Below are 72,089 nucleotides of genomic sequence, written 5' to 3' on the forward strand. Positions count from 1 at the left end.
GCACTGTGACGAAGAGAATAACTTCTAATGTGAATAGAGTAAATGACTGGAACATTTCTGTGGATCGCAATACATATCTACAATTACTACTATTCAAACAGACAAGCAGCTACATATTTTAGCATGCCGCTATTCAAAGAAAAGTAATCTTCTCATTAACAATCCCATGGATGGAGGCACAGGAACGGAGGAAAAACCAATATGAGATAGTACGTGCCGACTGCGTGGAAAAAAGGTGGAAATGTCATGTGATTCCTATTGCGGTTGGTTGTCCTGGATTTTTAGGACACTCAGTCATTCCGATTCTTACAAAAATAGAAATTATTGGCCGCAATCTGAAAGTTGCTTCTGATCGTCTGTAAAACACAGCTCATTAATCGTCAAGCTGGATTTGGTCGGGAGCTAACAGACTTCAGCAAGAACAGATGTTATATTTTCTTCTTGTTGGTTTATTTCTTTTTTTTTTTTCTCTTTTACTCTGCTCGGTTTTTGGTCGAGAGCGAGAAGACTTCAGCATGAACAGACGTTATAATTTCTCCTTGTTCATATTTTTGGTTTTGTTTCTAATTGTTCTTTTTTTAATCTTCTCGATGACAAAATCTGGTTGGAACCATCAGAAGTTGCAGTACTGGCTTAAGCTACCGAATCTGTTTTAAGCTTGGTTGGCAACTGATGAGGGCAGGATATCGTACATGCTTTCACATGTTGTATTATAACATTTATAAGCATAGCTAGTGACACGCGCTTTTAATATCAGCTTGGCTTTTTTATAGAAAAAGTAACGCTATGGTACAATAACAGACACTTTAAGAGAGGCATATAAAGCGGTGAAGGTTACAGTACAGGATACAATTGACAGATTCGGTGAAAAGAAATGCAAATATATTTTATGATCGAAACGATAGAGACGGGATGTCATGTTTATGATATATGAATATTTTCTGTAGACTTTTTGACAACTAATAAAATCGACAGAAACTACTTAAAATGTTCCTGCTTTTTCAGTTTATTCTTTCTGAAAAGCCAATGTTGAATAAAGTCAGCCGTATATATGAGAGGCTTTTTTATATGATTATGTTTGTATTATTTTCATCCTGGAACAATATTGCATCATATCAATTTCATAATTTAACTAGCGGAGAAAGTCCGGCTTAGCTGATCGCAAAATACGCCCGCCCCTCCCCAACAGGAAAAAAAAAATTAAAATACGGTTTATTGCGTGGGCTACTGCTGGCCCAGTATAAGTGCGGGCACTTACGCCAGTGGACAAAATGAATCTTCCGTGGCAAAGTAACGATGCATTTCATATATATTTAGTTTAGATACCAAATAATCGAGAATATTTTCTAATGATTTTTTACGATAATAAAATTACCGAATTTTATTAAAAGAAATATGTAGCGTAAAAAAAAATGGTGGAAAAAACAACTTCGGTTTATTTCGCTCAATAAATTTACGTATTGTTCTGTCGGCATAAGCACGTAGATCTTTGGCAGTAAATCTACGAATTCATCGTCGTGGTTTTTGTAATGTTTTTAGGCAAAATTTTGATATAAAATTCCCAAATGTTTGGGAAGTAAACTCTTCAATATATAACTACATATGAAATACGTAGTTTTTTAAACATCGCAGCGGGCCAATATCACAATGTAGTATCTGCTCTCAGGCCGCACTTCACCTTTTCTCTCGTTGATTTGTGAATGAGAAATCCTTTATGGATGAGGCAATGGTTATTTGTGCTCTTATCCAGAGTCCCCTTTTTTCGGGAGCTGGATTTTTCCCACATTAAAAACCAATCATGCGTCTAATTATAAGTAAAAACTCGTAGGCTAAACACTTCAATATATATATATATATATATATATATATATATGTTTATATATAATTTGTAGGTTTGAAACATCACCTGTGTACAAACAGTTTGCTATAAAGTAGAAGAACTCAGATTTGTGGATGTTTTGACGAAGGCGTACTCGTCGTCGACGACGACAGCGTTGTTTTTTATGAATTTTTTTTAGAAAAATCTAATATATAAACGGCTATGTATCCTTCTGTCTTCGATCTGCCTGTCTGTCTGCCTGTCGATCTGTTTGTCTGTCTGTCTCCATATTTTCAAACTCTATTACCTCAGAAACTAAAAGTCACAGAGCGGCGCTAGACGCCTCACATTATTGTATGTTTACAGCAGGTTCTTTACGGGTCTTTCGCAAGTTAAAAGTATTTTTAAGGAGTCCAAAATTGGCGAAAATTGAAAACAATCCTTGAAAATATTGTATATATATATATCTTAATTTACCAAATATTTAGGAGCTAAATTCCTTAATATTTTACTCTACAATAATTTCTTACGGAGGAGCTGGCTGTATTATATAGTTATCGCTTTACACGATTCATATATTTCAAATAATTGAAATATAAATGTAAATGATAAAACATTTATGCACATATTTACTGTAAAGATGAAACCACTCTTTTCTGTTCATGCATATAGATATGTATTATCAGAGGAGTGTTACAATACTATCTTGATTATAATTATAATATGACTTACAATATGGAAAGGGACGATTAAGTCTGTTATGTCTTTTGCATTATTAAATATAATTTGGCATATTTTTAACTTTAAGTTGGTATTTATATACACACGAAATTCGAATACACATACCTTGTGCAGAAAATAAAATAATAATGCGAAATAGAACAATTAGTAATATTATAATTAATCAATAAATGAATTAAAAAAACAATAAGGTATATAATTTTATTATTAATATGTTCTTATGTAAATACGTTAAAATTATATTATATCATCATATATTATGTTGTTGCATGGATTCTATTTTAAATGCGACGTTTTTCCTTTACATGTATTGCGAGGAATTTGTTATCATTAATGTTACTTTATTTATCCATTTAGATTAATTGATCTCAAAACAGTTTAGAATTTAAACCAATTTTACTACTAAAATATGTGCGTTCTAATTTCATCTTAAATATGTCGATATGTGCATTCCGCAATGCTCTTGTACGTACGATCGTTTGCAATCACAAGACATGAAATTTAGTATCAACTCAAGATTTTCGATTAATCGTAAATTATTATGACTATGAAATAGCATATCAAATTGATAGTATCGGGTACCAGATCGAAAGAAGATCTTGTTACATCCATACGGAACAATTATAGTTTTAATTAATAAGAAATTCGATACGTGAAGCGCGAGTTAATTAGAAAGTCTATCAAAAATTTGCAAAATGCACTGCAATAAGAATGTTTCTCATATGTTAATAATATTACGTAACACTTGGCATGTTTTAATTGTATGTATTTGGATTATTCAGATCTCTATTCTCACCATGAAAGTCATTTTCATAACAATTCGATCAATAAAACGCCCGACATTCTTCAGGAGTACACTCATGAACAAAAAAAAATGGGCCAGGAAAGAAATTTACAATTTATTGCACAAAAAGCTGCATTACACAAAATGCAATTAAATAATAGACAAAAATGAGTAAAAAATATAAAGAGCAAGATATTTACTTTAATAAAAACTTAGTATGGAATGGAATTGCCTTTAGATCTTTTTAAAAGATCAATTCTTTTTATCATGCTCTCAACCAACTTCGAGCACTGTGAAGAGGAGATGTTATTCCATTCTCTTTGTACTGCTTCCCATAATTTTTCTTTATTGGAAAAAGTTTTTCTAACTAATGCACGAGATATTATAGCCCAAATATTTTCCATTGGGTTTAAATCTGGGCTTTGGCCAGGCCAAAACATCACATCAATTGAATTATCAGTAAGCCACTTCTTTGTGACTTTTGCTGTGTGTGCAGGGGCATTATCATGTTGGAAAATAATGGCATGGTTCATTTCTAACTTCTGGATGCTTGGTAATAGACCTCTTTCTAATATTTGAATGTATTCTTTGGCATTAATTGACGCATCACATCTGATAATTTCCCCAACTCCTGCATCAGAAAAGGTCCCCCATAACATTATTCCTCCGTTTCCATGTTTTACTGTGGTTTTTATGCAATTCGGTTAAAATCTTTCTCCGGATCTTCGGATGCAACGTTCAGGGGCATCACTGGCAAGGCGAAATCTTGATTCGTCCAACCAGAAAATATTTCTAAACCAATCTGCATCTTTCGTACCATAGCATGATGCAAATGTCTTTCTGTCGCTGATGTTCTTCTTAGTTAACAAAGGTTTTTTTGCACATCTTTTTGATAAAAATTCCATTTCCTTCATCCTTCTGGATATTGTCACTCTAGAAAGAGAATTTCCTTTTGCTGTTTCGAATTGTTTGCTATGGTCAACATAAGTTTTTTTGCGATCCTTCAAAAAGGTCATTTTAAGCCTGTGATCGTCCTTCATTGTGGATGCTCTAGGGCGACTAGAACCAACTTTCCTGCTCACTGTGCCTTCAAATTCGAACCTTTGCCCAATTTTCGTCACAGCTGAAAGAGATGTTGCCACCTTTTCTTCTTTCAAAATGTCGAAAATCTGCTTGTAAGTCAAATTTGCCTGTCGTAATCCTGCAATTCGGTTTTTATTTTTTTCGTCAAGATGTCGTCTTACTTTTCTTGGACTCATCTTTAATACTAATAATCTGAAAAATACTAAATAACAGCTAATTATTAGCAAACAAGCGATAAAAATTATAAAAATTGTTTTCTTTCCAATTTCAATCATGGCCCATTTTTTTGTTCCAATTTTATTCATGGCCCATTTGTTTTGTTCACGAGTGTATTTGTATTTCTGGATTTAGTGCCACTACACTTTTATTACATTTAAGGAAGGGGGCTGATTTTTATTAATTTTTCTCGGTTTCTATTGCTTTCAGTGGGCATTATGGCTGCAAAATACGCGTAAGTATAGCTAAATACACCCCATGCGTTACAATCATGAGTTAATAATATCGCTTATTTTATGAACTTTTTAGTGTATTTACACACGTTGTGTATCCATTTAATCTTTCAACCGTCTTCCTTGTATTATGCTTTCGTGCCATATTTTGCATACTGTGGGTCTTAAAGCGACGAAATAATCTCAAAACTTTATATTATGTGATGGAGGAGTCCAGTTATTCGCGACTCTGCTGTACTGACGTGATCAAAACGGGTGATATTGTAGGAAAAAGGGTGCGATCTTTTAAAACGATCTACAGTGCAGTTATTTGTTGGCACCACAGTGATATCCTCTTTTTAGAGGAGATGGAGCTTTCCGCAATAATGCACCTTGAACCAGACTTTGTGCTCTTGGAAAGGCAAGAATATAATGCGCTTTTAGCACAGCGCTTTCAGTATCACTCTTCAATTAGATATGTATGAGTATCTTGTGTAGGAGACGGGGAGTCTCGTCGTGGGCGACGAAGGGTTTCACTGAAGAACCACGGCAACACACAGCGAACCAACAACCAATGACAGCCACGGCGCGAAGGTAACTAACAAAGCTCAGCTGACTGCACGAATAGAAACGGAACCCAACGGTCACTATACTGATCGCCACGAACGTCAGAAGCCGACTGCCTCGCACCTCCAATGGACCGATTTTTATTCCTCAAGATGGCCTAGCTAATTTGCATCCCCGCGAAATCTCGCGCGATCCTGCGAGATTCCGTCTCTAATAAAAGCAGGCAGGCGCCATCTTGAAACTCTTTCGTCCGCTGCCCCGACCAAAGGATCAGTCACCACCCCACACGCCAGGCACACACGTACCCTCTTGCGCCGAGGGCTACGGCTAGTCTCACACTCCCCCCTGGTCTCCAGATCACATACGTGACACGGCGGACGTGGCCGTTTGATTCGAGCACTCCTGCGGAGGGGTATTGCCGGGACTTCCTCATCGGAGCTCTCAGAAGTGTCATCGGAAGCATCAGCATCAGCATTAGAGCTCGCAGTTGAGTCATCAGGTTCGTGGGGCACAGGTTGGATCCATCGCTCATTGTCGGATGACTCGCTCCTTCCACTGCTCGCAGTTGAGTCACCAGGTTCGTGGGGCACGGGTTGGATCCATCGCTCATCGTCGGATGACTCGCTACTCCCACTGCTCGCCGATTGGTCAGCGCTTAGAGCGGGCCGAACATCCCTTACGTGGCGCGGAGTATCATCAACTAGTATGGCCTGTTCACTAATGACGCCGGTGACCCGCCCCCTCCAAAAGCTGCTGGTGCACCGGCCGCCGGGTGGCTTCACCCAGACGGTGTCTCCCACTTGGTACGTCCCCTGGGGTTCTCGTTGGTCGGGTAGACACACTTCAACGTCCTTGACGCGCACGTGGTAGTGATGAATCGCATCAGCGGGCGCACTGCCGCCAGTCACGGCGTCATTAGGCGTTGTGTTGTATCTGTAAACCGCCTCCGCGATCGTACACTTCTTCCTGGCCGCGATCCTCTTCACGGTTCGGTGGCACCGCTCCGCTATGCCGTTGCCGCTCGGCACATACGCGCATCGGTGTCGAAGGCAGATCCCCCAGTTGTCCATAAAATGCCCAATCCGAGTCGCGTAAGACAGTATCTCTTCCCGGAAAACATCACTGTCTGGAAAGGCCACATCGCCTCGCCGATCCGGACCTGCAAGTATGCTTTTCTCAAGTCCAGTAGGGACACATTGGACCCCTGCCGGCGCCACTCTCGCAGCTTGTTGGCACAGACGTCGGCGTCCGCTGTGAACGCATCAACATGCGCATTCAACTCGCGGTAGTCCATTACCGGCCTCACCTTTGACTTCTTAGGTTGGACAACTGCCATCAGCGGTATCAGGCCCTTGGGGGTCCAAGTTTGTCGTAGGGGTATGGAATCAGCCAACCGTTCTTAATCCATTCACGGAGCTTGCTTTCGTATGCAGGCCTTATCTGGTCGGGCATACGGTACTCTGCCACTTTGTTTTGTAGTTTGGCCGGTTCCTTGTCTTCTGACCACCTCCAAGTGGCGGTCCACGCCTTCTGTTGGTCGTCGAATTCCGCACTGAAGACTGGCTGGTCGACTCTTAGTGCTGCGCACACCGGGGGCCTATCCTGAAACTCTACAACGCCAGCGCGCGTTATGCGCACGTCGCCCAGGGCTTTGATAGCATCGTAGCCTAGCAGCAGGTCGAAACTCAGCGGCTTTTCGCGTGTCACCAGCGCTTCGACGTTGGCCGAGTTCCCAGTTCTTGTGCGAATGTGTACCACACCCACGCCGCAACACATTCGTATTTTTCCAGTAATGGTAGTTATCCTGACGTTCTTCTTTTTCCACGCCCGACAGAAGTCCGCACACACTATGGTGCGGGAGCAACCGGAATCAAGGAGGGCTGAACATAACGTGTCATTAACTCGAACCTGAATGACAGGGAGCGCCTTGTTTATTTTCTGTTCGGGGAAGAGGTCGGCACTGGCACCTTGTCCCCGTCCCCGTTTCCCGCACAGTCTCGGGCCATGTGCCCAGTCTTGTTACAGCGGTAGCAGCGAACAGCCGTCGACCGCCTTCTACAATTTCTTGCCATGTGGCCCCGCCCGTTGCATCTGTAGCAGATGACATCACCTTGCGGGCTGGGTCCCTGAGACGGTCCTTCGCCACTTGGTGGGGCCTGTGCGACGGCGACTACCGGTTCCTGCACCGTCGAGTCATCCTTCATTATTGTCCTGGCTCTGTCCACTAGGTCACTCAGCAGTAGTGAGGACATGGTAGAGCTTGCTCGCAGGAGCTGCTTTACTCCAGCGGGGAGTCCTGACAGGACTTTGTATGCTAGGGCCCTCTCGGGAAGACCGCCGAACAACACCGTCAGCTTCTTAAGTTCGGCGAGATACACGTCCACAGTTTCGCCCAAGCGTATAGACCTCGTCTCAAACTGCTCCCATGCAGTGGCGGGATCAGTGGCGAACGCCTTGTACAACGCCGCCTTGATAATCGAGTAGTCACACTTCTCCTCAGCGCTGAGTCGCTGATATACAGCGAAGGCCCCGCCGATCAGCCGCAGAGGAATCACGCGCTCGACATTTTTCACGCCGGACAACTGACAATGTAACTCGACCTTCTCAACCCAGCTGAGTACCATGTCGGATCCGTCGAATTCCGGTATCAACTTTAGATCGAACCTATCCGCCATTGAAGAAAAGAAAACCAAGTTCGGAGTGGGGGGGCCGAAATAGCTTGTATGAGTATCTTGTGTAGGAGACGGGGAGTCTCGTCGTGGGCGACGAAGCGTTTCACTGAAGAACCACGGCAACACACAGCGAACCAACAAACAATGATAGCCACGTCGCGAAGGTAACTAACAAAGCTCAGCTGACTGCACAAATAGAAACGGAACCCAACGGTCACTATACTGATCGCCACGAACGTCAGAAGCCGACTGCCTCGCACCTCCAATGGACCGATTTTTATTCCTCAAGATGGCCTAGCTAATTTGCATCTCCGCGAGATCTCGCGCGATCCTGCGAGATTCCGTCTCTAATAAAAGCAGGCAGGCGCCATCTTGAAACTCTTTCGTCCGCTGCCCCGACCACAGGATCAGCCACCACCCCACACGCCAGGCACACACGTACCCTCTTGCGCCGAGGGCTACGGTTAGTCTCACAGATTCAAGCCAAGAGTGATATTTGTCTACTGAACGCGGGATCTTGGATTTGGTTTCGAAACGTCAAACCCAAACAAACTATACACCCAAGGCTTGCAAAACTAAACAATGTTCATATATTCTGTATGTATGTATTTCTATCTCTCTTTTTCACTCTTTGTTTCAATATCTCTTACTCTCTCCTACACTCACTCGCTTTCCCTCTCTCTTAAAAAAAGAATTAATTGTATTGTAACGAAAACAGTATATGTCGGGACAAATAACAAGTGGGATCGTCTGGCTCCGCGCTCAGAGAAATTTGGGGCGTGACCAAAAGCGGCCATCGACGCTCGAGAATGGGTCTCGTTATATATCAAGTTTATGTTTCAAAATATTCGGAGATAACGATTGATAATGTTTATTATTGGTACCATTGTTTCTGTATTTTATGTTTATTTTAATCGAGTTAGACAGCAGGATTCCAGACTGTAACAAGATATATCTGTGTCGGTATGATGTCACATCGGCATAAAATTGGAGAATTGTCATAATAATCCAAACAAAATATATATTCATTTGTAATCATAAAACAGGAAAAATGAACTCGCTTTACTTTATATATAATATAATACCTACAATTTACAGGTATTCAAAAAGAAAATTCAGATTAACGCAAATGGGGTAAATGATAGAATACTAAATTTATTAAAATTGGTGCATTGACTACTTCATAGTTTTTGATTAAGAGAAGGTTTGATGTGGTAGGAAACGAGTTTAGTCTTGGCAGCATTGAATTTGACCATCGGTTTATGTCCCAATTCCACTACAGATCGGAGGTCATTCTCTAGTGTTTCTGTCATTTCTTTAATAATGTGTTCATTTGTTTTCTTGTTGTGTCTGTTATATATAGTGGTATCGTCAACATATATACCCATCTCACAAACAATTTTGTCAGGGAGGTCATTTATGAATATTTGGAATAACGGAGGTCCAAGGATAGACCTCTGAGTCACTCTCGCACTTATATCATATTGTTTAGATGTACGACTGTCGAGGATACCCTGGATCTTTCTCTTTTCGAAGAAGGATTTAAATATGTTATGTATTCTTCCAGTGATACCAGATGATCTGATTTTTCTGAGAAGACCTTCATGCCATACCCTATCAAAAGCCTTAGATATATCTAGAGCTACCTCTCTACCCTCCCCAGCTTTGTCCAGTGACGTGTATATACGTTCTGAGATTACAGTTAGAATGTCTGCTATGGAACGGGCTTGCCTAAATCCATATTGTTGGTCAGTCAGAAGTTTAGCATCTGCAAGGTGATGGACTAGAGCCTGGTTAATTATGGTCTCAAATATTTTGGCGAAAAGTAGGAGGAGGCTCATAGGGCGATAATTTACTGAGTAAGTTCTCTCGCCAGAATTCTTGAAAACTGGTACTATAAAAGCAATTTTCCAGTAGGCAGGAAAGCAAGACTCATTAAGCCATTTGTTGTAAAGTTTGGAGAGAACTGGAGCTACTTCGGCGAAACACTTTTTTAATAGCACAGTCGAGATGAGATCAGGTCCACATGTTTTTTAAGTGTCCAAATTTCTTAAGATAGCATGCACCTGAGAAGGAGTGATTTTCAGATCTTCTAGTGTGTGTCCGCAAAGGAAAGTCATGGAGGGGTTCTTTGGCAGGGTCCAGTTTGGAGTTGGCGGCAAACCGACTGGCAAGCATGTTAGCCTTCTCAGTTGCAGAGTAAATAACCTCATGATTGTTTGATAGTGGGGGAATTATTGATAGCCCATTATTTACGACACCGTAAAGAAGTCGCAGGTTCCTAATTCCTGTGCTTCGATGCGTCTTTTAGTGGTTGCAGTAAAGTATCTCTTAGCTGTTGCTATTTCTTTCTTACATTTATTTCTGGCGTCTTTATACTTCTGCCTATTTGAACTGGATTGGTTAAATTTATGGTACGCATGCTGCCTTAGCACTATTGCAACTGCACAAGTAGAAGTAAACCAGTGGGGAGAGTGGGACTTTCTATAAAATTGCGCGAGGGAACATGTGCTTCAATTGCCGTTTGAACCATTCAGTAACCTCATTTGCGCAATGCTCAGCAGGAAGTGAAAAGATATTTTGCCATGGGACGTCCCTGATGAGATCCCTGATGGCTTCCCAGTCAGCCTGTTTATAATCTCTCGTTGTTTTGAGCAGTTGCTATTCAGTTTTGGCTCTAAAGTTTGGGGCTATTTCAACCATTACAATTGCATGATCCGCGTTGTCAAGTGGGTTGTGGGCATTAGTTACACAGTCATCGGGAACTCTAGTCAGAAACAAATCTAGAAGTGATGCATGTGATTTATGCTGGTCTGGGAAACGGGTTGGAAATGTAACCATCTATGATAGGGAATGAGGTGGAGAGAAGTTATATATTGTTGTACCAGCTGCGTCTATGTGAGTAGAAAATCCAAACCAATTTCTGTAGTGGACATTGAAGTCACAAAATACATTCACTTGTGCGCTAGTTTTGAGGGAAAATACTGTATCTATGCTGTCAAAGACTTTGTATATTAGGGTACAGTCCTGGGTCGAGATACAGCGGTAGAGAAAATAAAAGTAGCTAATGGTATGTTATATGTAAAGTCTAAAGCACATAAAGGCTTGATCGTCCGATTCTAGTTTAGTGTCTCTAGTCAAGGGGAGTTTTTTTCGAATATATACTCCAAGCCCGTGCATATATCTGTGTGTGTTTGTGTGTGTGTGTGGGGGGGGAGTCGAGAGTTTGCGCGTATATATATATATATATATACATATATATATATATATATATACGTTTGTGTGTTTCTTTGTATTACTTAGTTTCATTAAATTGTATTGAAAACGTTAATTAAATAAACAAAATAATCTCAGAAACGTTCAATACGTGTGTAGACCTTTTGGAAATAGAATACTTTAAGTGCTAGAAGTTATATATATGCATCGACGTAAGTGTTTCTGTTATATATTAGGGTTTTACAATTGTAAAACAAAGAAACAAAATAAAATAAAATTTTACATAATAGTGACAAATTTTTTGTTAGCTGAATGAATGACAGTATGTAACTAATCTGATTTTCTGAATACCTGCGTAAGATATGTGAGTGTGTATTGTATTCTTATGAGTAGCAACTGGAAACATGCAAACATGATTAAAAATAAAACCAAAAAAATGATATTAATTATTATTTTATTGTGTTTTCCAAAACGAAATACCTTCATATATCACTGTTTATATGAAACTAAGATAGTACAACACCATAATCCTGTTCCAAAAGAGGTAATGTAATATATTTGATATAATTAATGTTTAACACAAGTTGATTTCTTATCTAAATGGTACAACTTTTCAGAACAAAATAAGCATCCTGTTATTAATGTCAATTGTGTTTACTTTAAGTTGGTTAATATCGGTATTATATCTTTCATGTCTGCTTATATGTAGTTAGCCCGGTGTTCAAAATGCAAGAGCGTGAGCAAAATATCGTATATATTGCCTGAAAGCAATGAGTTTGAAATTATTACTTTAGGCTAAGGCCAAGTACTATATTTGCTTGGTAATCATATTTAAAATGACTGTATAAGTAAGCCGACGCTCCTAATGCCCACCATCATTATGCCCGTCAACCTTTCTACCTAGAATATGATAAACGAGTTGCTAATCAACTTGTTCTACGTTCCCCTGAATTGAGGATAACTATTAATGACATCATTAAGATTTCATTATAATCTATCGAGGCTTAATATGAATATATATTCTCGTCAGAAATTCATTTAGACAATTTAATGCTTCAATTAAGGGATGTTTAAATGTACGCGCTTGTATATTATCAAATTACTCGTACACAAAGGTGAAATACTTGGAATCATGTGCATTATATCTATATATATATATATATATATATATATATATATATATATGTATATATATATATATATATATAGGGGGGCATGACCGTGCTTATATATATATATATATATATATATATATATATATATATATATATATATATATATGAGCAATAAATAATGTGAATCTAAAGTGAAATAAATATCTATTACATCACCAGATCAATAAAGTATAAGAAAAATACAATGCAGTCCTTAGAATTTCAAAGTCAAATGCTTCTTATGACAATGGTTAGACACGTCATATTTTTATATTTTCCTAAACGCTGTCATAAACACATTATCGAATATATTGGAAAAATCGAATGCATATCTATTTAATAAGACTGTACTACATGTTGGTACAAAAAAGACCAGAAAAAACATTTACACATAAGAGAGAAAAATCTGGATATATGCAAAATACATTGAATAAGAAGTGACAATATATCTAAATAGGAGAACGAAATAACCGGCAACTTTGGATGATTAGTCAAGTAGATCCGTCGTGAAGTGTATCCGAGGAGTTGGTACATATGTCAAATATACCAATTCGGTTGTAACAAATCTTGTGCGAAAATTCGGAAAATAGGAAGAATCGTGGGGGTTGGCATTTCATCTATTAGTTTTAGATATGTATGCAAGTTTATACAACTCAGTGATACATTCTTCGAAAGATGACATATAAAAAGTGAAATCTTGAATTTATAAAATTCACCCCTCTGTTCCCACTTTGATTAAATACGGAATCGTCACAAAATCCGAGTAATAAACTAAAAGATAATTTATATAAGGAAAATGCATTGCTTATTAGTTATGAAAGTTAAAGTGTCTCTCAGTGTGCATGTGTGTGTACATTTCCTACGCAATAACTCTGTCAATCTTTTGTCTACAGACTGGAAATTTAATATACAGGGTACTGAGATTTGGAAAAATATATATATATTGATTTATATATAATTGGGTGTAAAATGTGCACATGTATATTAGTATACTTCCAAGAGAGTAAAGTAACGTAACACCCATCTTAACATGTACACCAAACCCCTTGTAGACTCAATAGCAATGAAGATATTAAGTAAGAAAAAAGAAATTCAATGCTTTTCAGGTTGTAACAAAATACCTTTCTCTTCGCCCAGCCTGACTTCTCGTCATAGTGTGACGTCACGCACGTTTCTCTGACGCAGTCACTAGTTAGCGCACACGTTCTTCATTTTATAATAGTTCACATAGCCATGCCGTGATATACCACACAGCTTGGTCATTTGCATACAGCTTTCATACGCGTGTCCGCGATCTGTTATATTCTTCTGTTACTATACTTTTACTTTTTTATGTGAAACGGTACAAACATTTTAAACAGTTATTTAATATTATTACACGATGTAATATTATCAGTATTAATATTCTGTTTTAAAAGCGAAATTTGCTGCCGAGATAAAAAAGATGCATATGCTTAATCGAAAAAGATAGATTTTTTATCTGACCAATATTATTTATTAGTATAGTACATTATTATGAAGTACTTTTCAACGCAACTACTATATTAACCGGTGTTTATATATATATATATATATATATATATATATATATATATATATATATATATATATGTACAGTAAATACATGGGTAATATCTTATATCTTATTTTATGTGTGTATAGATATAAAAACAAACAATTATATATATATATATATATATATATATATATATATATATATATAACAAAGACCTACGAAAAATTACTGCGATTTCTATAGAATGTTATGCATAGCATCGTTTCTTAAAGGCATACATAACTGAATTGCATCGGCTAACCATAAACCTGCCAAATAATAATTCCAAATGATATATACCTCTTCCAAACACATATGAGAAGAGATATTACGTAAATATCAATGAATTGTTTACTTTAAATGCATTATATGAACAATCACTTTTGAGAAAATCATGTTATTACACATTTTGATGTATAGTATAGTGCGAGATTTATTTGAGTTCAGACGAAGACACATATGCCGAAACGTTAATCGATCTACGTAAACTCCTTACAATATTCATTTAATTTATATATCTAACTCTCTGTCTCTCTTTCTCTGTGCGCATATATATATATTAATATATATATGTATATATGTATATATAAATATATATATATATGTATATATATATACACACACACATATATATATGTACACTTGTGCCCGATATTATTCATACCCCCCTTGAAAATTGAGTTTATTAGGTGTAACTTTGTAAGAATTTATTGTTTACGTCCATATTGATACATATTCTTAATAAACCTCTTCTGATCATTTTCGTCATTTTAAAATCTCGGGATACTTGTAATAAAATTTATATTTATAAAATCTGCAATGTTCAAAAATAATCATACCCCCTTATTTTTTCAGTATTAATCGAGTTTCTGACTGTTTGTTCCTGTTTGATTCTTATTTTGAATGCTTTTATACAACCTTTGATTAATTTCATCTCGTTTTTTGCATTTTTCAGAAATTAAAATGATATCAACTGAAAACCAATAAAAGAATAAAAATTATTAGAATGTGGAAGAAAAAAGAGCTTAGTAATGATCTTAGGACTAAAATTGTGAATTCACATAAGGATGGTTTAGGTTACCAGCCAATTTCCAAGAAATTTGAGGTCCCTACAGCAACAGTACAGAGCATAATCAAAAAATTCCAGAGCCACCACACAACAAACAACTTGATTGGTAGAGGAAGGAAAAGGAAACTGTCAGCTAGAGCCACCAGGAATATTGTAAGAAGTGTTAATGCAAATCCAACCACCACTACTAAGGACATTTTAGAAAATCTGGAGTCTTCTGGCACAAAAATATCAAGGCAAACCTTGCAAAGGACTCTGCATGAAAATGGTCTGAAAGAAAGAAGACAAGGAAGGACTCCACTGCACACCGGAAACCACTTTGCAGCACGTCTAAAGTTTGCTAGGACCCATGTGAATTCTCCAGAGTCCGTTTTCTCAAGTATTTTGTGGACTGACGAAACAAAAATTGAATTGTTTTGCCATATGGATGCTTCTTACGTTTGGAGGAAGAAAGGAGAAGCTTACAACCCAAAGAACACCATACCCACGGTGAAATATGGTGGTGGTAGCCTAATGTTTTGGGGCTCCTTTTCGGCTAGTGGTCCAGGTAGTTTGGTCAAGATAGATGGAACCATGAAGAAGGAGCAATATTTGGAGATACTTTAGAAAAACATTAGACAGGATGCGGAGAAGCTCCATTTAGGACCAAACTGGGTCCTTCAACAGGATAATGATCTAAAACATACTGCCAAAATAGTCAAGAAATGGTTTGAGGATAATCAAATTAATGTTTTGGAATGGCCTAGCCAGAGTCCCGACCTGAATCCTATCGAAAACCTCTGGCACATATTGAAAACTGAGGTTAAAAAGCGGAAACCTAGAAATTTGAGTGATTTGGAGAAATACTGCATTGAAGAATGGTCAAAAATCAGTGTTGATGCTTGTAAAAACCTTGTTGATAAATATCCAAAACGGTTACAGGCAGTTATTAAGAATAAAGGGCATGCTATTGACTATTTGTAAGAGAGGTATGAATAATTTTGAACTAGTGCCATTATTGTTTTTCTTTGTATAATGTTTCAAACTTGCATAATTTATTTATTTGTTGAGTTTAAATTAAATGCTTATGCTTGATTTATTGTTTGAAATCCCTTTAATATTGTCTACCTTCTGGTTTGAGCAATATTCTTATAGAAATCTCAAAGATTCGAGGGGTATGAATAATATCGGGCACAAGTGTATATATATATACATATATATATATATATATATATATATATATATATATATATATATATTTAAATAAGGGAGTAGTCACCACCAATGTGTATTTTTTTAACATATTTTATTATTCCGTGTCTTGGTTTTTCATTGAGAATTATGTTTGGATCATTGTAATAATGTTTTTAAGTCATTGAAATCGTTTACGTACGTTTCAGACGGTCTGATACGTCCTCGTCAGAAATTATTTTCAAATGTGTAAAAATGGCGATTTTCAGTTAGTTTGAATTTTTTCCAAGGGGTGGAGGCTTGTAAGTGTTTATGCTGAATTTTTATTGCTTTTTTATGGCTTTTTTATTTGGTTTGTCCGTCGCTATCTTTTTCTGCTAATGTGTTTTTCTTTTCCTTTAGAGTGGGGTAGGGTGCGTGTGTGTGTGTGTGTGTGTGTGTGTGTGTGTGTGTGTGTGGTTATGTGTGTGTGCGTGTGTGTTTATGTGTGTGCGTGTGTGTGTGCGCGCGTGTGTGTGCGTGTGTGTGTTTGCTTTTATTGGTTTGGGAATGTGTATATTTTTATTTGCTTCCTTAGGAAGGCGGCTGTGGTCCGAGGTCGTTACTAATGTGTATGTGTGGGGAGGGGGACTGGCTCTTCTGAAGTAAGGGTAGGGGTGCTTTCATTCTATTTTGATATTTATTTTTTGGATTCTTGGATTTTAGTATTGTGATTTTTCGTTTTAGTCTAATATTATGTTTGTTTAGAAAGAGGGGTGTATTTAAAAAAGGGGATTTTTTAATGTTTCTATTTATTTATTTGTCTCCCCATGTGGGTATGGCCAGACCCAGGATCGGTTCCTAGTGTGAGGAAGATTTTGTTCCCCAGAGGGGGGGCATTAGAGGGGGTGTAGGTATGGGAGGGGGATGATAGAAGGGAAGATAGTCGTTTCAGTCACGAGGGGGTTCTCCTCCCCTGACTGAGGAGGGAGCGAGGTGTTGGAACAGATATTTTACTATGGTTCTAGGTGTCTCCTAGTGTTGTTGGTTTCGAGGTTAAGTAGGGTTGGTATTGTTCAGTGTGTTGTATTAGAGATAGGGGTGTTATGTCTGTGTGTGGTTGTATGTGCGCATGTGTGTGTTTTAATGTGCCGGTTCTGATTTATGTGTGGGTGTGTATATGTGTATGTGTATGGGGGTGTATATGTGTATGTGTATGTGTATGTGGGTGGGTGTGTATATGTGTATGTGTATGTGTGTATGTGTGTGTGGGTGTGTATATGTGTATGTGTATGGGTGTGCATGCGAGTGTACCTTGCATTTCATGTTTTTGTGTGATGGTATTAGGTTCTGTTCAGTTCAGGAGTGAATATATATATATATATATATATATATATATATATATATATATATATATATATATATATATATATAGTCGTATTTTATTGGAAGGGAGATTAACCCTCTTTTATACTTTAGAACGGAGGCAAACTTTATAAAGAAGTAAAGAGAGAAATATAAATGACGGTGGTGGATAGGAAATGAAGAAAGCAGAAAAATAAATATAAGTACAAAATCATACTATGATTTAATCCGCCCTCTTCAACCATCATTTTTGCAGTTCTTTAAGTACAGGACATGATCAAGACAAGTTTTCGTTCTTTGTTCTTGGACTACCACCAAAGTAGAACGCAAGAAGTTTTTCCCAGGATAAAAGATAAGCCATTTTTCTATTTATCTATTTTCTGAAATCTACTCGTTCTAAATATCGCAACCAGTTTATGTATTGCACTTTAAAAAAATTCAGCTTGACTTAAATTCCAAACATCTTATATGTATTCATTTTGTTGCATGAAATATTTTCTTTGTTTAAATGTGTTCTAAATATAGCCAGATCTTTTTTCTTCGATCACCTTTATATCTACAATTAAAAAGGTGTCAGCCAAGAAAACTGGAAAAGTCCAAAAATTTAAAATGGTCAACTATTTGGACTTGAAGAACGTTTTCATTATCTCCTCTGCATTAAACATTAATCTTTATTAAATTGTGACTTAATATCTGAATTTTATATCTATCTTATGCTATGACACTGCCTCGAAATATGGGGAGGAGCGAACTCTTGTAACATAATCGACAATCTCCCTAGGGCTGCTGACATTAAAGTATTCCCTAGTTTGCAAACCTATATCACCTAATTTCCATGCTTATCCTTTATTTATTAGCCAGCTGCACTTACACTATGAAGGACTCGCTTGAGACACTCTGTGCCTGGCTTGGATTTCTGATGAGGACAATGAACCCCGACACGCCATTTGCTAAATACTTCTATCAAAAACAAAGCGAACGGCTTTGATTGTATACTATTTTGCTCACCTGATTGGTTAAAACCATTATCATTAAGTTGCTGCATAATATACTTAAATGAAATGCTCCATCTTTATTTCCTGTTAAGATGTATTGAATAAAATAAAAATATAAATTTCCAAAAGTCCACAAAAACATCCCCTCTGCTGAAATACTGACAACTAATTTAAAAATGATATAAAAAAAAAAACTAGTTAAACACAACTAGTAGTCGGAACTTTCGTGGAAATTATTTGTAATTAATTACTTGCTTACTAAGTATTGTAAAGTTACTGGGTATTAACCTTCACTTGTTTTCCTGCTCTTAATTAGTGATAAACCTTCACATTTTTTAAATCATAAATTTCATTTCTTGACTAAATATAGTCAAGTGTATGTCTTAATGTGAGACTGGTTGTATGGTTACTTATGTAGGTTACTAAAATAACTAGTATATTTTTGTTTTATTAAATGTCCAGCTAACAATCTACTTACTTTGAGTCACAACCGACCGCCTATGGTATGTATATATATATATATATATATATATATATATATATATATATATATATATATATATATATATATAATAAATTCCACAGCTAAACAACGTCGCAGCCCACAAGAGCCATGACAGTCAAAGAACCGGAACTGTCATGGCTCATGTGGGCTGCGACGTTGTTTGGCTGTGGAATTTATTATATACAATCTCTCACATTCTGAATATATATATATATATGTATTACATTTTCAATTCATTGGAATGTAAATATACAAAGTACTAATCATAGTGAGAGTGGTACGTAGTCAATTAGATTAATCCTAATATTATAAATACAAAACTGGTAAATTAAATTATATATCCATTTTGAATTTGGAAACAGATAAAACTCACAGGTAAGAAATTCATTTTTATAACATGAATAGGTTAGCTAAATGAATTAAGAATAGGAAACTAGATCTAATATTTGTAACATGTCTTCTTTAGATTAAGGGGGGGGTGATCAACATTACTGTAGAGTCATGATTTCATATACTGTTTTGTTTTTAAATCTCCGAAACAGTGTTTCATGGTAAATAACTGATGGTCCCTTAAATTACATTAGTGCTATAGTGAAATCGAGAGAGCAAGTTGATGCAGTGATTGCAGGTTATTGACTTACTGTATATATAGTTTTCTAACGAATATAAAAAATAAATATTTTTTGTATAGTTTTTAAGTTTTAAAAACTTATAACCGCTTGACAGTACAAAAGCCCTAACTCATTGATAGCGCTTAGATCGGCTGCTCCACTATCATTTGTATAATTCCGGGGTAGATGAAGTGCCATGTCGCGCATGAAAAAAAAACCTGCACTTATCTCCGGTGACCATTCATGTTCCCATTCCTGTGGATGATGACTTGGCTGATTGTCTGCTTGTGTTTTATGATGGTTGCTATGCGCATCCGTATTGTCTAGAACATCTCACCGTAAACAGAACAAATACCCCAAAAGAACAATGAAACAATCCAATCACTCGAACAACGATTCTCCTCCTCCTTTAAGGTTCGCTATTACAAATATCCCTGGAATTAGAACTAACTTAAATGATACAGAATCATTTCTCTTAGCAAACTTTCTGGAAATTTTAGCGCTATTTTTAAGTAATGTAACCTCCTCCGCGCCTTTAACCACTTTAACACGTGAGATTATCTTCCACTTTGTCGTAAGGACTCTGAAAGGCACATGCACGGATTAGTAGTTTATATTCGTAAAACCGTCTCCATGACTAAGGAATCGAAACTATAATGCTTTACACCTCCATTTACAATGCAGTGTTAGCTGCTTATATTGTCTTTATCGCTATCCCTCGAACCAGTACTCTACTCTAATCAATCATGTCTCTGCCAGCATAGATGTAGAACTCGCCCATGACATAGCGCCCAAATATATATATATTTATTGATTTACTGCCCAACATAATAATTGTCTTGGATTCTGTAACTACACAGCCACAGCTAATAGCATTATCAATACCTTGTCTATATCCCATATATTTCACAGAAAGTAATGTTCCCGACCTGTTTCTCAGATTACCAAGCAAACCTCACTTCTTGGCCCATTGCTTCCCTGACTGTTTGAAAATTGCATATGTGATACAAGTTTCCAAGAATTCTAGCGAAAGAATTGACAAATTAAATGATCGCCTTATAAACTTACTCCATCTTTCCGTCAAAATTAATCAAGCTCTTTTCGCCATAATAATCCAAGCTCTAGTTCACCACCTTACAGTTGCTTAATTCTGCCCAACCATCAATATAGATTTATTCGAGCCCGTTCTACGGCAGATATTTTAGCTATACTCTCTGAAAGTAAATATAGCTATAATCTCTGCATGTACATATCATGCCACGATAAAAAAGGAGATTGGATGCAATATCACTAGAAAGGGAAGGTCGAGGCACCGAAAGGAAGAAGACCTTTTTATTGAAAAATCCCTGCAGGAAATGTAGGTAAGATTTTTCAAAGTGTTACAGCTGATACTATATGAGGGCTTTGCTAAATAGAGCATTAAAACATGTTAAAAAGAAAAGAAAGGATCCCAATTCGAGTGATATTGAAACTGAACTTTATAGATAAATTAAAAATATTATGTATGTGAAATTACGTAATTTTAAAGCAATGCACAATCTAGTACTGTAAACGGAATTATGACTTTAGGAAACAAACAATTAAAGAAACATATTAAACATAACAAATTCTTTACATTAACAACACGACCACATTTTAGTTTCTACTACATTTCATATGTTCTCAGCCGGTAAAGGAGAAATCAGATGATTGCACATTATCGCAACATTCGTTTTCCATTGATTGATCGTTTGAATCAGGCATTGGTGTTTCTGGGGTTTGGGTGACAAAATGCCCCCAAAGGTATCAGATTTGAACTGCATATTTCCAATGAAGATCTGGTTACTAGTCTCCCACCTCGGTCGTTCCATCCTTCCTGACCCTTTTTTTTACACAGGCGTCACCACTTATCAAGGCCCAGAGACAACTCGAGCATAAGGTTTGAGAGTGTACAGTCGTCACTTGGACAATATAGTCATCATTAGTAATGGAAAATGAGTACATTCGTTAACTTAAGTGAAACGATTCATCAAAAACTTGTTTACATTGGACTTGAAAATAATCCGATTGTAGTCAGCTGGAAAGCAGGAACGAGAAAGACAGTTCCATAGACGTTCTGAGAAACAAGCTTTGTCCATGAAATCTACGTTTATGTTTAGATACAGATAAAGAGTGGGGGGATCTTGATAGTGTTTTCAGCTAGAGGAGTGTTTCTTCTAAACGTTTGGCGAGGGGGCATATATTGGAGCTCAGTCGAGCAATTGCCATGAAAATAACGTTAAAGCAGAGACAAACTCGCAACATCTCTTCGGTGATATAGAGGTTGCAGGGAAGAGAAAAGGACATCTCCTACGAGGTTACGAAGTTTATTTTGAACTCTATCAAGGCAGGATAATCCTTTCTAGAAGCCCCTGCCCAGATGTTACAACCGTACTCCATCCTTAGATGTACCAGACACTTATATAGATAGAGAATTGCATCAGCAGGGAGATATCTACTGGATCGATAGAAGGATCCCACCATTTTCCAGCGGCATTGGCAACAGATTTGATGTACGTGTACCATTTCAGGTCAGGAGTTAATGGTAATCCCAGAAGCTTGTCAAAACATGGAGCCTCCCCAATACGAGAGCCATTCATTACAATTGATAACAGAAAGGGATCAGAACGTTGATGATGTAAAGACAGAAGCTTAGTTTTAGATGCATTAAAGGTAACCAGCCACTCTTTTTTCCCATTGTACCACGTGCTCAAGATCAGAGGAGAGAGAATCGGAGAGAACTTTGTTGTTTGCGGTCTTAGATGTACTACCATAGATGGTAATGTCATCAACATAAATTCTACGAATGATGTAAGGATGTGATTTGAAAGACCATTAATGTAAACCAGGAAAAGAGTCGGGCCCAGTATGGACCCCTGAGGGACTCCAGCATTAATACTGTGAGCTTTTGATTTTTGTCTATCAACTACTACTCTTATTAACCTATCGGGGAGAAATTTAATAATTGCGAAGAGATTTAAAGCTATACAAGAGCCGGAGATCTTGTGAAGTAAACCTTTATGCCATACCTTATCAACGGCCTTTTATATGTCAAGAACAATTGTCCTAGAAAAGTTTCCTCTGTCGAGAGATTCGCTAATCCTGTGAGATAACTGTAAGCACCTCTGCTTTAGATGTTGCAGAACGGAAACCATATTGCGTGTCACTAAGAAGGTTATTTTTGCTAAGATAGTTGATTAATTTTCATAGATTCCAGCATCTTTATTATGACGCACAGGAGACTTATTGGCCCGTATTAAGAGGTAAATCAGCGATCACCTGAATTCTTAAATACAGGAAATATTGATGAGATTTTCCAGAGTGATGTAGAGAAATTCTTCTTAAGACAACATTTAAACTGTTTTGTAAGTATGGGCGCTAGTTCTGGTTGAATATTTTTTAGTACTATAACTGGAATACCGTCAAGGCCGGTTGCTTCACTTGATTCAAGGTTTTTGATTAGCTTGGCAACATCACGTATATATATTTTTATATCACCTAGCGTGTATTCTGATTCAAGAGGAAATATTGGTGAGATGGCGGCCAACTCGTTGATGTTGCCCCAGTCGATGTCATCTATTGTCGTTGTTATACTACTACTACTACCACTCATACTACTACTATTACTACTACTACTAAAAATAATAATAATAATAATAATAATAATAATAATAATAATAATAGTGGTGCTGGTGCAGTGCACGCACTGTGCTATACTTTAGATAGCATTTCCCAATTAAATTAATATTTTATATCTTCTTTTTTCTTTAAATTGTTAGAGGAAAGTGCGACCTAGTTAGAAAGTCCCTCCTCCTTTTAAAAATGGCTTTCTAAACAATAACGTTAATATTTAAGCAGGGTGCGTAAACATTTACTTGTACGTCACGGGGGACGTTGACCCTGCATACACGGTGTGTTATTTAATGATTGCTCCCCGTAAGCGCATGCGCAACATGTTTTCTTTGATTTATTTAAGCACGAAAACCTTTTTACATGTATTCTTTGAGGCAGATGTATGAAAAAATAATTTAACAAAAAATAAATATCTTTAATCGGGAAAATAATAAAAAGAATTAAAATTAAATAAAATAAAAACAAACGCGAAATAAAAGTATTAATCAAATTTACCCCCCAAAAAATAAGAAAAAAATAATAAGTAAATAAATACTCGCACGATTAAAAGCATATATATATATATATATATATATATATATATATATATATATATATATATATGTGTCTGTGCGTGTGTGTGTATATATATATATATATGCGTGTCTGTGCGTGTGTATATATATATATATATATATATATATATATATATATATATATATATAATTACACACATGATTTAACACGCACAATACCGTAGATACGATCTGAAAAGGATCCAAAATCTTCAATTGAGACAACCTTAACTGTCCTGGAAAATCCCCACGCCAAGATCCAGCATGGTCCCACAAGATTCCGTCGACAGAACCTGAAAAAATCCCTAAGAATACCATCAATTAAACTTAATACGATCTCGAACAACTCCGTCGACCTGATGCGACACGATCCCGGAAACTCCATCAATACGACCAGACACAATCATGACCGACTAAGTCAACACAACACAATACGATGCTAAACAACTCCGTCAGTACGACACAACACGCTATCAGAGAAACCTTGGCGATTAATCGCTTAAGTACTTTGTCGTCCATTTTTCTAGCCCTTAATGAGCTCATTTTTCCAGTAGGTGGGCCGAATCATGACACTGACACACAAGTACTGAAACCTTTCCTGCAGCGTTTGGTATATTTACATACAATAACAACCAAGTTCATTTAAAAGTCACACAACAGGGTCGTTTTAAACGTCTAGGAATTTTACTTCTAGATTTTAATAGTAAAAGATGATTTTGATAATTAATTCAATTCATAATCTAAAACATTTTCCGTTTATATTTAGATGAAATATGTATGTATGTATGTAACGACATTACAGTAGCGAAGTTATCGGAAAGGAAGTCAATGGTTGTTGTGTGTGGTAGGTGTGAGGGTTCACCACTGTTTGTTAGATATGCGTACATTTTTCCACGTGCGTTTCCGTTAACTTTTAAAAGAAGTGTAAGCAAGCAGACTATTAATTGATACTGTCGTATTTTAATACTTATATTTTAGTAGCATTATACACAATGGGCTCTAAAATTCCGTCTATCATCACCAATCTTAATAAATGAATTTTTCTCAATGTCCTATATTAAGGAATAGACGTTTTTGTAGTTTCTAGTAAAACATGCATTTTCTATTTAAAAAAGCATGGTCTCCACCTTAGGAATAGTAATTTCTGACAACAAATTGGTGTGTGCATGCACATTAAAATGAATAACCTGACAAAGAATTGGGCAGTGTGAGAAATGCCTACTTTTTGAAAGAGTTTATAATTTATTACTTGCGGGGGTTTCGTTTTGTAACAAATTTGTGCAGTAGCATATTTTTGGAACATTTTATCTTTGTCTCTGCTTAAATTTAGCACAATATAGTAATTGGATTGTGTTCAATAACACCTTAACTTTCGTCAAATGCCAGCCCACATAATAAATCAAATTACTTTGACACTAAAAGCTCTTAAATATATACTTTAAGAATTTGAGACCTTTTATTTTGGCAAAGGAGTGCTTGCATTTATATAATTAATACCGTGTTAACATTAAGCATATATACTGCGAAGTGTTTTGATCCTGGTTCAAATAACGTATGGATTTTTATTCATTTATATTAATACGTTATTAGTTTTTTAATGAACAACACGACTAGAGATAAGTTTAAATAATATTATGAGTTGATTAATGGACAATGAAAGATAAATAGAATTAGAAGAGGGGTATTAATTAAGATGATGGATCGACAAGTGTTTATAATGATTGGACTTTCATTTTTATTTAGATATCACTCTTAATAGAAGCTGTCCCATGAAATATGTCTAAGAAATAAATTCTTTTTATGGATGAGGCTCAACTAGATATTTTGTTGGTTAATGAGACAGGAACAATGACATGGCGAATGTTTCATGAAGAAAGGAAATTTGAAAGAGACTCTCTATATAGATATTTTATTTGGGTTTTTTGCTTACACTATCATATTTGCTATCAATGCGTTCGTTATATGCTATTGTTATATAAATTAAGAAAAAAATGATGACGTATCTACGTAATAAAGCATACGATTTCACACTTACATAGATGCCGAAAGTACTCGTACGCGATATCCAACAGAAACAAATAACAAACCATTCAAATTCCAAGCTGATGCCTGCATGTAGAAAATATATTTTTGTATTCTAAGCAAGTAGGAAATATTATCATAGATGATTTATGAGACTTAATACTGACTCCACGCATTGGCAGAATGTCAATAAACACCGGTGAATCCTGGTAATAAAATGCCCGTTTTTATGGGAGACATGAGTCGCGAGTGTCCACTTTGCGGTCAGAATCGTGAACTTACGTTTAACTGGGCGCACTAAACGAAGAGAAAAAGGAACGTAGCAGAAACGCTAATGCCGATGGATGGCTTTCTAAATATTGCACTTAAGTGATTCTCGTAAATGTATATCGCGTCTCGCCACGTCGTACGTGTGGTCAAATGTTAACTTGCAACTCGCCATTTGAAACTCGAGCTTCTATATTTAGAGTCGCATGTCGATTTAGTTGTCTCTAAGTTTTACTTTATAAGCACCTAAATCACTCAATTGAAAAAACACAGCCGAAAAAAATATCTTGTGTTTCTATTATCCTGCTTAATATAAGTGGATCAACATTTATTTCTTTCAGCATTTGTTTGTATACTGTCTGGAAATTCCACGACGAAAAGCCTATATACTGTATTGTAAGTTTTAATATTCCTTTTTAAATACAAAAATATATTTTTAATAAAGTGGTTATTTTTATATGGTGAAAAAATGATTTCTATTAGCTTAATATTCTTTTCAAATATGTTCAATTTATCTGTTTTCTTTTTTAATTTGAATATTTTAAACATATATATACAATTTAATTGTTTAGGACCCAAGCGCGGGGCTTATCCTCTCGGTGCTGATGGGCCTGTTGATCTTCTCGGGACATCCGTCTAGGAGAAGGAAAACTCTGAAGTTAAACCTAGGGGTAGCGAGGCCTACGCGGTCTTGGACAACGACCTTTCTACAGCTGACCACTCGAATAAATTACCGGTTTGCAAACCTAAACTGCCCAAGAAGTAGATAGCCTATGCCTCTCGCCCGGCTTTCATTCTCCTTCTTACCCATTATTCAGCGCAGAAGTGAGATCACAGTGACTCGACAGAAAACCCCACTAGGCGACCCCTCCCCTCATATCCAACCTCCAAAACCTGGGCACTTTAGGATGCTTAACTGCCATTTTTAACAATGCAATTGGATTGGCTTAATGTTTGTCTGATGAGTTGAGAATACCGGATTATTAGTTGCTGGTCGCTGTTTTCGAATAAATATACGATACCTGGCACAGGGTAGCGCTTAGAGCTGCTGTTCTATCATAAGTTGCGTAATATCGGGATGATTGTAGTGCCATGTCGTGCATAGAAAGGGACTATGAGCCCATCTTCGGTGGGCTTGTCGAGGCTACAATCCTGTAGATAACGAGTATACTTGTGTTGCATTATTGTTCTCCACAACAACTTGTCCACCACCTCTCATCCTCAACCCTAAACTCTTAAATAAAATAAAATGGCAGTTCAATCAAAATTTACTAAACCTTTGATGCTTGCATTTGCGAATATGTGCGAGCCTAGAACTAATTTGCATGATGTTGAATCAGTCCTCCTAGAAAACATTTCGGATATCTTATCGATAAGTGAAACTTACCTGCATTCTTTCGATTCCCTCTAACAACGTTAACATGGTTTGTTTGCTCCCACTTTACCGAAAAGACTCAGACAGTCATATACAAACTGAGTCTACATTCGAAACACCCTTCCTGTTGCTAGATAAACAAAACAGACGACCAGATGTTTATGTGCTTTAGACTTTAGCTGCAACAAAATATTAGCTCTTATATTTTCTCTACCGCTTTCCTTTGACCCCCGACTGTAGCAAGTCTTTGCCAGCATACATACACCACCTTCCCTCGATACTAACACACAAGTTAATGTACTGATACGCCCGAAAGTATTCTCTTCCTCTATAAGGGCACAATTACCCATGTATGGGGTATTTTTGTCATATTTGGGCTGATGCATCTGCTACCAGTTCCTTACTCCTAGACAAGGTTCTAAAGACAGTCGCCAACTGTCATCTAAGCTTCAGCCTGCCCCATCGACGAAATGTTGCATCCAACTGCCTGTTCTACAAGTACTTTAACGGTGAATACTCCGACGAACTACAATCACTTTACTCCCTCGACGTAAATATCCCGCCAAACCCGACAAGCAGCTAAATCCCACCCCTTCACAGTAGAGATCGCTAGATGTAAGAGAGCCTTCAACTCCAGTAGTTCCTTCCCCAGAACCGCTAGACTTTGGAATTCTCTTCTGGGTCCCTACTTTCCCAACTCCATTGACATGCAAAAGTTCAAGTGTAACATGAACCAACATCTTGCTGCCCAACTCCATACATAGTACCCCTGTAGCTTATGTCCCTGATAGTAACGCCTTGCATCAAAGTTACAATGTACCTTGTTTGGGGTGAAAATATAAGTAAAATAAAAACAAACAAAAAAACTTAGTGACTTCAGTAATTGGCTTTGATTCTCTACTTACATAGACGGAGTTGGTATTATAACACGTGGCTTTTCTATATCTAATTTCCTATCACATACGGTTATGTTTCCGACAGGTTTCCCAGATCAGCAAGAGCAATATGCCATCATTTCTAGATCTATTCTTGACCAGAGTTCCCCATCATATTGTAAGGAATGGCCATAGTCCACTTGCAAATGCTATTCACGCTGTGATAATGGGAGAAATCGCCCTGAATTTTCGACAAAACACTGAAGAGTCATTACTCAAAACTTAAGGTATTATAAGTAGTCTGACTGAGAAACCGTCAGGGAAATCATCGGAGATGCTCTATGGGGAAATATATTTTCTCTTTAAGCAGAACAGTGCGTAAATGAGATTACAGAATGGTGCAAAACGACAATTGAAGCGCATGTTCCTACGCAAAAATTCTATACCAAGCCCAACTTGCCGCTATGGATTTCGTCTATTTGTACAGATGCCATTGTAAAAAGGAAACATGCATACCGCAGATTTAACCGACAAAAGTCCAGTCCAATCAGACAAAGGTTGTCTGATTGGACTGGATTTTTGTCTGATTAGACAAAAATCCAGTCCAATCAGACAAAAGTCCAGTCCAATCAGACAAAAGTCCAGTCCAATCAGACAAAAGTATATAGAAGCTAGAAGTAATTTTTAGAACGCGATAGCTAAGAGAGAATATACGTAAACCACCAGAAAACGCATCAAAACGCACAAATTAGGAAGCCATGACTTCTGGAAAATCTAAAAGGGTGTAGTAAATAATGTGCAACCAACAATTCCTTCAATATCCAACAATCCTGAAGATGTTTGCACGGCAACCGAGAAGGTTAACATGCTTGCCAGTCAGTTTCCCTAAAACTTCTCATGGGATTCAGCAAACTTCTCCGTCACTGACTTTCCTTTGCGGATTGACTTCACACTGGATGATCTGAAAATTAATCCATTATCAGGTACATGATATCATAAAAAAATCGAAACACAACAAAAGCATGTGCTATTGAAAAATGCTCATCTGAGGTTACTCCCGTTTCTCCAAACTTTACAACAAATGCCTTTACGTATATTTTCTGAATGCAGGAAAACTTCTTCTCCGGTACAAGTTTACAAGAATTCTGGGGAAAAACTGACCCATTAATTATCGCCCCATTATCCTCCTCCCACTTTTTACAAAAATATTTGAGTACATAATAAACCAAGCTCTTGCACAACACCTCAACACTTCTAAACCCTACTCACTATCAACTATATGAACTAAGCCAGGCCCGTTCTACAGAATATATCCTAACTGCAATTTGCGAACGAATATACCATACACCGGGCCATACAGGATAGGGTTAAGCGGTGGCTCTAGATATATCTAAGGCTTTTGATAGATAAAATAGTCTTTGAGATGGGTATATTTGTTAACGACACCACGTTTATAACAGACACAACGGTAAACCAATGAACACATACCCAAGGCAATGGTGGAAAATTCGAAGAAAATCGTCCTTAATCTCTAGTGGAATGAGAACAAATGTAGATGGTAACGTTCAATGCCTTAAAGACGAAACCCGACCCATTTAATAATTACAAGAAAGTTACCTAATCAGCAATAGCTATGGTTAAGCAGGCATTACCTGAAAGTACTTCTTCTTAAATTCTCAGCTTAACATTCACAGGAAACAGGCATTTGAAGAGATATATTGAGCGTATTGCCAGGGCGGCTGGGAGGAAGTCGATCTTAGTCTACCGTGCTAGAAAGTTGCTTACGCGTTCGCACATGTATTGAGTATTGTTGTCACATTGTGGCTGGTGCACTTTCTATTCGTCTCTTTCCCCTGCTTAGAGTACAAAAGAGAGTCGCCAAGCTGATAGGCCCTGAACTGAAGCGTCAACCTCTTTTCCATCGAAAAATGTCGCATACCGTTGTTTGTTTTTCAAGCATTTTAATGGTTGATTCTCTTAGGAAATACAAGCCCTTTTATCCACTCGACGTAAATACCCCGACTATCCCGACAATCAGCAAGATCGCACCTCTATACAATAGAGACCCGTACATGTAAGAAGTCTTTCTACTGTAGTAGTTTCTTCCTTACCTCAAAGCGGCACTGGTTTAGGGTTAAAATGTATTTTTTTTTTAATCTAGAAATAAAAATGTATAGGAACGAGACAGACCCAGAAACATTACTTATTAATGTAACTTGACAATTCTTCTAATAAATACTACAATTGGAATTTATTATTGAGATAAGTGTATTTTTATTGCGGGCAATTATCCTCATATTTCTGTTATATAATGACGTTTCGGCCATCTATTTCTCTCGCCTTCGTCAGATGGTAACCGTGATAAGGTGTAATTGCCTAGGATACTGTTAGAAGATTTGGAGTTCCCATCCCGTCACGGCCACTTGACGAAGGTGAGAGGAAAATTTTGCCGTCACATCGTGAAATTACAACTAAAAATACTAGTATAACACTTACCCAATTATTCTAGCGTTTTTCAGAAACCTTACAATTCAACTTTGTACCCATAGTTAAGTAAGAGTAAATAATCAATAATCAATATTGCAAGTTGCTTTTATAAATAAAATTAATTGTGTATTTGCTAGATTCATAGATACACACGCATCTATACATATATATATATATATATATATATATATATGCGTGTGTGTGTGGGGGTGCGTTTGCCTATGCGTGTTCGAATGAAAACCGAACATCAAATAAAATACATGACAAAATATCAAAATCGTTTTGATCAAGTAGAGTCTCAAAATCTAATAAAAAATTTTAAATAGATATAACACAAAACACATAAGAAACAAAGCCGATAGACATTCGTCGCGTGCTCTCGTGTCATGAATGAATGTAGGATTGACATTAAATTCTTAAAGATAAACAAAAATGACCAAAAATGGGATGAAATGACTAAAATAAATAAAAAGTAAATGACTTAGAATGACTTAAATGAACTTAAGGATGAATTGAATGACCTTAAAAATGACTTAAATGCTTAAAGAATTTACTGGACTCTTTAAAAAATAACTAGAATGATCTGAAGAATGGCTTGAATGGCTTTGAGACTGACTGGTTGTAAAGTGGGTGATCATTCTACATTAAATTAATACAAAAACTGATATCCCACTTTATATCACAAAGTTACAAACATAAATACAACATGTAGTAAGAAATGTTACTACACTTTGATCTTTGCCAAAAGGCCAAGAAAAGCTGTATTTATTTGCTCCTCCACCGAGCAAATTAGGCACAAGGCCGATTTTTAATGTGAGGAGTAAAGGGGAAATGGGGACCAGCTCCCCGGGGAGTAGGGGAACTGGATAGTGACAATTGGTATGAAGGGTTGCCCCTACATTGACCAAGGTCTTATATGTGGGGTCGCCCCCACATATGGTCTTTGCTTGCAGTATCTGCCGGAACAGATACTACATTTTCATCTTGCCCAAAAGGCCAAGAAAAGCTTAAAAAGCTAAGAACAGCATCTATTAACAACAGACCTGTGATCTTAACCAAAAAGTCCAAGCACAAAAGTATTACGGACAGACCGACCGACATACCGACCGACTGAGTGACTTATATAATCGCTTGCACGCGACTAAAAATAGACATACAAGATCAGTTGGCGGGGTTTCTGCATAAGTATTTTGAAAAATAAGTCAGCAACCACAGCGACCAAGAGTTTATATTTTTGGTTGATATGTCGATATAAAACGTAAAACATGGAGCAATTTTTTTTTAAATGCCAGGTATGGCTGTTTACGTGTGGAGTAACTCATTTCTTTTTCTTAATTACTATGAATTGTGCCTGATTTGCAATGAGTTTATATAAGGTAATAGGTGTAAATGTACATTATAATTTATGTGGTTTATGTTCGTCTGTTGGTTGTTGTTGATTTAAACGCTTTCCCTGTAGCGTTTATATGAACAATATAGCATTTCATGTTGTATAGGTTTCGGCACTACCGAGATGTGGAACAGCGTATTATAATTTAAGGTGTTATTCTGTTGTTAAACTAAAGAACGAATTCTATATGATCTATAAATGCAGAAAATAAAATGTATCTCTCTAGCTATCTCTCGTTCGCTGTTTTCTCTATCTATGTCTCTCTCTCTCTCTCTCTCTCTATATATATATATATATATATATACATATATATATACATGATATAAATGTATATATGTATGTATGTATATATGTATATATATTTATATATATGCATATACATGTATATTTTAAGATATATGTATATATATATATAAGTATATATGTGTGTGTATATACGTAAATATATGCATATATTTATGCGTTAAGTGTAGAGACATTATGTTGAAGAAAGATGCCGGCAGAAAATCAAATCGTCGAAGAATCAAGGCAGTCACAATTTCGAGTGTTTCGTAATTCCTAGTAACAAAGATGGTGGCGAAGAATCAATACAGGTCCGATCTTCAGTCGTTTCTCCTTAGGCAGTCGCATCATATTAAGACCGTACTCTTCAAACGTGGAAACTGTGAACAATGACATAGACCTAACAGGGTGAATCAGATGAAATGTAAAAAAATACAGTTCATGAACAAAGAAAAAATAAAGCTCCCATCGTTAAGGAAACAAACGCAGAAAAAATTAGAAACAGAAACAGAGTTGGTTAACAAGATCCTCCCACACATGACAACAGACACAATCACAACTTAATTTACGCAAGCGCCAAAATGGTGAGTATGTATTTCAAATCAGAAACACAACCGATGGAAAGTGAACCGACAAAACCTGAAGGGGTAATCAGGCTAGAAAGCCAAATCAACAAACATAAAAAAGCAGTCAAAACCATTAATAGGAACAAAGCGATGTGGAGAAATGGAAAATTGAAAATGTGATTGCCATGAAGAACTGGACCAAAAAATAAAATCAAAAGAAGCAATATTGAGACGATATAGGTATAAATTGGAACAATCCAAACAAAAGAGGATATTTGAAAATAATGAAAGTCAATTCTACCAAAATGTTGGAAAAACAAAATCAGAACGATCAAACACGAAGGAAACAAAATATAGGAACAACGGCAGGATCACTAAATAATGGTAGACTTCTCTCCGAGAAACAGAAAGGATGCCAAAAAGGAAAAAAAGAGGAGCACATGATCTGCTAAATATAGATAGTAAGATCCTTAAGGAGTAAAAAAAAAAGGAGAAACAATTAAGCCATTGCATGGAGCGATTATAGAAAAGCGTACAAGATGATCCCCCAAGCATTGATAATAGAATGCTTATAAATGTATAAAATACCAAACAGAATCATCACCGTGATCGAAAATGCAATAAGAACATGGACATTGGAACTGACAGTGGATGGACAACACATAAGAGAAAGTAACATACAAAGAAGTATCTCCAAGGAGATTAATTATCAGCATTACTTTTCATCATCGCCATGATACATTGAGCAGTATTCTGAGAAAGTGACAAGCCAGATACAATTCTCGATTACAGAGAAAAAATGAACCACCTAATGTACCTGGACGATCGGTAACTTTTTGCAAGGACCGAGGAGAAACTACAGATACTCATAAACTCTACCAGGATCTTCAGTCAGGATATCTAAAGGGACGACTGTAGACGAAATTTTTTTTTTTTACGAACTTTTTTTTAATGTTACCGTCCTTGAATCTACCTGTCCTTAATCGAACATCCATTCACATGAAATTACTTTACATTTATTCTCCCATTCCCTCTTCTTCACTGTATTTTCTTAAACTTTTAGCAAGTACTCTCTATGGCCCACTTAAAGTTTCTTTAAATAATTTGCGAGCAAAATCTGATTCCACATTTTGTAATTCCTCCCCTTTTGATAAAAAAAAGAAAGTATTTCTTTCGAAACCCCTCGGATAAAAGACAATCCACATCTTTGTGACCCCTTTTTGGAATGTAAATGTTTTTTTAACTCTTGCTAAAGTATTTTTATCATATTTTATTAATTCTGGGTTTATGTTACTATTTGGTTTTATTGAGCTTTTACAGATGGCGAGGATTTATTCATAAATATTAAGTTTTTTTAATATTTATAATATATTTTATGTTTACTATTTTAGATTTTCTCTGTAACCATAAACTTAATTCATTTTTTTCATTATATATATATATATATAATTATATATATATATATATATATAAATATATATATATGTATATATAATTGTAGCTAAAGGCATGACTTTTTATAACTTAATAAATCTCAACATAAGATATTTTACGCATAAAAGAAAAAATATCAATTTATAAATTCCAAGCAATATTAATTCTTTTTAATCTTATTTGATATCCTTAATATTTCTCTGCATTGAAATATAATTGAAAACGGATTCTTATTCAAATCGCATCTGTATAGGATTGTTTTTTTAATACGAAATCACCATGTAAATGTTTCTCAATGTGTGCGTATGCCCGAGTATGCGTGCGTGCCTTTATTCTAATGTGAGGCTTAGTTGAGAACTACATAATGATATCCAACATCAACACGCTATCATAATTTCTCATGATGATGTCAAACGTCCTTGAAGTCTGAACGAATTTACTGATATTTTCGTGAAGTCAGCGAAATAACCATTGAAAACCTGCAGTCCATCAATGATAGGATTATCGTTATTAACAGTCGCCCGATCTCTTTCTAAGTAAACTCCTATTCGGAGAAAAGCCGCTTGCTTGCTAAATCAGTCAATTCATTGGATGCCTTTGTCCTACGCGCCACCGCCAAATGTATTGATACACCGCGTTGCATGATTAAAGAAACCTTTCGTTTCCTTTTGCAATTTCGTGTTCACAAAGCCATGGACAATATTCGACGACATCGACGAGAATCAAGCCAGATAATCTGAAACTTCATTCAAAGTAATGTAAGTCTGCGCATTGTTTGACGCAAGATTCTGATTAAGGGACATCAATTGGAATTATCTGACTGAACAACTTGTGTCTGGAATGTGGACGCGTGTCTGAAATAAGAGAAGGACGTTTTACTAGATATTTTCATTGTGGCCGATCGTGTTCATCAAAGGATTTAAAAGGTAAACTAGCTGACAGACTGTAAGGAATCACAGTAAATGTAAAAAGTTTATTTTACGAGAACTCTTCAATCAAATAACAATGTTCCTTACTTAGTAGCTGGTGACGCCAGATGACGATTCATTAAAAAATTGCTACTCTACTCGAAATAAAAAGTTTGAATAATAAAGATTTCATTCGTGGATGTTTTGTCAACATGAGACAAAAAAGAGATGAACTCATATAAATAGCTAAACTTAAACATTTTCATAATGTTGTGGATATTGTTGTCTTTTAGAAACAGGAAAAAATAAAAGAATGCATTGTTCGTAAATTGTTGTATGTTTTTTTTTTTACTTCAAAGAAATGAAAAAAAAAAACAAGTAGTCAGAAGATATCTCCCTGTCTCTTTGAACTCCTATGAATCCACACCTACTATCTGGTAAGCAGAGCTACATGTTTTTATTTAATAACTAGACTACCGTGACCCGTTGTAATATTAGCTAAAGTATATAAATGCAAAAAGAATATAGATAGGTTTCTATGAGTCGTTCTGTTTATTATAATTGATTATATTTGAAAAAAAATAATTACGGTTAATGAATTATAAGTAGTTGGCCATACTCAGAGGAACATGTGCACTGAACAGATATAATAATACTTATGATAGTTAAATTCAAATTTAGATATATCTGCTTTTTTATGTCATTCATTTCTCTATTACGTTTTCAGGACTAAAGCCGTTTTCAGGACTGCCAGCAACCATTGTAAGAAAGTAATAAGGAACGCAAGAGTGTTGTATGCTCAATCTGTTAAGTCCAAAGTAGCTGAGCAGCGGCTTGGTTCCCACCAGTTTTGGCAAATAGCAAACAGAATCCTGAACAGAAGCGTGTGCTCCATCCCAACTATTATCAATGGACCTGAGGTAATCTCGTCAGCATCAGACAAAGCCAAACTCTTTGTCAAGAACTTTGCAGCTAATTCTACCCTTTGCGACCAAGACCGCCAACCCCCAATATTTCCTCCTGTATCAGAAAATACGCTATGTGATATACGTATATCTGTACGTGATGTTGCGAAGCTAATCAAAAACCGTGATTCGAGTAAAGCAACTGGCCCTGATGGTATTCCAATTATAGTACTCAAAAAACTTCAACCTGAATTAGCGCCCATACTTACAAAACTGTTTAAACGTTGTCTTAAGGAGAATAGTTTCCCATCTCCCTGGAAAATCTCATCAGTATGCCCTGTATTTAAGAATTCAGGTGATCGCTCATCCTCCTCTCAGTACAGACCAATAAGTCTCCTGTGCGTCATGAGTAAGTTGCTAGAATCTGTGTTAAATACAGAAGTAATCAAACATCTCAACAAAAATAACCTTCTTAGTGACACTCAATATGGTTTCCGTTCTGCTAGATCTACAGCAGATGTCCTTACAGTTATATCGCATAGGATTAGCAAATCTCTCGACGGTGGCAATCTTTCTAGGGCAATTGCTCTTGACATATCTAAAGCCTTTGATAGGGTATGGCATAAAGGTTTACTTCATAAGATCGCTAGCTATGGTATAGCTGAAAAAGTCTTCTCAATTATTAAATCATTTCTTTCTGATAGGTTCATAAGAGTAGTAGTTGAGGGGCAAAAATCAGAAGCTCACAGTATTAATGCCGGTGTCCCTCAGGGATCCATCCTAGGCCCAAATCTTTTCCTGATCTACATTAATGATCTTCCAAATCATATCCTTACAGCATTTGTAGACATTTATGCTGACGACACTACCATTTAGTGTACCACATCTAAGACAGTAAACGACCAAGTTCTCTCCAATTCTCTCTCCTCTGATCTTGAGCACGTAGTACAATGGGGAAAGGAGTGGCTGGTTACTTTTAATGCATCTAAAACCAAGCTTCTCTCTTTACACCATCAACATTCTAATTCACATTTGTCATCAATTGAAATGAATGGCTCTCGTCTTGGGGAGGCCTCAAGTTTTGACAAGCTTCTGGGCTTGACCATTACTCCTGATCTTAAATGGAACACGTATATCAAATCTGTTGTCAAGGCCGCTGGAAAAATGGTGGGATCTTTCTATCGATCCAGTAGATATCTCACTGCTGATGCTATTCTCTACCTATATAAGAGCCAGGTACGTCCAAGGATGGAATATTGTTGCCACATCTGGGCAGGAGCTGCTAGAAAGGACTTGTCCTGCCTTGATAGAGTTCAAAATAGACTTCGTAGCCTCGTAGGAGATGTCCTTTTCTCCTCCTTGCAACCTCTATCTCACAGAAGAGATGTTGCGAGTTTGTCTCTGATGTATCGTTATTTTTATGGAAAGTGTTCGACTGAGCTTCAATCTATGGTCCCCCCTCGCCAAACTTTCACAAGAAACACTCGTCTAGCTGTAAACACTATCAATAATTTCCCCCACTCTTTATCTGTGCCTAAACCTAAACGTAGATTCCATGAACAAAGCTTCTTTCTTAGAACTGCACGCCTGTGGAATTGTCTTCCGTTTTCCTGCTTTCCGGCTGACTACAATATGGTTGTGTTCAAGTCTAAAGTAAATAAGTTCTTGATGAGCCGTTCCATATAAGTTATCAAATTTACCAAATTTTCATTACTAATGATTACTATATTGACCAATTTCTACTGTACACTCTTTAACCCTTATCCTTGAGTGGCCTCTGGGCCTTGATAATGTGGTGATGCCTTTGTAACAAAAAAAAATGATATTTTAAACCCCACTCTTTCCATGTTGAACAATAATTTCGAAATAATAACGTTAATAATTAAGCGTCCCAATTGTTCTTTTGTGTTTTTTTTTTCGCGTTTAAATTATCCAAATAAACAATTGTGATTACTGTCTGCTTTTTTTACATCGTTCATTTCTGTATTACCTTTGAGTTACTTTAAACCCCACTCTTCCCATGTTAAATAATAATTTCGAAATAATAACATTAATATTTCAGTGCGCAGGTTATGCGGGAATGTGTAGCCGGATTTCTTAAACCGGAAATTGGGTTATCTACATCGTTACAGGGTTTTTTGAGTTTTATAATTATATAGATATCAGTTTGAAATATCTAAGTAAATAGATTATATTTCTGTAAAATATATATTTTCTTATTATATAGCAATCTTTATATAAGAATCTCAATGTAATATAAGTGTTCGTGGATCTCGAACTACGTTAAGTAATTACATGTAATATTGACAAAAGTACCGTATATATATATATATATATATATATATATATATATATATATATATATATATATACATAAACAGAGAGAGAGCATAAATGAGAAAGTGTTATATTCTTTTTTATCATTTATTCTTTATAATGCCCTCTAATTACATTGAGATTCTTATATAAAGATTGCTATATAATAAGAAAATATATATTTTACAGAAATATAAATATATATATATGTATATATATATATATGTATATATATATATATATATATATATATATATATATATAGAGAGAGAGAGAGAGAGGGAGTAAATGAAAAATAATTATATTCCAAAATTCATGATATTGACAATCTTATAGTTTATTCCTTTAAATCAGTGGATTTGATGGCACTATCTCGCTAAATCACCGGAGTTAAGCAAGTTGAACCTAGCAAGTACAAAATGGGTGGCAGTTAGGAAGGCTAGCCGCTCTTGCATCATCGGGTCGAGTCGTAGAAATGTTCAGGTTGGTATCTGGGGCGCATTAATTTACTGCGAAATATGCACCCCCAGATGTAGGTGAAGGGAACTTTTTTTTTACATGGAGGTCACCACTTATCAAGGCCCGGAGGCCACTCAGGAATAAGGGTTATTGCGTGTACAGTAATCAATGAGATAGTATTGTAGTAATCATTAGTATTAGAGATTTGATAGAGTGTCTTACTTAAGGAGGCAGTTTGTCAGGAATTTGTTTATGTTGGATTTGAAGACAAGTTGTAGTCAGGTGGGAAACAAGCAACGGAAGAGAGTTACACAGTCCTACACTTCTGAGAAAGACGCCTTGCTCATGGAACCTACGTTTGGATTAAGGCACAGATGAAGAATGGGGAAAATTATTGACAGTAATTTCAGCCAGACGGGTGTTTTTCGTGAAAGATTGGCGAGGGGGGGACGAGAGATTGCCATGCAAATAACGATAAAACAAAGACAGGCTCGCAACGTCTCTTCTGTGGGGGAGAGGCTGCAGGGAAGAGAAAAGGGCATCCTCACTAAACCCCGAGGTCTATTTTGTACTCTGTCAAGGCAGGATAGGCTGTTTTTAGCAGCTCCTGCCCAGATGTGACAGCCGTACCCCATCCTTGTACGTACTTGGCTTTTATACAGATAGAGAATTGCATCAGTAGTGAGATACCTTCTGGAGCGGTTGAAGGATCCCACCATTTTTCCAGCGTCCTTGTCAACACACCTGATGTACTTGTTCCATTTTAGATCAGGAGTACAGGTCAAACCCAGAAGCTTGTCAAAACATAGAGCCTCCCCAAGGCGAGCAACATCTATTTCAATTGATGCCAGATGGGGATCATGCGGAGCGTTGATGGTGTAAAGATAGAAGCTTGCTTTTATGCAACACCTGCGCTCTACAGTATAGTCTGTCCTGTTGCAGTCATCTGAAGTGACAAAGGTAAGCAGTAATATCAAAAGTTAATTGGTTCTACACAAAGCCTTCACCACTATAAATAAATTATCTGACTTAATTTCCGAGCAACTTAGTTGTTGTAGCTGAAGCTCATGCCTCGAAATTAGCGGAAGACTCATATATGAGAAATTAAATAATGGGAAATAAATCACAAACGAATTATTCTAAAACATAAATTGATTAAAAACCTGCAGTTAAATGGGCTGGTAAACAGCAAAACAAAATAAAATAAATACAAAAAGCAAACGTCCAGCTAGAATACGTCGCGTTCAACTTTCTCTCTCAACTTCCAGCGCGTGTCTCCCAACCACCTCGGCCAGCAGCCATTTTATTAGAAACCTTACCCCATTCAATTTTCATAGTTGAGCAGTGGAAGATGAGATGTCGTGAGATTCCACGAGACTACACATTATAAATCCATGGCTACTATCTTTAATTTCTCTCTCCCTCACTCTCTCTCTCTCTCTCTCTCTCTGAGATTCCATCCAAAGAGGAGTTGTATAACCGCACAATAAACACACACGCGAGCACTTTCTTCTTTGATTATTACATTCAACTCTACAAAATCCTTTTAAGGATTACTTTTTTTTTAAATAGTAGTTTAAAAACTTTCTTAAATGAATAACGGCGATTTCACCTACGAATACAGTAATTAAAGAACTATCTTCTAATACTATATATATATATATACATACACACATATATATATATATATATATATATATATATATATATATAATCAAGATTATATCTTCGACGATAAGTCACACAAAAGGCGGAGTTTTGTGGGTTCTTCTGGCTGAACTCAATCAGAGGAGTGTATCTATTTGTAAGGAGTTGATTTATGACTAAGAGCTGGAGGCGCTTTGACCGGAGAATATCGCCGAGCCGTTAAGGATGGTTTGCTATCTAATAGTGCAGTATCTCTTGTTTGCAACCTGAACACTAACACATAATTATCTTGTAACACATCTTTCAGCTCTTAAAAAACATTATTTATTCGAACAACAAAAACAACAACAACAACAACAACAATAATAATAACGATTATAATAATTATACTACTACTAATACTACTACTACTACTAATAAAAATAATAATAATAATAATAATAATCCAAAGAGATGTCTTCCAAGGTAATCCCTTGCAATCTCTATGCATCTGAATAATATACAAAGAAAACGCAAAGAATGACACAGTTACCTAATACAGATGAACAAGATACACCGTCTACTGTACATGGACGACCTAAAATTCTTGGGAAAAAACAAAATGAACTGTAGAGGCTAATAAATACAACTAGAATATGTAGTCAGTATATCCGAATTGAATTCTGCATTGGAAAGTGCGCACTGCTGATCATGAGAAGATGAAAAATAGAAGAAACATAAGGTACTACCATATCAAAAAGAAGTAAGGGCACTAGCTAAACACGTAAGCTAAAAATGCTTGTAGTTTCTGGAAGTAGGCAGCATAAAAGCAACAGAAATTAAAAAAGAAAATTGGGGAGTAATATCACAAAAACACTAAAATTTCTCGAAACTAAACTATATAACAGTAAGTTAATTAAAGATATAAACGCATGGGCAGTATAACTAGTAATATAGTATGTACCGTTTATAGTTTTGACCAATTAAGAACTGAGACATCTCTACCAGAAGCAAGTGAGCGTATGACTATGTGCAAAAGACTACACCCATAGGATGATAATTGCCGAGGATATGTGAAAGAAACGTGGGAGAAGAAGGTCTATTTGTTTCAGTAACACAAATACAAAATTAGCAAAGCACATAATGCCGAAAAATAATTGCTACGACAAGAAATACTGAGGAGACAAACAAGATAAAAACGTAAAGAGAAATAAACTGCGTAAAAATGTAAAATAGAGAAGACAAACAACTACACGAAGATTCATAAGAGTAAACAGAAACTGAGGCTAACATGATTACAAAAAAGAAATGTAAACAGATAAAGTGAATCCCTAATAACAGCCGCACAAGATAATGCAATTGAAGCAACAGCATCAAAGTAAGAACAAACAAAACGTTAGAAAATAGCAAATTAAGGCTCTGTGGACAAAAACACGAAACATAATTCACATAATATGCGAATGCAGCAAACTAGGACAAAAATAATATCAAAATAGTCACGATCAAGTAAGAAAGGCAGGGCACTAGGAATTATGCAGAAAATCACATCTTGGAACTCAGACCAATTGTACAACCAACAGCAGTACTTGAAAATCGAAGTCACAAACTTCTTTGAAACATGGATAAAACAATCCAATAAAGAAGACTGGATATCATAATAGTTAACGAGAAGGACAAATCCTGCAGGATTGTAGACTTTTCCGTTCCAAAAGAATGAAGATCAAAAGGACAGATAAGCGGAGAAAATACACGGAACTTGCCAGAGAGATTAAAAGGATCTGGGAGATATCAAGTCTTAATTACACTAATTGACCATACCGCCAAAGTTTGAAAAGAGAATGAGAGTGATTGGAACCAGAAGATGGCTTAGATGATACAAAAAATTACAGTAATGAAAATGACTTAAATATTAAGGAAGTCCCTGTAATATGGAGATTAGCACACATGAACTAAACGCACACACTAGACAGACGTAAAAATTAAAGAAACGCTACATGGCTCTTTAAAACTGAAACTATATAATGGTAAGTTAACGCTGTGCACCTCTTCCACCCGGCCCCCTACTTTGGTGTGCTGCTATAAATAGGCGCCACACAAAATAGATGAGGGCCAAAGAGGATAAAAAGACGGAGTAGAGAGCACTAATAAGACCTCTGCTGGATAAGCGCAAATAGAACTGGGACTTGGAGGAGGCTCATTGAAATCCAAATTTCAGTAAAATCAATATTCGCTGCCAATGAAAAATTTATAGTAAGGGGCCGTTGCGATAACTCAAATTCAACTGCGATGTTTTTTGAATATGATGGGGAGTACTGATAATCTGGGGAGATTGATTCTCACTCAGATTCCATGGAATACCACAAGTTGTTCGCAAAAAGAAATCTTTGATGATGGCCTGTTTGACTACTAGCGAGTAAATAATAATATATGTGGATAGTAATATATTATTAGCATGCAACCACTTTTACATTTCTTAGCTTAATGTTACTTAACATGTATACACTCTCTCTCTCACACACATACATATATATATATATATATATATATATATATATATATATATATTAATAACGAAAATAATACTTTCCCATTTCTACTCAATTTTATAGATCATTTCTCCTGCAAATATTTACAATGTTCGAACTCTTCTTATCATCATCATATCGTACAAACCCCAAAACTGGCATTGGTGTCGCCGTTATTTTCCCTGATAAAATTCTTTCAAGAAAGAAAAATCTAGTAAATACAGGAGAGACAAAGTTAAGGTTGCCAACGTCATATGTAAAAATATTTATTAAAAAAAAATGGACACGGGCTTGGAACACCCAGGTTGTCAGCCTGTGCCGTAAACCATTGCCCATCATCGCCTCTAACGTTTTTTTTTTATAATGTACAAGGAGTAACCGAACAATTTGTATAATGTTTTTTTTTATTTTTTTTTTTTAACTGAGTGATTGTAACGGAATATTGCAATGTTTTTCCTGGTTTCTTTCTGTTCTTAATTACAGTTGCACGTTATAGAGTATTATGTAATACGTATTGTTAGGATGTAATGTTTTTTGATCTAAAAACGTTTTGCCTCCGAACAATACTGAGGTAACGTGCGACTCTATGCAATTAAATCATAAGCATATTTTAAGAATCCGCAGAATCTAATGTTGGCATTGGTTTACTAGATATTGTTCTATCAGAGTTCTTTCTAGATAGATGTAAATTATAAATGGAAGCGACTACGTGAAGGTTGTAAGCATCCTTACTAAATAAGCTTTTTCCTTAAATGCACTAGATTCAGACTTAGTACATCCAGTACGTGTCGTAACCACAAAGCTCTCGTTAGTACCAAGAATGTAAATAAGGACAATATAAGCAAGTGTTACGCACATTTTACAAAGGAAATATCTGAAAAGCTGGCATCTATGTCTGCAATTGTTTTTCGGTGTCGGCCATTTTTGTTTTAAGATTCACACCCATAGTAGTCTCATCGTAATGAACACATTCAAATTCAGCTTTTCTTGGGTCACAGGGTATGTTAAACCAAAACATGAAACTTTTAAATAAACAAAACTAATGGCTTAAACTTGCAATTAATTTCTATTATTTATATTTATAAAGTACTGTACAGTATGAAATGCAATTATTCGACCGACAAGTTACGCAGTTAAAACTATAAATGAAGTTTGTTGGGTAGAATAAATACATTTAAGGGATCAACTTCTACTTGTGGGTTGTAGTTTGGCCATGCGTAGTCTATACTTTACCCATTACCTTAAATCTTTATTTTTGAATACAACTCAATCCACACACATAAACTTTTATTTAACATGTCATGGATTGACAAAAAAAAAAAAAAATACGAAATTTCTTTTTACCAGCCTTATAATTACTCTGTAGGCATGTGTAATACATTAGTTGAATTATAATTTTAAAAGATGTTTACTGACGTCACCGCGATCCGGAATTTTAAACAAAACGAGTATACGTCAATATATCATGGGGAGCGTTGATGGTGTAAAGATAGAAGCTTGCTTTTATGCAACATCTGCGCTCTACAGTATAGTCTGTCCTGTTGCAGTCATCTGAAGTGACAAAGGTAAGCAGTAATATCAAAAGTTAATTGGTTCTACACAAAGCCTTCACCACTATAAATAAATTATCTGACTTAATTTCCGAGCAACTTAGTTGTTGTAGCTGAAGCTCATGCCTCGAAATTAGCGGAAGACTCATATATGAGAAATTAAATAATGGGAAATAAATTACAAACGAATTACTCTAAAACATAAATTGATTAAAAACCTGCAGTTAAATGGGCTGGTAAACAGCAAAACAAAATAAAATAAATACAAAAAGCAAACGTCCAGCTAGAATACGTCGCGTTCAACTTTCTCTCTCAACTTCCAGCGCGTGTCTCCCAACCACCTCGGCCAGCAGCCATTTTATTAGAAACCTTACCCCATTCAATTTTCATAGTTGAGCAGTGGAAGATGAGATCTCGTGAGATTCCACGAGACTACACATTATAAATCCATGGCTACTATCTTTAATTTCTCTCTCCCTCACTCTCTCTCTCTCTCTCTCTCTCTCTCTGAGATTCCATCCAAAGAGGAGTTGTATAACCGCACAATAAACACACACGCGAGCACTTTCTTCTTTGATTATTACATTCAACTCTACAAAATCCTTTTAAGGATTACTTTTTTTTTTAATAGTAGTTTAAAAACTTTCTTAAATGAATAACGGCGATTTCACCTACGAATACAGTAATTAAAGAACTATCTTCTAATACTATATATATATATACATACATATATATATATATATATATATATATATATATATATATAATCAAGATTATATCTTCGACGATAAGTCACACAAAAGGCGGAGTTTTGTGGGTTCTTCTGGCTGAACTCAATCAGAGGAGTGTATCTATTTGTAAGGAGTTGATTTATGACTAAGAGCTGGAGGCGCTTTGACCGGAGAATATCGCCGAGCCGTTAAGGATGGTTTGCTATCTAATAGTGCAGTATCTCTTGTTTGCAACCTGAACACTAACACATAATTATCTTGTAACACATCTTTCAGCTCTTAAAAAACATTATTTATTCGAACAACAAAAACAACAACAACAACAACAACAATAATAATAACGATTATAATAATTATACTACTACTAATACTACTACTACTACTAATAAAAATAATAATAATAATAATAATAATCCAAAGAGATGTCTTCCAAGGTAATCCCTTGCAATCTCTATGCATCTGAATAATATACAAAGAAAACGCAAAGAATGACACAGTTACCTAATACAGATGAACAAGATACACCGTCTACTGTACATGGACGACCTAAAATTCTTGGGAAAAAACAAAATGAACTGTAGAGGCTAATAAATACAACTAGAATATGTAGTCAGTATATCCGAATTGAATTCTGCATTGGAAAGTGCGCACTGCTGATCATGAGAAGATGAAAAATAGAAGAAACATAAGGTACTACCATATCAAAAAGAAGTAAGGGCACTAGCTAAACACGTAAGCTAAAAATGCTTGTAGTTTCTGGAAGTAGGCAGCATAAAAGCAACAGAAATTAAAAAAGAAAATTGGGGAGTAATATCACAAAAACACTAAAATTTCTCGAAACTAAACTATATAACAGTAAGTTAATTAAAGATATAAACGCATGGGCAGTATAACTAGTAATATAGTATGTACCATTTATAGTTTGGACCAATTAAGAACTGAGACATCTCTACCAGAAGCAAGTGAGCGTATGACTATGTGCAAAAGACTACACCCATAGGATGATAATTGCCGAGGATATGTGAAAGAAACGTGGGAGAAGAAGGTCTATTTGTTTCAGTAACACAAATACAAAATTAGCAAAGCACATAATGCCGAAAAATAATTGCTACGACAAGAAATACTGAGGAGACAAACAAGATAAAAACGTAAAGAGAAATAAACTGCGTAAAAATGTAAAATAGAGAAGACAAACAACTACACGAAGATTCATAAGAGTAAACAGAAACTGAGGCTAACATGATTACAAAAAAGAAATGTAAACAGATAAAGTGAATCCCTAATAACAGCCGCACAAGATAATGCAATTGAAGCAACAGCATCAAAGTAAGAACAAACAAAACGTTAGAAAATAGCAAATTAAGGCTCTGTGGACAAAAACACGAAACATAATTCACATAATATGCGAATGCAGCAAACTAGGACAAAAATAATATCAAAATAGTCACGATCAAGTAAGAAAGGCAGGGCACTAGGAATTATGCAGAAAATCACACATTTTGGAACTCAGACCAATTGTACAACCAACAGCAGTACTTGAAAATCGAAGTCACAAACTTCTTTGAAACATGGATAAAACAATCCAATAAAGAAGACTGGATATCATAATAGTTAACGAGAAGGACAAATCCTGCAGGATTGTAGACTTTTCCGTTCCAAAAGAATGAAGACCAAAAGGACAGATAAGCGGAGAAAATACACGGAACTTGCCAGAGAGATTAAAAGGATCTGGGAGATATCAAGTCTTAATTACACTAATTGACCATACCGCCAAAGTTTGAAAAGAGAATGAGAGTGATTGGAACCAGAAGATGGCTTAGATGATACAAAAAATTACAGTAATGAAAATGACTTAAATATTAAGGAAGTCCCTGTAATATGGAGATTAGCACACATGAACTAAACGCACACACTAGACAGACGTAAAAATTAAAGAAACGCTACATGGCTCTTTAAAACTGAAACTATATAATGGTAAGTTAACGCTGTGCACCTCTTCCACCCGGCCCCCTACTTTGGTGTGCTGCTATAAATAGGCGCCACACAAAATAGATGAGGGCCAAAGAGGATAAAAAGACGGAGTAGAGAGCACTAATAAGACCTCTGCTGGATAAGCGCAAATAGAACTGGGACTTGGAGGAGGCTCATTGAAATCCAAATTTCAGTAAAATCAATATTCGCTGCCAATGAAAAATTTATAGTAAGGGGCCGTTGCGATAACTCAAATTCAACTGCGATGTTTTTTGAATATGATGGGGAGTACTGATAATCTGGGGAGATTGATTCTCACTCAGATTCCATGGAATACCACAAGTTGTTCGCAAAAAGAAATCTTTGATGATGGCCTGTTTGACTACTAGCGAGTAAATAATAATATATGTGGATAGTAATATATTATTAGCATGCAACCACTTTTACATTTCTTAGCTTAATGTTACTTAACATGTATACACTCTCTCTCTCACACACATACATATATATATATATATATATATATATATATATATATTAATAACGAAAATAATACTTTCCCATTTCTACTCAATTTTATAGATCATTTCTCCTGCAAATATTTACAATGTTCGAACTCTTCTTATCATCATCATATCGTACAAACCCCAAAACTGGCATTGGTGTCGCCGTTATTTTCCCTGATAAAATTCTTTCAAGAAAGAAAAATCTAGTAAATACAGGAGAGACAAAGTTAAGGTTGCCAACGTCATATGTAAAAATATTTATTAAAAAAAAATGGACACGGGCTTGGAACACCCAGGTTGTCAGCCTGTGCCGTAAACCATTGCCCATCATCGCCTCTAACGTTTTTTTTTTATAATGTACAAGGAGTAACCGAACAATTTGTATAATGTTTTTTTTTATTTTTTTTTTTTAACTGAGTGATTGTAACGGAATATTGCAATGTTTTTCCTGGTTTCTTTCTGTTCTTAATTACAGTTGCACGTTATAGAGTATTATGTAATACGTATTGTTAGGATGTAATGTTTTTTGATCTAAAAACGTTTTGCCTCCGAACAATACTGAGGTAACGTGCGACTCTATGCAATTAAATCATAAGCATATTTTAAGAATCCGCAGAATCTAATGTTGGCATTGGTTTACTAGATATTGTTCTATCAGAGTTCTTTCTAGATAGATGTAAATTATAAATGGAAGCGACTACGTGAAGGTTGTAAGCATCCTTACTAAATAAGCTTTTTCCTTAAATGCACTAGATTCAGACTTAGTACATCCAGTACGTGTCGTAACCACAAAGCTCTCGTTAGTACCAAGAATGTAAATAAGGACAATATAAGCAAGTGTTACGCACATTTTACAAAGGAAATATCTGAAAAGCTGGCATCTATGTCTGCAATTGTTTTTCGGTGTCGGCCATTTTTGTTTTAAGATTCACACCCATAGTAGTCTCATCGTAATGAACACATTCAAATTCAGCTTTTCTTGGGTCACAGGGTATGTTAAACCAAAACATGAAACTTTTAAATAAACAAAACTAATGGCTTAAACTTGCAATTAATTTCTATTATTTATATTTATAAAGTACTGTACAGTATGAAATGCAATTATTCGACCGACAAGTTACGCAGTTAAAACTATAAATGAAGTTTGTTGGGTAGAATAAATACATTTAAGGGATCAACTTCTACTTGTGGGTTGTAGTTTGGCCATGCGTAGTCTATACTTTACCCATTACCTTAAATCTTTATTTTTGAATACAACTCAATCCACACACATAAACTTTTATTTAACATGTCATGGATTGACAAAAAAAAAAAAAATACGAAATTTCTTTTTACCAGCCTTATAATTACTCTGTAGGCATGTGTAATACATTAGTTGAATTATAATTTTAAAAGATGTTTACTGACGTCACCGCGATCCGGAATTTTAAACAAAACGAGTATACGTCAATATATCATGGGGAGCGTTGATGGTGTAAAGATAGAAGCTTGCTTTTATGCAACATCTGCGCTCTACAGTATAGTCTGTCCTGTTGCAGTCATCTGAAGTGACAAAGGTAAGCAGTAATATCAAAAGTTAATTGGTTCTACACAAAGCCTTCACCACTATAAATAAATTATCTGACTTAATTTCCGAGCAACTTAGTTGTTGTAGCTGAAGCTCATGCCTCGAAATTAGCGGAAGACTCATATATGAGAAATTAAATAATGGGAAATAAATTACAAACGAATTACTCTAAAACATAAATTGATTAAAAACCTGCAGTTAAATGGGCTGGTAAACAGCAAAACAAAATAAAATAAATACAAAAAGCAAACGTCCAGCTAGAATACGTCGCGTTCAACTTTCTCTCTCAACTTCCAGCGCGTGTCTCCCAACCACCTCGGCCAGCAGCCATTTTATTAGAAACCTTACCCCATTCAATTTTCATAGTTGAGCAGTGGAAGATGAGATCTCGTGAGATTCCACGAGACTACACATTATAAATCCATGGCTACTATCTATAATTTCTCTCTCCCTCACTCTCTCTCTCTCTCTCTCTCTCTCTCTCTCTCTCTGAGATTCCATCCAAAGAGGAGTTGTATAACCGCACAATAAACACACACGCGAGCACTTTCTTCTTTGATTATTACATTCAACTCTACAAAATCCTTTTAAGGATTACTTTTTTTTTTAATAGTAGTTTAAAAACTTTCTTAAATGAATAACGGCGATTTCACCTAGGAATACAGTAATTAAAGAACTATCTTCTAATACTATATATATATACATATATATATATATATATATATATATATATATATATATATATATATATATATATAATCAAGATTATATCTTCGACGATAAGTCACACAAAAGGCGGAGTTTTGTGGGTTCTTCTGGCTGAACTCAATCAGAGGAGTGTATCTATTTGTAAGGAGTTGATTTATGACTAAGAGCTGGAGGCGCTTTGACCGGAGAATATCGCCGAGGCGTTAAGGATGGTTTGCTATCTAATAGTGCAGTATCTCTTGTTTGCAACCTGAACACTAACACATAATTATCTTGTAACACATCTTTCAGCTCTTAAAAAACATTATTTATTCGAACAACAAAAACAACAACAACAACAACAATAATAATAATAACGATTATAATAATTATATAAGAGACGCAACATTAATAAACACTAGGCACCGCCAAAAATGGCCGCAAAATCAAGTTGTTGTTTTTTTTTAAAACGAAATTACGTTTATTAAAATCCATTATTTCTGAGTAACTTTTTTTTTCCAGAAAGATAAAACCCTGAATTTTATCATATAGAAAACAGAATAATGTAAAACTTTTTCTACTATTTTTAATTCAATTTTAAATGTTAAATTTTCCCAAAAAGTTAACAATTGACATTTTTTGTCTTGCACAAAAAACGTACTTAAATATTTAAAAAAAAAAGGGGTTTTGAAATAATTAATTAATTTATTTATTGTCTAACTAAGATTTAGGATGATTTTCTAAGAGAATATGAAAAATATTATAATATAAGTACCTGAATTTCAAATAATTCCACTTATTCATATAGGTAACCAGATATTCGCGTTGGCGTAGAGTTCAGATCGACTCTGTTTACGTTTTCGTCTGATAAAAAGCAAACTATGGAAGACCAAACAGGCTAAAAAAAACTTATTTTTCAGTGACGAAAATTTCAATGTATTATTAAGCTGAGGCTGGCCAGTACCAGATGGGTGACCATTTGTATGCGTTTGGTTTTTAATGTGTATGTGTGTGGGGGCCAGACTCCCCAAAATGGGGGGGGGCAATTTAAAGCAGAATAAAAAAAAATTATTTCAGCGCGTTTGGTCCACCATAGTCAAAGGCGGCAAACTTTTTCAAACGGGATCGAAAAAAAAGATGCTATTTTTAACACAAAGGGCACAATATTTATCGATTTTTTTTTTTTGGTATCGATTATTCAAAGCATGCCCTGTTTAATAATGGTCATGCATTGTTCGGCTCGCTGAAAAAAAATTGTTAATGTATTTATCAAAAATTTTAAAATAGCTTTTTTCGTATAAATATTAAACATTTTTTTTTTTTTTGCTTAACTTAAATTAATTATTTTACTTAACATATTCACCGAATTTCACACTTCAAAACTCAAAAGCGGGATAATTAGACACAATCGAAGTTCTGATATTCAGACGTCAAAATAAGGTATGCAAACATTTTTTTTTTTTTTAATCTATAATTCTGTCCCTTACAACACTATGTTGATTTCAGTCTCAGATGATTATTTTAAGCATATTTGTTCCCACTTCAAAACAAGGGGGAGTTTGTAAGCAAAAAAATATATATATAAATATCGTTTATGAAAAATAAGTACACTGTTATAAAGTTCATTCTTCTAATAATCGCTGAAAATTTCGTATTGATCGGATAATTACCTGATTTTTGGTAGATTTTTAAAAAGACGGTCCGTCAAAAAGTACTGACCTGCCCCCCCAGTTTTGGCGGTGCCTAATAAACACGATGTTTGAAATTTCTGAATCGTTTATCTTTCCAAAAGCATTTGTAAAACATTTACATGCTTAGTAACGTAAATGTAATCAATCGAAAAAATTCAGAACAAAAATTAACATGTTTCTGCATTAACAATATATGGCGTAAAGTATGTCGGAAGCAGAAAAATATTGATTCATAAATATGAATACGTGGAATCAAACGTGATCACATGTTGTATTCAAAACGTTTTTAACAATGTATAGAATGGTAAAATACGGCAGTTAAATGTTTATATACAGAACAATTCTGTGTTCTGTTTATATATGCCCATTTTAATCTATAAATGTATTTGATACACACGAATTACTGATGTAAGGTTCATCAATGTGCGACCATATAGTTTGCTCCTTTGGTTTGCTTAAAACAGCGTGAAATATTATTTCAAGTTGTCTTTAGTTTTAGCACGCCGGAAAATGAGCTGCCCGAAATGACTAACCGAAAATATTCAGTAATTGCTATGCCGAATGATATCAACACGCTTTAAATAGTTGAATCGACATTTCCATACAAAGAGTTTAAATCATGCCATATTAGACTTACATAAAATATTACGTGCCATGTTAGGCAGGTCTTAAACTTGACGATATTTAGTGACATCTAGAATTTGATTTTTTTTGAAAGAATGGAAAACAAAAATGAGTTATATAATATAACGTTAGTAACGACTAGGGCTATTACAACAGCATATTCCTTTCATTGTTTTTACTCTCGAGTATATATCCGACACACTTAGACACAATTAATCAACCACACTACCCTACATAAAAACATATAAGATATCAATGGATATATACCTGAGAATCAAAATAGGGGAAAGAATATGCTGTTGTCATAGCCCTAGAAGTTACGCAACAATAGAAAAAAGTATGATAAACGCCTTATGAAAATGTTATCACTGCTTCCCCTCAGTCAGTTATATTAAAAAGAAAAAATACCAATACCAGTTACCGATACTTACACTCTCGCTGGAAATTCTACTATTACCTTAAGTCGACGAAAAAGTTAAATTAGTTTTCCATGAAAGCCAGTAAAAAAGAGGATATGGTCTTTCAATGTATCATAATAATAAAAGTAAAACTACACGTGTTCAATCTTCTAAACTTTAAACATCGTAACCAATAGTAATGTAATGCAACAGAAATGTAATATCGCAAAATTAAACAAAAATCGTTACAAGGTTGGCAGACAAAAAATTGTGACGACTATGTTATATATATATATATATATATATATACACATATATACATATATATATATATATATATATATATATATATATATATATATATATATATAAAACAGTCAACTGGTATGGACACCTATGATTATGGTTGTAATAATATTTTAGATGCTATTTCCTTCAAAACTTTCTTTTTTGTTTGATTAAGCAATTTTCTTATATAATTGAACGACTCATAAATTTGATTAATAATAATATCTTTAATTTTACTAAAAAAAATCCTCGCATGAAATAACTGATGTTCTATTATTTCTATTAACATGAGTTCTATCTCTAATACCGTAGCGAGGCAAAGCTGGATATAATCTACCTATAATTTCAGAATCTTGTAAGTTACTTTTTTTAACTTTAATATTCAACCCATATGGGTAAATTACTAGCATTTTTTAATTATATCGTCTTCCTTATCCTGACGTATCCTTAGGATATCGTTATCTACATTACCTAGACTATTATATCCATTACTTTCAAACTTTTCAATTATTTGTACAGAAAGAGACGACTGACTACAGGTTTCTTTAAAATGTTTAACAACATGAATACATCCCTTAGTGCTAGTCCTATGCAAATTCATGCGCTTATTTAGAAGCATTACAGTTTCCCCTACGTATTGTAAATTACAGTTTTTACAGGACAACAGGTAGACCAAATTTTGGGACCTACATGACAAATCTTCTTTAGACTGATTTATAACAGAATACATTTTATTAGTCACATTTGACTTATATTCTTTCGATGTTATAAGAATATTACAAGTTTTACATAAGGAAGCTCCACAATGAGCAACCTTAAAATTATTATCGGCCGAACAAGTCCCATTTACCACTTAGAAAGAAGGAGTTCCTACTTCTATATTACTAATGAAAAGGGCTTGACCCTGTCGAGACATCTCCGACCTCCTTGGGTGGTAAGTCCTAGGGGAACTCACTAGTTCTGAGGACTGCCCAGACCTAGCTTGCAATCTATATATATATATATATATATATATATATATATATATATATATATATATATATATATATTTGTGTTTGTGTAGACTACCGTGATCTGTTGGGTCAGTATATGTTATGGCTAATTATGGAATAATGAGTATGCGGTATTGATGTGTCAACGTGATACTCGTGACGAAAAGAAAATAGCTTAATAATTACGAAAATGGATAGAGAATATATATATATATATATATATATATATATATATATATATATATCATTACACACGGTGGTGTTTGAACATATGGTTAAGTGACAGTTTTAGTCATTTAGAACTGCTTTAAAGCGTCACCCTTACTCTTTATTCGACCGAATGTCAAACAATTATTACAGTTTATAGATCAGCTTCTCAGCTATATTGTGCAAAAAAATAATTTTCGTTTAGTAAAACAAAGTTATGATGAATTTTCTGATATTCAAAATTGTAAAAAAATATAAGAGGGTGAGCGGCAATGACTGGGTTCCATTGCAATGACGTCGCTCCAGCGAATACTGTTGATACTAATTCACTACACTCGCGAAAAAGAGAAGAAACGAGTGAAATAGAAAGAATGAGAGAATGAAAGAGAGATAATTAAGGGGGTGTTGTTGGAAGCAGATTAGTTTCGTACATTGTTATATTATATGTTTTTATAGGGGCAATAAAATAAGACTGAAATTAAACAAAAACAAGTGGAAGGCGGGAAAAATAATACATTACAATAGAAAAATTCGAGAATGAAAAATTATATGGTTCAGCTAAAAAATGGAAATGTAAAGGATTAGTTGTGTAAACTAGAAATGAAAATAACAAGATATGCTGGTAAAAATATAATAAATTTATAACTTAAAATATTGCAGTAATAACATTTTTCCAAAATTCACTTTATAACATTATATAATCAATTCTTAATGTTGCAATGTTTTAAGACTTTAAGTTATACATTAGTTTTAAATAAACTACATTATTTTTGCACTAACCTAATATATATATATATATATATATATATATATATATATATATATATATATATATATATATATATATATATATATATATATACATATGGAAAATATAGATAGATTTCTTTGAGATGTTTCAACATTAAACTTAATCATACCCTAAGCATATGTATCTTCACTCGGTTGTATATGCATAATGAAAACGGATTAATCAGGGATTGTTTTATTGTTCTTTTGTGGTATGATAAGGACACAAAGCTATATATTATGATATCCGTTCTATGAACAGGTAAGAATTAATACGAATTATTACATTACTCTACGGTCCTTGATATGACCTTAAACGATATCCAGTGGTGAGGCCTCAGCTTGCGGGCTTTGGGGAGTGTGAACCCACCCTTTAATTACCATTGCTTCCAGGTTCACTCTGACCCGGAATCGTAGTACCTGTTAGGGTCCCAACTATGGGTTAAATAGTAACCGACTTGAAAACAACAAATATATTCTATTAAAAAATATTTCTTCAAAATCTTTGGATTCGGCATTAAATGACCCGAAAACGGTTGATATGCCGCAAAACTAAAATAACCAACCAAATACATTCCTCTACAAGTACGTAATAAAGCACTTATAATTCAACAGATATAAGATTTTCCCGTTTTTATCGAGTTTCAAAGTATTTATAAGCATTTGCATGTATTTCAATGTCTTGGAACTCTCAATTACAGAATCTAATATAGAAAAATACTTCAAAATAGGTTAAATGGAAATGCAAAATGTGTTTTTTTCCGTTAAAAAAATCCCACTAAACCTGCGTATTTTTTTTTTGTCAAACCAGCACTGTGTATCTTAACATAAATTGAAAGTGCGTTGCATCCACATTTGTAGGGTCGCTGTTAACAGGAACTCCGATAATTGTTTAAAAAGGATTTTCTATGTAAACTTTCCATAAAGTAAGCTGCATCTTGTTAAATTAAGACTTTTCAAGGTACAGTCTAATAAGGGCATCAAAAGTAGAAAGATTCACAAGGTATACTATTATAGTATACTAAACAATTAAGAAATGAAACATTCATCTAGCATGGTGATGCGAAAAACACGCCACGGGTCATGGAGATTAAGGATGTATCTTTTCACACAAATTAAATTGATGTCATAATTGCTGACTTCATCTACTACGCCCATTTTTTTTTGTTTTTTTAATGATGACACCGCATTTATAGCTGTTTCCTTTTAGGGCATCATCGTTTTACGTAATCAAATGTGCACTGAGACTTCAAGATTATAAATAACAAACAAATAAGTGTCGTAGACGTATATCTCTATATTAAGAAAACGTTCGTGCTTTTCCCAGACCATAGATTTTTTTAATGTAGTTTTAGTTTTGCGAATAAAGTTATAGTATTTATCGCAGCCAATAATAACGATTTCTCCTCTGACCAGTGGAGCATTGACGATTCTGTGTACAATTCTTCTGTGATGTGTAGATAAGTATCGTTTGAAGTTCGCACTTCCGTTACTATTCGCAAACTTTACGTGATCTTTGCTTGTAATGGGTGCAGTGAATATTGGCGTGTTTCCTTTTGATCAAGTCGACATGAAAGTCGCACCCTCAACGAAGAAATATATTCAACCTTTCGCGAAATCGTGACGTTTCTCCTTATTTGAGTCGGAACTGGCAGTTTCGGTCACGATCGGCTGCACTATTGACCTGCGAATAAAATGGCGTTTTAGTCCAGGTTTCCATTTACGGGCCTATAATAATGCAAGTAGACTATTCTTGGAGATTTTCCTCAAAGAGGAAACATTTGCATAAGCTAAATTCGGGCGGATAGTATTCGACAAACGGTAGCTTTCTGCTTAAAATCAACAAGCATGAATACGGAAATTGAGTTAGAAAAAAGAGCTTTTCTTATCCAAACTTTAAATAAAGTAAGTTGTATTCAGTTATCTTAAAACTTTAATATTTCAGCGGCAACATAAGGCTTATCTCTTGAAGACATATATTACAGGCATCATATTTCATGTTGTACTATGTCCATCCTGAAACATGTACTCACACACACAAAACACACCCACACACACACACATATATACATATATATATACATATATATATTATTTTTAAAATATAATTATATTTATTATATTTTAATTATATTATATTATATTACATGATATTATATTATAAATTATATTTTTATTATATTTTAAAAATTATATTTTAAAAATAACATATATACTGTTCCCCATGTGGCGTACCAAATTGGCTAAAAGGAAAATTATACCCAACACACATTTAGGTAAAAATGCACTTTTCTAAATATTTGAATTCATTCAAAACATATCGCTAAAATAAAAACAATACACCACTATGTATTCGAAGGCAAACAGTTACATTCAATATATTCGAAGGTAAACAGTTACATTTGGCCGCTACAAATAGGCATGTTTTTCAGGTAATGGGACTTCGTAAGATGATCCTGCACCATTCCATGCTATAGAAAAAAACTGCGTTCTTAAAAACAAAAACAAAACTATAAAAGTGTATAGCTCCCTAAAAAAAAGGATAAAAATGGAGAAGTCGTATTTCATCTTTTTGGATAGCCGTTCGAATATTACCATAACCCACATTTATAGCTAGATATAGAGATAATATAAAGTGTAGGTTGTTAAATTGGAGCTTATTCTACCACAACAGTAGATTGTGTTATGGGTGGGTAGGTTATTAAAATTGAACATCGAGTTTCATTAAGCCTGTCCACTGATAAGATAATATTTGCGTGCCGAAAAAAGGGTCTGCAAGTGTATTCATTGGGCAACTAGTCGCGTGTCAGAGGAAGTTACAGAGTTGGAAGGGGGAGAAAATAAAAAAAAATAATGGAAAGTGAGATATAGTGACTAGTTAATAACGAATTGAATATTTGTAAAAGCAGGAGACAAATATCGCGTCGAATTGTTTAAGATCGCCTGACAAAGTCCCATTGACTGAAATAGATAATTGTTTGTAGGGTTGAGTTCAGCAGCTCCTACTTTTGATTATCGCAAGCCTGGAGTTAATAGATAAGTATATACAGGGTCACTCAATAAAAAAAAGCTAAATGGAGGCCATCTAGAACATATGCTGTAGAACGGAGAAAAAACGGCCAGAGACCCTAGTATTTTGATGTGATGTTTAGAATATGATAAACTAGTTATGACCAAAGTTTCATTTCATTCGGACAAAACACTAAGAAACGGGGTCTAATTAGAGCGTGGCCCCGTTTTTTTGGGTCACCCTGTAGATGAAAAGATAGATAGATGGATAAATAGATAGATAGATATGTATGTGTGTACAGATAATAGTAAACTGTTTCACACATTATAAAGATCGGGATAATATGTCTCTCAGCGTTTGTACAAATTAAGCAAAGGTCATGCGCACTTGACAGTAGGACTAACGTATAAACAAACCATTTATTTTTTTTGTAATTTTATATTTGTAAGTAAATTTGGAGTTGTATCTTTATTCCTTGCTCTTAAGGATCAGAAAAAAAGAGAGAAAGAGATCATCATTAGAAACTGAGTGTGGCAGTTAATATATATAATCGAACATTGATGAAAATAACAAAACTTCGGTTCAGTTAATATTTTCATCGATATTTCCTATAACCACTTTCGTTTTTTTTTTTAAGCTAACAATAATGATACGAATAGCAAACGTTCTCGTTTCCTCGTCAAATCATTATCCACTTAAAAAATAAAAGCTAGCGAATAGAAGAAAATATCTTAATGTTGCTGCCATACATGCTTTTAAATATGTTAGACGCCAAAAACCTTTTTCATTTAACTCCAGTATTAAACATTACAATTAAATCCAGCGATGGATCACTTAGCCTCACATATTTAATGTTAATCTTAAACACATTATAATAGTATAATTGATTTCGTATGTAATATTCTATTTGTAGGTTGATGGGCTTGGTGTCAATGGTTTCAAGTATTTAAAAAAAAATCGGTATGCATATAAAAAACACACTCACGTATGTTTATATATACACACAAATACACACGCGCACACACGCACACACACGTGTGTGTGTGCGTGTGTGTTTGTGTGTAGAATTTGAAGAAAGATTAGTAGGGTAATTCTGAGATAATACAACTTATTGAGGAATTAATCCGTCTGTATTATTCTTACCTTTGTAATAGCAGTCGATTTCTTGTCGCATTTTTTCTGTTCGATTCCTTATTCAACGAAGTTTTTAGATTGCATCGATAAGATGTATTTATATCTGTCTGGTGTGTACTTTTCAGCTACTTGACTTTAAATGAGCAAACATTCCAAACTTGATGATCATACCCATATGTTAGTTTTGAGAAAATATGTTTGTTGATAAGCATTTATAGACATTTATCGTGAATTAAACAGTTTATGTTTTTTAAGCGTTTTGCTAACGGATTGGTCAAAACAAGACGTATACTTAATTTGCGTGTTGTTTTAGAGACAGTATTAATTTATTATTAATTAATAATTTTAACTTAAAAAACATCATGCTACAATATAACAACAAGCACACATTGTTTTTGTTTGATAATGACAAATAATAACTTTAATCAGTCTTTGTTTTAAATAAATAAACAAACACTTTAATCAGTATATATTTCGAAATAATAAAAAAAACTAATCGGTATAAGTTTTAATGGAGTAATAAATAATGCTTCTCAAATTCATATGCACATAAGATCCATAATGTCGATTGTATGTCAGTAATCAATCAAAAATATTATAGATACATATCTATATCTATCTAGACATTCTGCTATCCATCTGCTTTTGACCGAATTATATGCATATGTGCGTATATGTGTGTATATGTGTGTGTGTCTGTGTGTTTGTGTGTCATCGTGTGTGTTTTTGTACGATATATTACTTGCTCAAAAAACTTATGGAATGAATTTAGTTGTGTATGTTTTTTCTGTCTGTATATCTGTCTGTATGTGTGTGTCTCTGTGTGTGTGTATATATATATATATATATATATATATATATATATATATATATATATGCGGGTGCGTGTATGCAAATGTAATGTCTCCTATTTTACCTTCTAATCGATTAAATCTTAAGTGATATGAAACTGCATTGATCCTATTTACAATGCTTCCCCACGGGGCAGAGTTAGACACCAGGGTCGTTTTTTAATGTGGAGAAAAGGAACACAAATAAAAATTTCCCTCCACTGACAGAGAACAAGAAATTGAAGTGCAGCCTCTGAAGAACAGATACTACACTTTGATCTTGCTGCATTGTTATGATGAGTTAACACATGCATTTATGTGCCTAATATTCCATATCTTTATTGCAAATATTGATCGTGTATTTCTACATGTCTGTCAGTTATAAAGATGCGTCATCAAAAGTGCATTAAGAATGTTGGGTTAATTTGTAGAAAAATACATTCTGAAATAAAAATGGTGAAACTTTGGAGTAAATGAAAATAGAAGTTTGTTCAATTGAAACAGCCATCTGATGACAACACACTCCTGAGCCTCATGCACAACCATCGTTCAATGCTGGTAAAAAATTCTATTAGGAATGGGCCTGACTATGTAGACAAAAAATCCTGGTGTACGCGAGATCGCTCGTCTTATGGGTACTACTTTACTCTTCGTATCACTTAAACTTTGAGTAAACAATAAATGACTCTTTACTTGTAGCACCACCATTCTGTGCTTGCGGTTGCATCTTCCGTTTATTTTCTCATCGATTTATTGGGTCATTTGTTTAAATATGCTAGTATTCTGGTTATAACAAGTACTACCGTTGCTCCCATATTCCTAAATTTTATCATTATAGTCAAATGTAAGCTCTGTGTCTATTTTCCTTTCTTTCAATTACGTTTCTTTGTCTAGAAGTGGCAAGCCGACAATTCGTCATATACGTTTGACTGTATCGATGATCAACGTGTCCGATTTTCTCGCCTGTCGGAATTCGCCTTCCTGTTTATCTACATTTTATGCAAAACTCTAACAATTCACCGTCTATAACCAGCAGCGATTTATCTGCGGTGAACATAACGACTGAATAAATTTGCCGGTGTCTACATCTTATTATCTCTCGAAATGCTGTGCTATTTTCCAACTTTGGGTTTTATTGTGTTTGTCACGCCTTTCGATGGTCTATCAATGTTAACGTATTCATTCGCGTTAAGTTTTAACGATCATTACAATGTCTGGGTTTCTCTATATGTGCACCTTCTTACATAACGACATCTCTACATTATAACTGTTGGCTTGTTAACTACTATATAAAGTTTTCTCATCGAATTCTGAATGTCAGACGTAAAATGTAAGTGAATATATAACAAGCCAATTCTCATTTCATTTGTCACTGAATTTAATTATTAAAGTTTTCTCTACAATATCCATCAGTATAAGCTGATAATAATACATCGTTTGGAATTTTTAACTAAAAACACCAAAGTGGAATAACTCATATTTTTATCGAAAAATATGAAATGATTTGTGTCATTTACAAGCAAAACCGACAGATGGAGTACAGGAGGATTAAAATAAATCTAAATGTGGAAGATTATTATTATTATTATTATTATTATTATTATTATTATTATTATTATTATTATTGTTGTTGTTGTTGTTGTTGTTGTTGTTGTCAGTGTTGTTGTTATTGCATTTTGTCCCAGATCTTACAGAGAAAAATTGTATTTTATTTTGATGTAATGCTAATCAATTTTAATTGCCGATTGTCTGAATTTGAAAAATACATTTTAACTACATTCGATGATCATTAAGAATAATATATAAACTACTTAAGACTTTTACAGGATTATTGATGACAAAAAGAGAAAAACCCACGCAGAGTAATGAATTAAAATGTTCACTTCGCAATTCAGTATAATTTCTGGTTTCGATATCAAAATTTAAAAGTTCCATTATATGCACCTTCTGAATATCGGATTGAACCTTTGACGATAACGTCCTGAGGTTGGCTACGATTAAGTGCAGTAGCTATTGAAATACTACGCTAAAACTATTTTCCTACTAGTAAAGTAAAGTCTTTCTAGCCTGAAGCATTTTCTCTATTCCGGTCTAGAGTGAACATTTATAGGGAGCTACATTTTCCAAACATTGAAACACAATATTGTATTTAATATTGCCCTCGTGAGGAGAGGAATCCATCAAAACATCTATATGATAAAATAATACAAAATACAAAACAGACATGAATAAAGTACTTAACACATTGTTAAAAGAAATTATGTATTTCTTAGCATTAACTTTAAGTCAAAGTTGAATATTTAATTAAAAAAACTTATAGTGGAGATTAAATACAGACGGGTATAAAGAGTAACAGAAACACGTTTTTTTTTACTGTGCATATGTAGTTTAATACGACCTTTGGATGGTAGCGTAGAAAGAATTTTACGGATTGCACATCAATGAATATAATCGTGTTATAGTCGGTTGGGTTTAAAATGTGTTTCTTATTGATTATTGGATGATCTTTTACTATTCAATGTACAAAACACACCATGCTTTTATATAATTGCAATAACTTTAATGATACATAATACATAAATATTAGTTTTTTTTTTAATATGGAAATCGCACCACACAAGTCCTGAGCAATTTGATGAAAGAAAATAAACCTTTTTTTGTCAATAATCCGACTTACGTTGTACTAGCTTCTGTTAGGGTTAAGTGCAATTAGGTTGTGAGGTTAGGATTGACAGGTTTCAAACTTGTTAGACTCCGATTTACAGACGCGTTACACCCGAGTGCTAGTAGGGGGTACGAAGCAGGTCAGTGCGTTTTGAGTGCAAACCAGTTAACAGGATATTATTCGCACGTATCCACATTAAAATAAATAGACAATGCACATGCGTTTTTAGAATTAGTTGAATCGCATGCAGACAGTTCTTTAGTCAGACTACGATGTGCCAGCCATAGGAGATAATCTAGATTGAACGTGAGGACACGGAAAATGAAGGAAAGAGATCTGAATCGATTCAGCGATGCAGAGGCCCTGGCAATAATGGAATCTAGAATGAAGACTCCCTCAAAACAATAAAATTAAGTCGTGTTTTAGAGAAGTAAGAGTGAATCGATACAGGAATATATGCATTTGCCCCTTCCAGTCCTCCGTTTTGAAAGACAAAGGATACCTCTTGTAGGTGTAGTTCCGTGTGTAATTGTGAGGCAAGATTCGCGCAATATCACCACAACTCTTCTAAATCGGCACTGTTTAGGTACAGTGGCAAAGTGAATTTCAGAACGACAGGAAACAATGCGAGATAAGAAAAAAGAAACATACAGCACTAGGGAGTCCGAAATGGTCACTCATTTTGTACTAACCAGGTTCAACGTTGCTGAACTTCGGTGATCCAGCGACAACGATGTGTCATCATGATTACGCTCCTTACAACGGAACAAAAATACTACTTAAATGTCAAAATCTTAGCTACGATAAGTGTTAAATGGAATATATTCTGATCCCAAAACCACCAATTCTTTTTTTTATTACAAACACCGCTCATGGAATGAGAAGACTAAGGTACACAATGAGGGAAGGAAAAGTTTTAAAAAAAGTTGAAAAAAAACTACTACAACACTTAGTTAAATTTTAATTTTTATTAAACGCACACACACACACACACACATATATATATATATATATATATATATATATATATATATATATATATATATATATATATATATATATATATTTGTTTGGGGGGGTGACCAATTTATGTGGATATAAATAATTGCAATAATCTATGTATGCGAGACAGCTAGAATTAATGTGTTTCCGCTGTTAAACATATCTTCTAGTTTTATTTTTTTAAATTTACAGTAGAAATTGAAGAGCGTATTCCAGATAAGTTGATGCAAAAATATGCAGGGCGTCTAATAGAAATGTTTCAGTAGATACTAAAGAAAATATCACAAACCAGAAAAACTACTGTGTTTGTCACTTATGACAGATGATTGTAATATTTCTACTTCCCCCTCTCTCCCTCTCTTTTTTTCAATGTGTATCCCTCTTTTTCTTTCTCTATCTTGAAAACTGTAATAGTTGAATTCATCATCAGTTGCTATTAATTGTACCAGTGATCTGTATCCTATTTACCTGATTAATATACATAAGACGCGACCTACGTACCTTAATATCTGTTTAACTAATTTCATCATTTCCATTACTAATATATGTATATATATATATATATATATATATATATATATATATATATATATATATATATATATATAATATATATATATGTACACACACATATGTATATATATATATGCACACACATATGTATATATATATATATATATATATATATATATATATATATATATATATATAAGGACTATCCACTTTTTTTCTGCTTCCTTTTTAAAATTAAACATGTTTTAACTCTTTTTCAAAGTGTTGTTAGTTAACATGTTTTATAAACTACATGTTATTTTATATATATATATATATATATATATATATATATATATATATATATATACAATAACTAATTTCATTTTATATGTCTATTATTTATTATTATCTACATGTCCCGTGCTTACAAGATCCTGAATGTGGCCATTAACTTTTTGCCAACCGCACAATTCGAACATTTATCCCACGTCATCACCGTCGTAATAGCTGTAGCGATTAAAGAAGTATAAACTATATAATATTTTATAGGTCGAATGTGTAGTATTTACTTAATACGATTCTCAGGAACTGTAATAGTATTTATGTTTATTATTACTTATTTTCCAAGTGACAACCGTAAAAGAAGTTTAATAAACCATTATTTAATGTAATGTTTTTTTATGGAAATTTCTCCATGGAATCACTTGATGCAAACAGCGAAAAATATTACAAGTATCAACAACTTGTGTTTCTGTAGTCGGAAGTTTATATGGACTGGTTATATTTAATGGATGTATATAAACTGGTTATATTTAAGGGATGTATATAAACTGGTTATATTTAATGGATGTATATACACTGGTTATATTCAATGGGTGTATATATACAGGTTATATTGAATGGATGTATATAAACAGGTTATATTAAATGGATGTATATAAACTGGTTATATTCAATGGATGTATTTACACTGGTTATATTTAATGGATGTATATACACTAGTTATATTTAATGGATGTATATGAACTGGTTATATTTAATGGATGTATATAAACTGGTTATATCTAATGTGTGTATATAATCTGGTTATATTTAATGGATGTATATGAACTGGTTATATTAAATGGATGTATATATATACTGGATATATTTACTGGATGTATATGAACTGGTTATATTTAATGGATGCATATAAACTGGTTATATTAAATGGATGTATATAAATTGGTGTTATTTAATGGTTGTATATAAACTGGTTATATTTAATGAATGTATATAAACTGGTTATATTTAATGGATGTATATGAACTGATTATATTCAATGGATGTATTTACACTGGATGTATATGAACTGGTTATATTTAATGGATGTATATAAACTGGTTATATTTAATGGAAGTATATAAACTGGTTATATTTAATGGATGTATATAAACTGGTTATATTTAATAGATGTATATAAACTGGTTATATTTAATGGATGTATATGAACTGGTTATATTTAATGGATGTATATAAACTGGTTATATTAAATGGATGTATATAAACTAGTTTTATTTAATGGTTGTATATAAACTGGTTATATTTAATGAATGTATATAAACTGGTTATATTTAATGAATATATATAAACTGGTTATATTTAATGGATGTATATAAACTGGTTAAATTTAATGGATGTATATAAACTGGTTATATTTAATGGATGTATATGAACTGATTATATTTAATGGATGTATATAAACTGGTTATATTTACTGGATGTATATGAACTGGTTATATTAAATGAATGTATATAAACTGGTGTTATTTAATGGTTGTATATAAACTGGTTATATTTAATGAATGGGTATAAACTGGTTATATTTAATGGGTGTATATGAACAGATTATATTTAATGGATGTATATGAACTGTTTATATTTAATGGATGTATATAAACTGGTTATATTTAATGGATGTATATGAACTGGTTATATTTTATATTATATCATGTTTGTAACGTCTACATTGATATATTGGGGTATAAAAGTGCCCACGTGTGGTGTGTATATAATAGAACAATAACATATGAGAAAATTACTGTACAACATGACGAATAACATGCTGTGTGAGGAGCAAAGGATGCTTAGCTTTTCAATGTTTTTTCCATGGTTTCTACAATTAAGATGTTTTTCTCTCGAAAAGCAAAATGCAGAAACGTGAACCATATCTGGATATAATCATTGGTTTTTATGCGGGTCCATTCTCGGGAATAGACATGCATCGTAAAAATATACATTTTGCTATTTCGCTACTATTGACTTCTACAAGCGTCGTCCAGACCCTAGAGCACAAGACTCCAATCTGTTACATGATGCGTTGGGTAACAAACTGATTTCTCTTTACAGCCCACGTGTATATCTATTATTATTTTTCTTTTTTTCTCTCTGCCTTCGTCAATGTTGAATTAACGTAGCACAAAAGTAAGAATCACCCAATTTATGACACTTTTTTTGCTTATGTTATTAAAAAAACTAAAATCTAGTTTGGCAAAAAATTAACATTTTCTGTACATCTTCAACATAAATATTTGATCTTTACATTCCTAATTACTTTCGGGGATTTCATTTATTCAAACGTCAATTTTCATTTTCGAAATATTTCTAGTAACTAAACACTGATGATCTCTACCCGGTAATACAAGCTAATGACAAATGCCGAATAGTGAATAAGGCAGTGTCTAAACAGGAAAGATACCCAAGGTTCATAACAAAGACACTAAGATAATAAGAAATAGGAAAGCAATAGAAAGATTAATAAAATAAAGCATCGTGTTATATATTGCATAGCCGCCTCCTTTCGTACAGCTATGGAAACCGTTATTTTCTGAATATGATTGATTAAACCTTAATATCCAGTTATCATTTAAGATATAATTAAAAACGTGTAGTTCAAGCGATGTGCTTTGCATCTCTCGTCTTCCTCTTATAATGTGCCCTGTCTGATCGGCCATCTAATTCTCTGTCCTTAATACCCTTTCACTGCTACTCCTAACTTTTCCAATGAGGGGTAAATATCAAAACGAATAAAAAAAAAAGAAAAAGAAAACACTTAACATTTGTAAAGTGTCCGACTGAAAATGTAGGGGGTTTTACTTTTATTTGTGCTTTCAGGCGCAAATTGTTTTTTTTTTTTTTTTGCAATATCTTGCTTATACGAGTCACATGAATATATAATTAATATCGAACCATCTCGGAGTTTCCCCGATAATCTTCTTGTCTCAAATCAACCCCCCTCCAAATTGTATATAAATTTCTTTATTTTTAACAAGTGTATACGTTAATGTTAATGTATATATGAGCTTGCATCTTCATGAGTGTATGTATGTATGTGAATGTTTATGTATATGTACTTTTTTCTCCAGATTCTAGTAAATTACAAGCAAATACTCATTTAAAAAAAGAACGGTAAATATAAAAAGCATATCAATTTAAAAATGGAGTAAAAGATGTTCTGCTAAAATTTTAATTTTGTGGCGGGAAAACCGTCTGAATTGGTATTTGTTTTTGTCGTACACTAAGTATTTGTTTTATGGGATATATATATATATATATATATATAAGTATATATATGTATATATATATATATATATATATATATATATATATATATATATATATATATACTAGCAGAAACCCCGTCGTTGACTGGATTATAAAAACAGCTTACAGAAAATGGACTGTGATTGATGAAAGTATGATAGGGTATGAAAAAGAGGGGTTGTAGGGAGATAAGCAAAACATGATGAAAGTAAAGATAATTTTCGCGAAAATATATTTTTTATATCAATTTTGTTTCCATTCGTAGCCAAGAGTAAGCAACAAAATGATGTTTCCTTACAAAGAGAACATGTTATGTATATCTATATATCTATAAAAGTGAACGTGTCTGTCTGTGTGTCTGTGTGGCTGTCTGTTTGTGTACATTTCCCTATGCAATAACTCTGTCAATTTTTAGTCTATAGACTCGAAATTTGAAATACCGGGTACTTAGATTTGGGAAAATAGATGTGACGGGTGTTCGCCAGAAATTTGGCTTTTAAGGGGTCAAATTTCAACGATTTGACCTTTAAGAACTCTACCAAACTCCTCCGACAATTTTGGGTCTACACCCTTGAAATTTTAGATATAGGTTCCGTGGACATGGATCTAACGTAATAACTTGATTTGAGGCCAAAACAATAAACTTTCAGGGGTCATAAGAGGGGTCCAAGTTTAAAAAATTACCCCCCTTTTTTTTGATCAGCATACACCTCCAAACACCCGGGCAACGCCGGACACCCATGCTAGTATATATATATATATATATATATATGTGTATATATATATATATATATATATATATATATGTGTATATATATATATATATATATATATATATATATAAAAGTGAACGTGTCTGTCTGTCTGTCTGTCTGTGTACATTTCCCTACGCAATAACTCTGTCAATTTTTAGTCTATAGACTCGAAATTTGAAATACCGGGTACTGAGATTTGGGAAAATCGATGTGACGGGTGTCAGCCAGAAATTTGGCTGTTAAGGGGTCAAATTTCAACGATTTGACCTTTAAGAGCTCTACCAAACTCCTCCGACAATTTTGGGTCTAGACACTTGAAATTTTAGATATAGGTTACTTGAACCTGGATCTAACTTAATAAAGTGATTTGAGCCCGAAACAATAAATTTTAAGGGGTCATAATAGGGGTCAAAGTTTTAAAAGATTAATCATTTTTTTGTTATTTTCCTTTTTTTGCACAGCATACACCTCCAAACACCCGAGCAACGCCGGCCACCCCTGTTAGTATATATATAAAAGTGAACGTGTCTGTGTGTCTGTGTGTCTGTGTGTTGGTGTGTATGTGTACATTTCCCTACGCAATAACTCATTTTTAGTCTACAGACTCGAAATTTGATATACAGGGTACAGAGATTTGGGGATATCGCTATGATCGGTTTTTGGCCAGAAATTTATCGATTAAGGGGTCAAAGTTCAACGAGTTGACCTTTGAGAACTCTAACAAACTCCTCCGACAATTTTTGGTCTACGCACTTGAAATTTTAGATATAGGTTCCTTGGACATGGATCTAACTTAATAACTTGATTGAGCCCAAAACAATACATTTTAAGGGGTTATAATAGGGTTCAAAATTTAAAAAATTGACCTCTGCGGTCTCTTCCAAACTATTCAGACAATTTCTGATCTAAATATTTGAAATTTTACATAAAGAGTATTCAGAGATAGGGCAAGCGTTTTCATCAGTTTGGGTCGAAAATGTGTAGTTACCAATATATCAATGTATGTATGCATGTCTGTTTGCATGTCTACCTTTAACTTTTAATAGAGGCGATGGATTTTACTAAGATCAATATCGTTTTAAAGTTCGATCTTTCATACGCCACATATCGAAAAATTGGCTTAAAACATTAATATCTTCCCCTTCAACTAGGCACTTTTCTACAGGGGTGGGTCAATTTTTCCGCCGATATTTTTGAAAGTTATCCTCTCCTTTAGATTGTGTAGCCTTAATTTTAAAAAATCTCGCTCCCGGTTTTGCGGTGGTGGTAACATCATAAACGTTATGTTTTACCCCGTTTTTTTTTCCTCCTTTGCGGTACGGGTTCGAGCCTGCCTTCCTACTACCACTTTTTTTTTTATTTTGCTCAATATACATATCCAAACACCCGGGCAACGCCGGGCTGAAATGCTAGTATATATATATATATATATATATATATATATATATATATATATATATATATATATATATATATATATATATATATATATATAAATGCACGAGAAAGAAATGTTACCATAGTCAATAAAAGTTCATTTATGGTAGAAAAAGTCATTGATTTGTATTTTCAAGTAGTTTTTAAAGAATTGTTTTTAACTTTACGAACTTGTTTGAAAAATATCACAATTGCAGCGACTTTGAAATGGAGAGCCTCGTTTCCCATTTTAAGGAGGGGCACCTGAGCATTCTATGTTAACAATTTAAGAGAGTTCCGTCAACGTAAGGAATATTTATAAATATATTTTTATGTTTTCCGTTATGTTGTGCGTGGGGAATATTCCATTATGGCATGTGTAGTTCATATACCAATTAAATTAGGTATTTATCGCTTACATTTTCGTTTTCATTTCGGTTCGCTGAAGTAATTTCAAGTGAAGAACATTTAAAACTATTTCAAAACAAAAGAAAAACATGAAGTGCATTTTTATTGACTATGGTAACATTTATTTCTTGTATATTTATTTTTCGGATTGCGTTTCTTGACTTTTTTGCTAAACACTCTTACTAAATAATATCGACGGAATATAGAAAAATAAAGAAACAAAAACAGTTTTGAAAAATAATGAAGCTTTACTTACTTTAGTAAAATAATCCGAAACAGCAAAATGGGATATGAAAAAAGTAAGCACGTAATTGCTTTAGTTTTTAAAGCAAAGAATCGATATAAATATGAATGAGAATAAAATGGTGCCCTTTTCAAGCAGAACAGCTTCGTCTCAGTTTTACAGTATTGAACTTTTTAGTATAGCTCCGTCGGATTTAGGGTTGTACTATTGTAATGTAAAGAACACGCAGAATGGATTGTAATCAACTGACTTCCCTCTAGTGCACTGACAAAAAAGCTTAAACAGATATATAATTAAAAATAAAAAGGTTATGTAAATGTTTTTAAAAAGACACGTAATCAAGTGAGCAGGAATGTTTCATTCTTTTGACACGATGATAAGTAACGTTCTTATTTTGTATGGTTTATCTATTTATTTATTTTCGAAAGAGTGCCACTTTCAAGTGGAGAAGTAAAAAAAACAGAGTTATGGAAAATTTGTGAGAATTGTTTAAAGTTCCGACATTTTTTTTTTTTGGCTTTCACTTTAAGAAGAACGTGAATTTATGAGGTGAATTTATTCGACACAACATGAGTCAACTCAACAAATTAAATAAAACTAACGTGAATTAAGATTAAAGTTAAGTTGTTATTGTTATTTAAAAAACCTTAAACTTTGTGATATATTTACATTTTAAGGAGGTCAGGCGCGAACGAGGACCAAATAACTTTATTATACCTCATTTCTTCAAACTGAAACATAATTATCAAAGTATACTTACGGAAATAGATATGAAAAGCCTTTGTTAAAGTTTGTGCCATATTTCCATGGAGTACAGGCGCGAACGCAGACACCAACAATTTTATTATACCATCCTCATTTAAGTTGAAACATATTATCAAAGTATTCTTATGTACATCTATATCAAAAACACTTGTAAACGTTTTTTTTTTTTTTTCATTTTCTTTTTCCATAATTTTGGGGCCAGGCGCAGACCCTACAATTTTTATGAAGCACAATTCTGCCAGATCAAACATACCCATTTCTGATCCGCGATACATTCTCTATCATTATATGACATCATTTTTTGAAAGAGTCAACTAAATAGGAGTCTATTCGTGACCGGACACACACACAGACGTTCACTTATATATATATATATATATATATATATATATATATATATATATATATATATATATATATATATATA

The sequence above is a fragment of the Euprymna scolopes genome, chromosome 8, assembly GCF_053919585.1.
Source record: "Euprymna scolopes isolate OS-2025 chromosome 8, ASM5391958v1, whole genome shotgun sequence".
In the NCBI taxonomy this organism is placed as follows: Eukaryota; Metazoa; Mollusca; class Cephalopoda; order Sepiida; family Sepiolidae; genus Euprymna; species Euprymna scolopes.